The sequence below is a fragment of the Mobula hypostoma genome, chromosome 4 (genome assembly GCF_963921235.1).
Source record: "Mobula hypostoma chromosome 4, sMobHyp1.1, whole genome shotgun sequence".
Taxonomy (NCBI): domain Eukaryota; kingdom Metazoa; phylum Chordata; class Chondrichthyes; order Myliobatiformes; family Myliobatidae; genus Mobula; species Mobula hypostoma.
The window spans coordinates 61,583,379-61,655,467 of NC_086100.1; positions in this window are offsets into that span (position 1 = coordinate 61,583,379).

The window sequence follows — 72,089 nt, forward strand, 5'->3', positions numbered from 1 at the left end:
ATGCGTGCAGGAAGCAGCGCCAATGCAGTCGTCGATGTAGCGAAGGAAAAGTGGGGGACAGATACCAGAATAGGCACAGAACATAGATTGTTCCACAAACCCAACAAAAAGGCAGGCATAGCTAGGAGCCATACGGGTGCCCATAGCTACACCTTTAGTTTGGAGGAAATGGGAGGAGCAAAAGGAGAAATTATTAAGAGTAAGGACTAATTCCGCTAGACGGAGCAGAGTGGTGGTAGAGGGGAACTGATTAGGTCTGGAATCCAAAAAGAAGCGTAGAGCTTTGAGACCTTCCTGATGGGGGATGGAAGTATATAAGGACTGGACATCCATGGTGAAAATAAAGCGGTGGGGGCCAGGGAACTTAAAATCATCGGAAAGTTTAAGAGCGTGAGAAGTGTCACGAACATAGGTCGGAAGGGATTGAACAAGGGGTGATAAAACAGTGTCGAGGTATGCAGAAACGAGTTCGGTGGGGCAGGAGGAAGCTGAGACAATAGGTCGGCCAGGACAGGCAGGTTTGTGATCTTGGGTAGGAGGTAGAAACGGGAAGTGCGGGGTGTGGGAACTATAAGGTTGGTAGCAGTGGATGGGAGATCCCCTGAGCGGATAAAGTCGTTGATAGTGTGGGAGACAATGGCCTGGTGCTCCTTAGTGGGGTCACGATCGAGGGGTAAATAAGACGAGGTATCCGCGAGTTGTCGCTGTGCCTCGGCAAGGTAGAGGTCAGTACGCCAGACTACAACAGCACCCCCCTTATCAGCGGGTTTAATAATAAGGTTAGGATTAGTGCGGAGGGAGTGGAGAGCAGAGCGTTCCGAAGGAGTGAGGTTGGAATGGGGACAAGGTGCGGTGAAGTCGAGACGGTTGATGTCCCGTCGGCAGTTGGCAATAAAGAGATCCAGAGCAGGCAGAAGACCAGAGCGGGGTGTCCATGAAGAAGAGGAGGGATGAAGACGGGAGAAGGGGTCATCGGTGGGGGTGGAAGAGTCCTTGCCGAAGAAGTAGGCTCGGAGACGGAGACGGCGGAAGAAAAGTTCCGCATCATGGCGAACACGGAACTCACTGAGGTGTGGGCGAAGGGGGACAAACGTGAGGCCCTTACTGAGAACAGAGCGCTCTGCCTCCGACAGTTGAAGGTCGGAGGGGATGGTAAAGACCCGGCACAGATGAGAAGTGGGATCAGAGGTGGGAGGGGGAGGGAGGCTGGTGGTGTCAGTGGGGAGGGGAGGGTTGGGGTGAGAGGAAGATGGAGCCTCTGAGGGCCCAGGAGTTGACGGTGGGATCTGATATTTTTGTGCTGGATAGGAACAATTAATTGTAATTCATGTACACATAATTTACAAATTACCTGCTGCCTATCCTCTGTTAGACATTTCGGAACTGTTCCACAATCTTTCATTGTCATCATTTCACCTCAGTCTTTGTCTGTTCCCTCGTTTAGATTCAAAGCCATTGTTTCTAATTCTATCATTAATAAAACTCTGATAATTTGCCCAATCAGGATTCTGGTGATACTGGATGCTTACTGGATTATTGAATATTATGCTATTATCCCCAACATAATTTTATTTCACTTCTTTTTAACATGTTACGCTGTCGTATAATAAATTATTCAATCCAATGAGCTTAAAGGAAAGGAGAAAGTGAGTCTCAATGAGCTAAAAGGAGTGCAAGAAACAGAATGCACTTCAGTGCGTCAATTGTCAAAACAAGTTGAAACCATCAAGCTTTTGGAGCCTAGCTCATTCTCCAGACCCATTTCCAGCTTCTGATTCTAGCACAGGTCCACACTCCCAGTGGTACTAACCTTGTGAATATACATATACATACATAGCGAGTAAGTTCATGGATAACAAGGACGGTTCAGCATACCACCCTTTATTGGCATTTTTAAACAATTGGATACTGGATTATTGGAGTTTTCTTATTTATTACTCTCTAAATTAATGAAGAATTCTATCACAAGACCATAAGACATAGGAACAGAATTAGGCCATTCAGCCCATCGAGTCTGCTCCCGCATTTCATCATGGCTGATCCCAGATCCCACTGAACCCCATGCACCTTCCTTCTCGCCATACCTCTTGATGCCCTGACCAATCATGAATCTATCAGCTACCACTCTAAATGTACACATGGACTCGACCTCCACTGCAGTCTGTGGCAGAGCACTCCACAAATTCACTACTCTCTGGCTAAAAAAGTTCCTCCTTACTTCTGTTCTAAAAGGTCACCCCTCAACTTAGAGGTTGTGCCACCTAGTTCTGGATACCCCCACCATAGGAAACATCCTCTCCATAGCTACCTTATCTAAACCTTTCAACATTCAATAGGTTTCAATGAGATCCCCACACATTCTTCTAAATTCCAGGAGCCCAAAGCTCCTCATATGTCAACCCCTTCATTCCCAGAATCATACTCGTGAACCTCCTCTGGACTGTCTCCAATGACAACACATCTTTTCTGAGACAAGGGGCCCTAAACTGTTGACAAAACTCCAAGTACGGTCTAATTAGTATCTTATAAAGTTTGAGCAATATCTCCTTGTTTTTATATTCTACTCCCCTTGAAATAAATGACAACATTGCATTTGCTTTCTATACCACAGACTCAACCTGTGAATTAACCTTCTGGGAGTCTTGCACGAGGACTCCTCAGTTCCTATGCACCACTGATGTTTGAACCTTTGAATATTTAGATAAAATTCCGCACTATTGTTTTCGTTACCAAAATGCATTATGTACATTTCCCAACACTGTATTCCATCTGCCACGTTTTTGCCCATTCATCCAATTTGTCTAAGTCCTGCTGCAATTGCATTGCTTGCTCAGCACTACTATGGTTGCTCTTCTCAAAACCACTACAAACAACCATAGAACCATAGAACATTACAGCACAGAAACAGGCCTTTTGGCCCTTCTTGGCTGTGCCAAACCATTTTTCTGCCTCGTCCCACTGACCTGCACCTGGACCATATCCTTCCATACACTTCTCATCCATGTACCTGTCCAAGTTTTTCTTAAATGTTAAAAGTGAGCCCGCATTTACCTCTTCATCTGGCAGCTCATTCCACACTCGCACCGCTCCCTGTGTGAAGAAGCCCCCCCAATGTTCCTTTTAAACTTTTCCCCCTTCACCCTTAACCCATGTCCTCTGTTTTTTTTTCTCCCCTAGCCTCAGTGGAAAAAGCTTGCTTGCATTCTTTCTAAAACAAGATAGTTAATTATTCATTTCACACTGCACGATTCCTAGTCTAAGTTAGCCTGCTTTCTAATTTTTCTGTGTGTTGATTTAATACCTCACAGCACTGATTTTAAAAAAATCAGGTACAGACTCTGAAAATCTTCCTCAGTCTTGTTGCTACTTTGATTTGATCAATCAATAAATAGATTAAAATCACCTATAATTGCCCTTGTATTTATATTGTACTATATCTATTTCCTTTTTAATTCCATCCATCACCATCTGTAAAAGCTTTTATAGATATGTAAAAAGGAAAAGACTGGTAAAGACAAATGTAGGTCCCCTGCAGACAGAAACAGGTGAATTGATTATGGGGAGCAAGGACATGGCAGACCAATTGAATAATTACTTTGGTTCTGTCTTCACTAAGGAGGACATAAATAATCTTCCAGAAATAGTAGGGGACAGAGGGTCCAGTGAGATGGAGGAACTGAGCGAAATACATGTTAGTAGGTGTTAGGTAAATTGAAGGGATTGAAGGCAGATAAATCCACAGGGCCAGATGGTCTGCATCCTAGAGTGCTTAAGGAAGTAGCCCAAGAAATAGTGGATGCATTAGTGATAATTTTTCAAAACTCGTTAGATTCTGGACTAGTTCCTGAGGATTGGAAGGTGGCTAATGTAACCCCACTTTTTAAAAAAGGAGGGAGAGAGAAACCGGGGAATTATAGACCGGTTAGCCTAACGTCGGTGGTGGGGAAACTGCTGGAGTCAGTTATCAAGGATGTGATAACAGCACACTTGGAAAGCGTTGAAATGATCGGACAAAGTCAGCATGGATTTGTGAAAGGAAAATCATGTCTGACGAATCTCATAGAATTTTTTGAGGATGTAACTAGTAGAGTGGATAGGGGAGAACCAGTGGATGTGGTATATTTGGATTTTCAAAAGGCTTTTGACAAAGTCCCACACAGGAGATTAGTGTGCAAACTTAAAGCACACGGTATTGGGGATAAGGTATTGGTGTGGGTGGAGAATTGGTTAGCAGACAGGAAGCAAAGAGTGGGAATAAACGGGACCTTTTCAGAATGGCAGGCGGTGACTAGTGGGGGTACCGCAAGGCTCAGTGCTGGGACCCCAGTTGTTTACAATATATATTAATGACTTGGATGAGGGAATTAAATGCAGCATCTCCAAGTTTGCGGATGACACGAAGCTGGGTGGCAGTGTTAGCAGTGAGGAGGATGCTAAGAGGATGCAGGGTGACTTGGATAGGTTGGGTGAGTGGGCAAATTCATGGCAGATGCAATTTAATGTGGATAAATGTGAAGTTATCCACTTTGGTGGCAAAAATAGAAAAACAGATTATTATCCGAATGGTAGCCGATTAGGAAAAGGGGAGGTGCAACGAGACCTGGGTGTCATTATACACCAGTCATTGAAAGTGGGCATGCAGGTACAGCAGGCGGTGAAAAAGGCGAATGGTATGCTGGCATTTATAGCGAGAGGATTCGAGTACAGGAGCAGGGAGGTACTACTGCAGTTGTACAAGGCCTTGGTGAGACCACACCTGGAGTATTATGTGCAGTTTTGGTCCCCTAATCTGAGGAAAGACATCTTTGCCATAGAGGGAGTACAAAGAAGGTTCACCAGATTGATTCCTGGGATGGCAGGACTTTCATATGAAGAAAGACTGGATGAACTGGGCTTGTACTCGTTGGAATTTAGAAGATTGAGGGGGGATCTGATTGAAACGTATAAGATCCTAAAGGGATTGGACAGGCTAGATGCAGGAAGATTGTTGCTGATGTTGGGGAAGTCCAGAACGAGGGGTCACAGTTTGAGGATAGAGGGGAAGCCTTTTAGGACCGAGATGAGGAAAAACTTCTTCACACACAGAGAGTGGTGAATCTGTGGAATTCTCTGCCACAGGAAACAGTTGAGGCCAGTTCATTGGCTATATTTAAGAGGGAGTTAGATATGGCCCTTGTGGCTACGGGGGTCAGGGGGTATGGAGGGAAGGCTGGGGCGGGGATCTGAGTTGGATGATCAGCCATGATCATAATAAATGGCGGTGCAGGCTCGAAGGGCCGAATGGCCTACTGCTGCACCTATTTTCTATGTTTCTATCACTACTGACTTGGACAGGAAAACAGCCCCATCAACATCTTCTGCCCTCTCATTTTTTAACTCCACTCATACAGTTTTGGCAATATAATTTTTCCACCTCATCATTGCTTTGCTCATAGCATTCATCTCCTTTTCTTTTTCCCTTGTCCTTCCTAGACATAAAATAACAATTCTCGGTCACCTTGCAGTTCTATGAACACCTAAAATGTTGAATTTACTTTATTTTGTGCGAGGCTTCCTTCTGCTTGTCAGCATGAGCTAATAAAATCAGCGTGCAGTGTTAAGGAACTGTAATCTCACTACTTCCTCTTAGCTGGTACCTTGATTACATGCCAATATATATGGTTTTATGCTTTAGAGCATGCATGACACAGTTGTGTGATCAAATAGGTCCCATATTGACATGTAATCCAGGCACTTACTGATAGACAAAGAAGTCAAAATGAAAATACTTTATATACTGAAGCTTAATAATCAAAGTGTCATTGAGAATATGGAATTATTCAAGAATATAGTAATGAGTGAGGTCAGATTTTATCTGGATTGATTATTGAAATGGGATATATTTGCTCAAGAGTAAGCGTTTTTCAAAATGTCTAGTTGCGTTTCTGTTTATCCTGAGTTACACCGATAATTGAAACTAAGTCCTTGCATAAAAGCATTGGGTTGTTCTGTCTCTCACCTGCTTTTGTCCTTTATGTTGGCAAACATGAAATAATCATAATCACTTTCATCCTATAGTGTATATTCAATTTTTAAGGCTGAAATTAGAATCTGATTAAAGTATATGAAGAAAGGAATGGCTGAGTTCAAGCACCATTTGATGGCATCAAGATGCCCTATTAAGTCTTTATGTAGACACAGCCATCTGTTTGCTAGAGTAGAGACTCAATTAACTAGAAACTAACAATTATCTGATTAAGTTGTGTTTTATTGCATTGAACAAAGAACTGCAATTTTTAACAACCATTTGCCATAGTTTATCAGCCTGCCTGATAATTGAGATCCCCAACAATAAAATATTTCTTTTCTCTTGCTCTGTCCTGTCTTCACAGGTCCTGCCCCGAGTTGCTTTAAAAAGTGCAACTGAATCTCACAGCCATATCCTGGGTAACAATAATATAAACTAAGGCAAAATGGTTGTAGGAGGAAGGAGTTCTTCTGTGTTCTGTGCGTCATAACTCCAACACACATAACCCCAAAGTGAAGTCACTCTGTACGTAATACTAAAACTATGATGAGTTTTCAGACACTGTGAACCAATATGATGTATAGAGTGCCTTACTGAGGTTTCTCTTTGGAAAAGAGGCAGGGTAAGTAACTGAAGTGGTAGTCAATGAGTGCTTTGGCTCTAGTGACCATAATCCTAATAGTTTTAAGATAGTGACAGAAAAGGATAGGACAGGCTCACAGGCTAGGCTCCAACACTGGGGGAATGAGGGGAATTCTGGGGGAATGTGGCAGGATCTAGCAGAGGCTGATTGTGTGAGACTGTTTGAAGGGAAAGAAATGAATGACAAGTGGGAGCAAGCATGTTCCTGTGAGGGTGAAGGGCAAACCTGACAATTTAGGAAACTTTGGCTATCAAGAGGTATTGAGAACATGGAACATAGAAAACCTACAGCACAATACAGGCCCTTCGGCCCACAAAGTTGTGCCGAACATGTCTCTACCTTAGAAATTACTAGGCTTACCTATAGTCTATTTTACCAAGCTCCATGTACCTATCTAAATGTCTCTTAAAAGACCCTATCGTATCCGCCTCCACCACCGTTGCCGGCAGCCCATTCCATGCACTCACCACTCTCTGAGTGAAAAACTTACCCCTGACATCTCCTCTGTACCTACTCCCCAGCACCTTAAACCTGTACCCTCTTCTGTTAGCCATTTCAGCCCTGAGAAAAAGCCTCTGACTATCCACACGATCAATGCCTCTCATCATCTTATACACCTCTATCGGGTCACCTCTCATCCTCCGTCACGCCAAGGAGAAAAGGCTGAGTTCACCCAACTTAAGACATGCTCCCCAATCCAGGCAACATCCTTGTAGATCTCCTCTGCACCCTTTCTATGGCTTCCATAGAAAGAACAAAGCATACATTGTGTTGAGCAAGCCAGCAAATGAACAAATCCCTTGATGGATATAAAAAGGTTAAGAATACTCTTAAGAGGGAAATGAGGAGGGCAATGAGAGAGTATGCGATGGATTTGGTAGAGTTAAGGAAAATACCAAGAGGTTCTGTAGATAAATTGAGTAAGAACACATCTAGGAAGAAAGTAGTTCCCCTTAAAGATCAGTGGGCCTGCTTATGTCTTGAGCTGCAGAAGATGGCTGGGATGTTTACTGGATATTTCTCCTTGGTGTTTATTGAGTAGAAAATCAATGGTTGCTCAGGAGATAAGGGGAACAAGTGGTGGTGATATTAGACCAGGTTAAAAGGTTGACGCAACATTGTGAGCTGAAGGCCCTGTACTGTTCTGCAGTGTCTTCTATGTTTTAATGATATTCATATTGCCAGGGGAGAGATATTTGTTACTTTACAGCACTTTAAGGTGGATGCATCCCCAGGGCCTGAGCAAGTGCATCCACAGACTTTGGGGGCGGGGGGGGGGTGCTAGAGAAGAAACTGCAAAGATATTTCCTAATATAGTTAGTCACAGGTGAGGTTCCTAAAGATTGGAAGGTGCCTAGTATTGTTCCATTACTTAAGAAGGGGATGGCAAGGACAAGCCTGGGGACTATAGGTCTGACATTAATAGTGGGAAAATTAGATGGAATTCTTAGGGATAGGATCCACCAGCATATGGATAGACAGAATCTGATAAAGAGGGAAATAGAAAGTCATGCTTGATGAATCTTCTGGAGTTTTTTTGAAGAAGTAGCCAGAAAGATAGATGATGATAGGGCAGTTGATGTTGTGCATTTGGACTTTACAAGGCCTTCAGCAAGGTCCTATATGATAGGGTGGTCTGGATAATTAGGTCCCATGGAATCCAGGGAGGACTAATTAGGTGGATTTAAAATGGGCTCAGAGATAGCAAGCAGAGGCTGGTAACTAGTAACTCCTATACTCAATGCCATTACTAAACTAGTATATTTACCACAGGTCGACCTTCACTTGTCTGGCACCATTGGGACCTGAGGAGTGCCGGATTAGTGAAAATGCCGAATTACAGAAGGATCACATTAAGCATAATCAGTGCCGGATTATCGAAGGAACCGGATTACAGGTAGTCGGATTAGTGAAGGTCGACTTGTAATACTTGTTACTAAACTGGTAACTCCTATACTCCACTAACTAACTAACTAACTAACTAAATAAAAAAAAACAAGGATCAATTTTATTGGTTTGGATGCAAATACACAAGGCTTGATCAGTAAGTCTGAAGATGACACAAAATTATGAGACTTTGGTCATAGCAATGCAGGATGTTGTAGATTAGAGGGGGATCTTGATTAGTTGGGGATGTGTGCCAAGGAGTGGCAAATGGATTTCAATGTAAAATGTGAGGTGATGCATTTTGGAAAGACAAACCGGTTTAGGAATTATACTAAGAATGTTAAGGCATAATGAAACAGAGGGGCCGAGGAGTACAAGTGCATAGCTCGTTGAAAGTGATGTCCCAGGTAGACAGGGTGATGAAGAAATTGTTCAGCATGCTGGCCTTCATTGAGTAAAGGAGTTGGGTCATGATGTTACAGTTTTATGAGTTGTTGGTGAGGCCGCAGTTGGAATAAAGTGAAAGAGATATGGTTAAACTGGAGAGAGTTCAGAGAAGATATGAGGATCTAACCATGACTAGAAGGCCTGGGTTATAGGGAAAAATTGGTGAGCCTAGGCCTTTATTCCTTGGAACATAAGAGAATGTGGTCAACCTCATAGAAATATTTAACACATGAGAGACATGGATAAGGAGGATAACAATCTTTTCCCCAGGGCAGTGGAGTCCAAATTTGGGGACATAGATTTAGGATGAGAGTGAGAGATTTAAAGGACTGAAGGATGATGAGGAGAGGGCATCAACTGCCAAAGGAAGTGGTTGAATCAGGTACAATAGTATCATTTAAGAATCACTTGGAAAAATATATGGAGGCTGGGGCTTAGAGAGACATGGGCATAATGCAGGAAGTTAGGACTAACTGGGTGGGCACCATGGTCAGTATGGACTTTGGGCTGAAAGGCCTGCATTCATGCTGTATTGCTCTATGACTCCATTTTCCCTCTATCAATCTGTATTCAAATTGTTGGGATATCGCCAGTTGTTATGAAAACAAAGTAGGCAAATTTGACAAGAATTTGCCAGTGAAAACTTGAACCACTTGTGGAGATCAAGGAGGTTAAGTCTATGTTTAATAAGGGATAATCTCCTCCTTAAGAGCAAAAACTGCAAGCAGCATGAACACATTATCTGGAAATTCACAGCTCAATTCAGCAGAGTTCACTGAACTGCCACATTGTTGTTTAAGGCGTAACAAAATTCAGTTGATTATGCATGTAATTCTATCATCAAATTTGGAAAATTTGAAGGCACTGTAGAGAAATAAATAGATTTTTCTTCCTAAACTGCTCAGTGATTACTACCTGTTTTTGAATTGATACATAATGCAGTGTCCGAGGCTCAACCATGTTCTACTGTTTTATCAATGACGTCCGGTTTATCAGAAGGTTTGAAGTGGGGTCTGCCGCTGGTGAGTGCTCAGTATTCAATTTCAAACACCTCAGCAAATGAAGCAGGCTACACCTTCATGCAGCAAGACCTAGACAACAGGCAGGTACGGGCTAATAAATGACAAGTAACATTTTGACAACAAAAGTAACAAGAAATGGCCATCTCCAACAAGAGAGAGCATTCGATTGCATCACAATCATTAAATCCACCAGGAACTGAACTGAGTGGGCTGCATAAGTACCATGTCACCAATAAGCTAGGGATCCTTATAGCAAGTGATTTGTCCCAGCTGCTCCACAATCCTTCTACCATCTAATAGACATAAGTTAGGCCCATGATGGAACAGTCTCCAATTGCTTGGATCAGTATAGTACTAACATAACTTAAGAAGCTCGAGGGTCCAAGACAAAAAAGCCTATTTGGTTGTCACCCCATTCACTACTCAAAACATTCATTCCCACGTCTCCGCTGTGGCTGTCTTGTGTAAAAGGCATTACAATTAGATATTCCCACAGCATCATCCAACCCCATGACAGCAATTACCGAAAAGAAAGTCTTCCGGCATATTCAAACACAACCACCTACAGGTTTCCTTCTCAGTCATGTATCATCTTGATCTGAAAATGTTACTCCATGACGTCCATCATCACAAGATCTAAATCCAACATCCTACATAACAGCTCTGAGCAAATACTAACTCTGGAGGAATATGAGTGATTCAAGAAGGAGGCGCTCCAGCACAGTCTGGGGGTCCTCGGGGTTGGGCAATAAAAGGTTGGACTTGCCAGCAATATCCAAATTCCAGAATATGAATACTAAAGTGTTAGGGGTTTTTGGCTATGACCAATACAGCACATGATTACTACGCTGGATTTTACGTTTCAGAGATATTATTGTTCCACACTGCTTGGAGAGCAAAACAAAAATTCTTGTATAAATACTGAACTGTCTATTGGACAGGTAAGTAATATCAAGAGAGTGTTATTAATGCATGTATTAGAATGAATCGATTCTACAAAGCTGTGATATCAGTTTCGAAGTAAATATGTATATAGCCATGTTACACTTTAGTCAGTGGTATGGTTATAATCCAATTCCTACTCCGAACCAAGATCAGTTTTACTTAGTATCCTTGTGTACTAATGCAAGAAGCAAAGTGTATTCATGTGTGCTTCAATCCTCCAGAGACTAGATTTTCAGATTCTAAAAGCATCCTGCTGATGTTACTGAATTGAAACTTCATCTGAGATCTGTTGCCTTAAGCACCATGTAAATATAGAGAATACTTCCTTTTTTTATTTGCTTTTCTATTTCACACTTCTCTTTGACATAACTGCAGTGATGACAAACAAAGCTAAGTCATTAAGCAGATTTTACTGTGAAACGATGTGTTCAGTTTTTCCTGCCGTTTCCTCTCCTTCCCCTACCATGCCTGCACAAACCCCAACCAAGGCCTCCTCTCCTATAGCCTGCAACTTCTATCTTTCACTGGTTTCTCTCCCATGTCCTATCATGTTTCTCTAAGATGGTCTTGCTGGTGAGACCCATCTACTTGTTCCATCCTGGTTCCAGCAAGTAACTAGTCATTAATTTTTCCTGCCATAGCCCTTTCTTACTTTCCATTCAAAAATCCCATCCATGATAGTTTGTCTTTTTATGATCCGTCACACTTCCTCTTCAAATCTGCCATTATTATTAGAACATAGAACATAGAACAGTACAGCGCAGGAAAAGGCTGTTCAGCCCACAATGCTGTGTTGAGCCAGCTTAGAAAAGTATTTTAAAAAACCCCAAATCGAATCCCTTCTGCCTCCCCAATGTCCATATCCCTTCATTTCCTCACATCCACGTGCCTATCTAAACGTCTCTTAAAAACTTCTGATGTACTTGCACCGGCCACCATACCAGGCAGCGCGTTCCAGACATCCAGCACTCTCTGAGTAAAAACTTTACTCCTCACATCCCCTTTGAACCTGTGCCCTCTCACCTTAAATGCATACCCTCTGGTATTAGAGATTTCTACCCTGGGGAAAAGATATTCCTTGTTTACTCTATCTGTGCCTCTCATAATCGTAGAAACTTCTATCAGATCTCCCCTCAGACTCTGCCACTCCTGAGAAGACAACCCAGGTTTGTCCAGGCTGTCATGATAGCACATGCCCTCTAAACCAGGCAGCATCCTGGTGAGCCTCTTCTGCACCCTCTCCAAAGGCTCAACATCCTTCCTATAGTGGGGTGGCCAGAACTGTCCACAATACTCCAGATGTGGCTGAACTAGAGTTCTATAAAGTTGCAACATAACCTCTTGAGTTTTTAACTCAATGCCTTGACTAATGAAAGCAAGTATTCCATAAGCTTTCTTAACCACCATATTGACCTGTTTAGCCACTTACAGGGTACTATGAATTTGGAGCCCAAAGTCTCTCTGCTCAGCAACACTAAAGTTTGGTGTCCTTACTTGGTCAGGGGCTAGCCTCTCCCCTTCCTGCTGTCCTCCAGTGTTCCATCGGAGACAGACTGGATTGCTGGAAACTGTACCATTGATTTGCAGCACTCGTCATTCAGGGTCTTGGACTATATATGTGTTTTCTTGTGTGACTTTTTTTTTTCCTCGTTATTTTGAATGTGATGTGTACGTTTTGCACCTTGATCCCAGAGGAACACTGTCCGGTTCAGCTGTATCCATGTATGGTTGAATGATAATAAAACTTAATTTGATTTGATTTTGACTGCTCAGGGTCTTGCCCTTAAGTCATAGTCATAATCATAGTTATACTTTATTAATCCTGTGGGAAATTGGTTTTCGTTAGTTGCTCCATAAATAATAAATAGTAATAGAACCATAAATAGTTAAATAGTAATATGTAAATTATGCGAGTAAATTATGAAATAAGTCCAGGACCAGCCTATTGGCTCAGGGTGTCTGACCCTCCAAGGGAGGAGTTGTAAAGTTTGATGGCCACAGGCAGGAATGACTTCCTATGACGCTCTGTGCTGCATCTCGGTGGAATGAGTCTCTGGCTGAATGTACTCCTGTGCCCACCCAGTACATTATGTAGTGGATGGGAGACAATGACCAAGATGGCATGCAACTTAGACAGCATCCTCTTTTCAGACACCACTGTTAGAGTGTCCAGTTCCATCCCCACAACATTACTGGCCTTACGAACGAGTTTGTTGATTCTGTTGGTGTCTGCTACCCTCAGCCTGCTGCCCCAGCACGCAACAGCAAACATGATCGCACTGGCCACCACAGACTCGTAGAACATCCTCAGCATCGTCCGGCAGATGTTAAAGGACCTCAGTTTCCTCAGGAAATAGAGACGGCTCTGACCCTTCTTGTAGATAGCCTCAGTGTCCTTTGACCAGTCCAGTTTATTGTCAATTCGTATCCCCAGGTATTTGTAATCCTCCACCATGTCCAGACTGACCCCCTGGATGGAAACAGGGGTCACCGGTACCGTAGCTCTCCTCAGGTCTACCACCAGCTCCTTAGTCTTTTTCACATTAAGCTGCAGATAATTCTGCTCACACCATGTGACAAAGTTTCCTACCGTAGCCCTGTACTCAGCCTCATCTCCCTTGCTGATGCATCCAACTATGGCAGAGTCATCCAAACACTTCTGAAGATGACAAGACTCTGTGCAGTAGTTGAAGTCCAAGGTGTAAATGGTGAAGAGAAAGGGAGACAAGACAGTCCCCTGTGGAGCCCCAGTGCTGCTGATCACTCTGTCGGACACACAGTGTTGCAAGCACACGTACTATGGTCTGCCAGTCAGGTAGTCGAGAATCCATGATACCAGGAAAGCATCCACCTGCATTACTGTCAGCTTCTCCCCCAGCAGAGCAGGGCGGATTGTGTTGAACGCTCTGGAGAAGTCAAAAAACATGACCCTCACAGTGCTCGCTGGCTTGTCCAGGTGGGCATAGACACGGTTCAGCAGGAAGACAATGGCATCCTCAACTCCTAGTCGTGGCTGGTAGGCGAACTGGAGAGGATCTAAGTATGGCCTGACCATAGTTCGGAGCAGCTCCAGAACAAGTCTCTCCAGGGTCTTCATGATGTGGGAGGTCAATGCCACCGGTCTGTAATCATTGAGGCCGCTGGGGCGCGACGTCTTCGGCACAGGGACGAGGCAGGACGTCTTCCACAGTACAGGAACCCTCTGGAGCCTCAGGCTCAGGTTGAATACATGGCGAAATACTCCACATAGCTGAGGGGCACAGGCTTTGAGCACCCTGGTACTGACACCATCTGGTCCTGCAGCCTTGCTTGGGTTGAGACATTTCAGCTGTCTTCTCACCTGTTCAGCTGTGAAGCCCACCATGGTGGTTTCGTGTGGGGAAGGGCTATAGTCATTAACAGTGTACTGCCTCCTTGCATTTGCCCCACCAAGGTGCAATACCTCACACTTATCTGGGTTAAACTCCATCTGCCATTTGTCTGACCAAATCTGCAACTGATTTATATCGTGCTGTATTCTTTGCCACTATCACAACTCCACCAATCTTGGTATAATCCGCAAATTTACTAACCCACACACCTACATTTTCATCCGGGTCATTAGAATACTTCACAAACAGCAGAGGGCCTAGCATAGATTCCTGCGGAACTCCACCACAGACCTCCAGACTGAAGAAGTCCCTTTCACCACTACTCTCTATCTTCTCTGTGCAAGCCAGTTCTGAACCCAGACAGCCAATTCACCACTGACCCCATGCATCCTAATCTTCTGGATTAGCCTCCCATGATGGATTTTGTCAAGCATCTTACTAAAATCCATGTAGACAACATCGACTGCCCAACCTTCATTGATCTTTCATGTCACCTTGTCAAAAAACTCAGTCAAATTGGTAAGACACAACTTGCCCTGCACAAAGTCATGCTAGATCTCCCTCATAGGCCATGGGTTTCCAAATGCCTATATATCCTATCCCTAAGAATTTTCTCCAGCAATTTCCCTACAACAGATGTGAGCCTCATTGGTCTATAGTTTCCAGGATATTCCCTTGTTCCCTTCTTAAGTAGAGATACAGTATTAGGCACTCACCAGTCCTCTGGGACCTCACTTGTGCCTAGAGAGGACACAAAAATACTGGACAAGGCCCCAGCAATCTCATATGTTGCCTCCCTCTATAACTTATGGTAAATCCCATCAGACCCAGGGGACTTATCCACTTAATACTCATTAGGAGACCCAACACTTCCTCCTCCTTGACCTCTAAACGCCCTCACATATTTATTTTCTCAGCACTGATCTCCTGGTCCTCTGTGCCCTTTTCTTTGGTAAATACTGAAACAAAGTTCTCATGAAGCACCTCACTCATGTTTTCTGCATCCAATAAAATGTTCCCCTTGAGTGGCCCTACCCTCTCCCTAGTTATCCTCTTGGTCTTGATGTAGGTATAGAATGCCTTGGGAATCACCTTAATCCTACTTGCCAAGGACTGTTCATGTCCTTCCTGGCTTTCCTAATTCCCTTCTTAAGTTCTTTTCTGACTTCTTTATAATCCACATTTGCTCCGTTTTATCCAAACTTCTGAAGCTTTACAAGCTTCCTTTTTCTTCTTCACTAAATTCATCACCTCTCTGGACATGCAAGGTTCTCTTATCTTTCCATCCCTGTCCTTCCTTCTAACAGGAGCAGACCTTTCCTGTACTCTGTGCAATTCATCTGTAAACACCCTCCACATGTCTGATGTGGACTTGCCAGAAAAAAGGTATTCCGAGTGAACTCCTCTTAGTTCCTGCCTTAACTTGCCCTACTCCAATTTAAGTCTGTCCTGCAAGAACCATGCCTACCTTTATTTGTAGCTATTCTGAAAATTGTGAAGTTGTGGTCACTGTTCCCTAACTGCTCATCTACTGAAAAGTTAGTCATGTGGCCAGGCTCGTTACCCATCACCAGGTTCAATACAGCTCCTCCTTTCATTGGACCATCTACATACTCTCCTGGATACACTTAAAAATCCACCCCTTCTAAACCCTTTGCACTATGAAGGATCCAGTTTATATTAAGGAATGTGACATCCCCCATAACAAAAACAACATTAACACATTTCCTGAATCTGTTTACATAATTGATCCTCAATGACCTAGTGGCTATTGAAGGATGTGTAGCACAATCCCATCGGTGTGATTGCACCCTTCTTATTCTTGAGTTCTACCCAAATGGACTCGATGTCTGAATCCTCCATTACGTTTCCCCTTAGTGCAGCTGTGATATTGTCTTTGATTAGTAGTGTAACTACACCCCCCTCCCTCACCTCTTTTATCTCTTTCTCTATCTTTTCTAAACCTTCAAAAACTTGGTACGTTAATCACCCATTCCTGCCCATCTCTCTCTCTCTTTCTTCCTTCCTATAATCCCACTTTGACTTTTCTATCCTTCCAAGATAATTTTTCTTTCCAAATCCTTAAAATATGTAGTAAATTTCCAAAATTGTACTCGCATTCCTAATATACCATGGTTGAATACATAAAATCAGGTTTCCAAAGCTGCCACATACAGAAATGATTCTGATCAAGTTTAAAAATTACATTGCATATAACAGACGTGATGCTAGCTCCCACTCCACTCTACTCTCAACATTTCTTTTCAGGCTGGCTTTGACATCGCCCTCCACTTTGTCACCCAACTGACTGCCTTCCAGTTTTCCCTCACTACTTCTCTTGACTTTTCCATTTATGATCATCTTAGGCATCTGTTAGTCTCGTGAGACCATGGATTTGCACCTAGGAAAGCCAGGGCACAGGCCTGCGCAAGGGGTTGTATGGAAGACCAGCAGTTGCCCAGGCTGCAAGTCTCCCCTCTTCACGACACTGAAGTTGTCCAAGGGAAGGGCATTAGCACCCATACAGCTTGGTGCCAGTGTCATCACAGAGCAATGTGTGGTTAAGTACCTTGCTCAAGGACACAACACGCTGCCCCAGCCAAGGCTCGAACTAGTGACCTTCAGATCACTAGATGAACGCCTTAACCACTTGGCCACAAACCAACGCATGAATTGTGGTGTCCATACAAGTACATACATATTTTTATAAGGATAAATACGAAGAAAACTGAAGCCTTGTTATTCAGTCTGACTTGTAGCTAGTGAAGCTATCAACCCTGGAACTTTCTGAAACTGATTCATCCACAACCTTGCCCCTAACAGAGCTTTTGACCCAATGTCTAGTTCGTTACTCTGATTGTCTATTCCAAGCTGAAAACATTGCATATCTCTGCCCTATCTCAGCTTCTCTGTTAAAAGAAATCTTGTCCATCTTGTCCATGCCTTCTGGGATTCAGACGGGGCTTGGCTGATAGCCTGCAAAAGGCTGCCATGGTATTCCAGAGGCGAGACCTCAAATATATATTGTTTCTGTGCAAGCCTAGCTCTGTCTTGTTTCCTATGTGGAGAAGGTTAGGTCATTTGGCCCTCTGCTTTCAAATTACATGAGGCCAAGGTGGCGGGGACTGTGATTTAAAATCCAATTGACTGATTTAGCTCATAGATTACTCAGGGATCAATTCATAGCCTTTAGTTGGTTATTACTTCGTATCAACGAATGGGAGGAGAATAAGATACGTGATACCAAATTGAATGGAAGGGTGTGTCATGTTGAAGATATTGTGATGGCAATATAGAATGATTCAGCCAAAACTTAGCAAATGGAATTTATGTGGTAAAATGTGAGGTCATGGACTTCGGTAGAAAAGAATAAAAGGGTAGAATATTATCTATAAGGAGAGGGCATGCAAGTGTGTGAGGTGCCAGGGCATGTCAGTGATTTGGTACATGAATCACAAAAATTAAAAGGCAGGTCATTTTAAATGAATGTCATTTTGGCCTTTATTGCATCTGGTTTGAAGTTTAAAAATAAAATAGTTTTACGATTGTATAGGGTTTTGGTGAGGCCACGCTAAAGGGACAGCACACAATTTTGTTCTCTTACCTAAAAGTTCAAAGTTGGAAGTAAAACTTATTATCAGAGTACATACATGTCACCACATCCAGCCCTGAGATTCTTTTTTCCTATGGATATATTCAGCAAATCTATAGAATCGTAACTGTAAACAGGATCAACAAAAGACCAAATGCATAGAAGACAACAAAACGTGCAAATACAAAAATAAATAAATAGTAAAAATAATGAGAGCATAAAATAACAAAATAATGAGTCCTTAACATGAGATAATTGGTTGTGGGGAAATCTCAATAGCTGAGTGTATTTATCTTCTTTTGTTCAAGAGCCTGAAGGTTGAAGGGTAGTAACTGTTCTTGAACCTGGTGGTGTCTGCTACCTGATGGCAGCAGTGAGAAAAAAGCATAGCCTGGGTGGTGAGGATCTTTGATGATGGGCATCTGGTTTGACTCTCTTGAAGTCTACAGTCTGTTCCTGGTCTTTCTGAGAGGTTGTTGTTAAGACACCATTCAGCCACATTTTCAATCTCCCTCCTGCATCTTGACTTATCACCACCTTTGATACAGCCTATAACAGTGGTGTCATCAGCAAACGTGAATACGGTGTTGGAGCTGTACCTAGCCGCACAGTCATAGGTGTAAAGCGAGTCGAACAGGTTGCTAAGTACACACCCTTGTGAAGTTCCTGTGCTGATGTCGATCATGGAGGAGATGTGTTTTGCTAGTCCGAACTGACGGGTCTGCAAGTGAGGAAACCCAGGATCCACTTGCACAAGGGGGTATTAAGGCCCAGGTCTTGGAGTTTACTGATTAGTTTTGAGGGTCTGATGGTATTAAATGCTGAGTTGTAATTGATAAAGAGCACCCTGATGTATGCATCTTTGCTGTCCAGATGTTTCAGGGTGTGTGAAGAGCCAATTAGATGGCATCTGCTGTGGACCTGAGGTTATATTAGTAACGCAGGTACTCCAAAGGAGATTCATTGAGCTAATTCTTGACATGACAGGGTTGCATTATCAAAAGAAATTTGGATCAGTATTCTTTGGAGTTTAGCAGAATGAAAGATGGTTTTTATTGAGACATAAGATTCTGAAGGGCTTGGTTGATTAAAGAGTTGGGATTGTTAAGTGCCTACTTGATTCAATTTATTGAAGGGAATAATTTATTCAGCTACCTGATGTTGCAGATGTACCGGTCTTTGCCCTGCTGACCCCCTGTGGCCTAGGGTGAATAGCCGTCGACCCCGCCAGACAGTGCAATTGCTTTGGTGTGGATAAGGTGTGAGTCGCCCAATAATCAGCTGCGACACAAATATGAAACAATATACAAAGTGCGAGTAAAGAATTATACTTTATAGCAAATTTGTGGTGATGGGTTAGTAGAAACAACTACAAGAAAAGGCGCCACATAAGTAACTTTATCCGTCTTGTGCACATAATATTTTAATATGTTGGAGCTCACGCCTCTGATTCCATCCACAACGTCCTGCCGAGACTCCGGCCACCATCCAATCCCCCGAGGTCCGGTATCTGCCACCCTGGAACCGCTGTCCGCTGCCCTGGACCTGCTGTCCATTCCTCATACTTCCATCCTCTCTGCTCGCCTCCCGAAAAAGCCCGCGCTCCTCAACTCAGCACACATATACAAGATAACAGAACATGACTTCCATTGGCTAACAAATGAATACAATTTCCAGTATCACACTGTATAACCCAAACATTGCAGTTACAGAGAACCCCTTGCTCAGCAGTTAACATTATGAGAAGCCATTTTAATATAACACTTCAGAGAAGCCATTTTGGTTCAAGCGATCAACAGTTAACAGTCCATCTAGTATACTGACGCCCTACACAAACAATATATGATATAGCACAGAATAATAGGAAACACCCTTTGTATAAGATTAAAATTGAATATTGCTGGTTGTTAAAATATAGGCCAGATTTTTCAGAGTGTTTTATTATTGGTGAAAGAAGTTGTCAGAATAAATAAGTTAAGCACTCATAGAAAATCATATTCCAGCAATTTGTTTAGCTTTGCACTAAAAATCACCTGTCCTTTTATTGTTTGATTTTGCTATTGGGCTGATATTTTTCTTTCCTACATGATATCACAGGGCATATTTCTTTATTTGCAATACTTGCATTGTATCACTGCTAAATTTGTCAGTAGATTATTTCTTCTATGCCTTTCCTCATTCGTGCTGTAAATAGGATAGTGAACAGTAAGATTTCTTACTGGCTGCTCCCTTTCAAGGACCACATTAGGAAAAAAAAATAATGATTTCAATTATGAACAAGAAACGGAGGTGGCGCAGAATTGGTGGAACAGTCAAGTGCGAGGACAAGAGATAATCTTCTAGCTTGGGGGCATGTTTAATTAAAATGTTCAGAAAGCTCTTCACCTGAACCCCATCAAAGAATTGTGAAGTACCTACGGCCTAATACAACCACTTTTATGAGATGCAGGCTAGCTTTGTCTGGTCCTCAACGTCAGGGCATTTGGCCACTCAACCATGTTGCCTACAGTGATCATATTAATTCTCAGGCAGTACCAATTTATCAGAATCAGAAGAGGAGGAGATTATTTTTCCAGTATAATTTTAGTGCCTGTTATTGGAGTATTCAATATATTCTCCCAGAAAGTTTTAATAACTTATCTTAAGTAAAGGAGATTACTTGTTGACTGAATTTTCCATTTCCCCTCATATCCTTATGTAATTTTCGACCATAAGATAGAGGAGCAGAATTAGGGCATTTGGCTCATCGAGTCTGCTCTAACATTTCATCATGGCTGATCCATTTTTGCTCTCAGCTCCAATCTCCTGCCTTGTCCCTGAATCCCTTCATGCCCTGACCAGTCAAGAATCTACCAACCTCTGCTTTATATATACACATAAAGACTTGGCCTTCATTGTTGCCTGTGGCAATGAATTCCGCAGATTCACCACTCTCTGGCTAAAGAAATTCTTCCTCATCTCCGTTCTAAAAGGACATCCCTCTATTCTGAACAATATTCCAACTGACGACTCGTCAGTGCTTTATAAAGTCTCAACATCATCTTGAAATCAATGCTACCATCACATTTGCCTTCCTCACCACAGACTCAACCTGCAAATTAACCTTTAGGGAATCCCGCACAAGGGCACCCAAATCCCTTTACCCCTCTGATTTTTGTATCTTCTCTCCATTTAGAAAATACTCAACCCTTTCATTTCTTCTATCAAAATACATGACCATACGGTTCCCGACACTGTATTTCATCTGCCAGTTCTTTGCCCGTTCTCCTAAACTGTCTAAGTCCTTCTGTAGCCTCTCTCCTTCCTCAAAACTACCTACCCCTCCACATATCTTTGTATTGTCTACAAACTTTGCAACAAAGCCATCAATTCCATCATCCAAGTCATTGATATATAATGTGAAAGAATCGGTCCCAACACAGACCCCTTTGGAACACTACTAGTCACTGGCAGCCAACCGGAAAAGGCTTCCTTTATTCCCACTCTTTACCTCCTGCCAATCAGCCATTGCTCTATCCATACAAGAATCTTTCCTGGAATACCATGGGCTCGTAGCTTGTTAAGCAAACTCATGTCTGGTACCTTGTCAAAGGCCTTTTGAAAATCCAAGTACACACCATCCACCAAACCTCTTTGGTCTATCCTGCTTGTTATTTATATTAAAACACATATAATACTTGCTTCATCTGCTCCAGGTCTTGGTGCATTCCACATACTTAACATTTTTTGTAAAGTTTTTCCTGAATTCCCCGCTGGATTCAATAATAGCTTAAATTCATAATGATTTCCAACTTAGGGACATTCCCATAAGTCCAAACATTTTCCCTGTGTCTACCCTATCAGTGTTTTAGAAACTATCTTAAAATTTAATGTGTAGTCATCTCTTAGGCTTCTTCCTAGAATGAACGGTTCCTTGTTCTTTTCCTTTCCTGATGAGTATCCTAATTTGGCCTTGTCATTGTCTCTGAGAAATCTTTTTGCATCTTCTTCAGAGCCAATGGGCTGAATTGCACCAGTCGCAAATGACAATTTGTAGAGAACTGCCAATTACTAGCAGTGTGTGTGAGTATGTTTTGGATTTCAGCTCATCTGCACTGTAGTGTATAGATAAATAGTGTGCTGGACATCAAGTTCTGGCTCAGCTGAACTCTCTCAATCTTACAGAGGCTGGTCTGCAATATTCTGATCTGAGGGACAAGTACAATTTTTATCTGTTGCATTTTGCACAGCTACATTCACTTGGGTTGTTGACCTTTATTAAATTTAGCTAATATTTTTGTTAATTTTTCTTTTTCATTGTACATTTGTACTGTATTTTAACCAAGTTTCAGTCAAATGTGTTTCAAAAAAATCAAGCTTTATTTTTTAAATAAATTTTATATTTTAACCATTTAAATCAATTTTAACATAATTATAATATTGTTAATATCAAAGAAATTTTAAAAAGATACTTGACAAATGCCATAATGCTGTGTGAAACCTCAGGACTTGATACACCAAGGCCTGGTTGTTGGTTGTGAGGAGACTGAGAAAAAGAAAGCCTTGAAAATATTAGATTAGATTCAACTTTATTGTCATTGTGCCGAGTACAGATACAAAGCCAATTGGCATTTAGCATCTGACCAGAAATGCAAAGAATAGTGTTATTTACAAAATAACTGCGAATAAAAAAAGTGCTACAGCACACAAATATAAAAGTACTGAGACAGTACAATACGGGTGCAATACTGCTTAGCACTGTGATGTGAGGTTCAGCAGTGTCACAGCCTCAGGGAAGAAGCTCTTCCTGTGCCTGCTGGTGTGGGAGCGGAGGCTCCTGTAGCGCCTACCAGATGGGAGGAGAGTAAAAAGTCCATGGTTAGGGTGAGATGCATCCCTGATAATGCTTTTCGCCCTGCCCAGGCAGTGTTTATGGTAGGTATTCTCAACGGTGGGCAATTGGGTGCGGATAATCTGCTGGGCAGTTTTGGGAGTTGCATAACTGAAAAAGGCAAATACGGTCTAGCATGGTGTTGGCATGCATGAAATGGAACATAATCAAAATTTCAGTATAAAATCAGGATTGCTTTTCAACATTCAAATAATTCCATCTAGAATCAATTCAAGTAGTTAGATTGCATTTGTTTCCTAAGATCTTAATAACCTATTGCCAGTGTTAACGATTTATTTACTTTATTCCCTCCTCCAATTAGTTTCATTTTTATCCAAAGGGTTTTTGCCATCCTAAACTTCTAATAAACTTGTAAACTTCTGACAAATGGAGTATAATGTGAGAGAATGCGAAACTCTCCTATTTTGGTTTGCAAAATGGGAAAAAAAACTTAAATACTGAGGTTGCAGAGCTTGGGATGCAAAGGATCTGCGTGTCCAACTCCATGAGTTGTAAAAGGCATGCAGGTATAGCAAGCAATTGGCCAAGCTACAAAGTAATTAGACAATGTTATTGCTGGGGAAATTGATACAAAAAGTGGAAAATTATGGAAAAGGGAGTTTGTATTTGCCAATAACTCACTGTCTGTATTTATTTACCTATATAACCATATAACAATTACAGCACGGAATCAGGCCATCTCGGCCCTTCTAGTCCGTGCCGAACGCTTACTCTCACCTAGTCCCATCCACCTGCACTCAGCCCATAATCCTCCATTCCTTTCCTGTCTATATACCTATCCAATTTTTAAATGATAAAATCGAACCTACCTCTACCACTTTACTGGAAGCTCGTTCCACACAGCTACCACTCTCTGAGTAAAGAAGTTCCCCCTTGTGTTACCCCTAAACTTTTGCCCCTTAACTCTCAACTCATGTCCTCTTGTTTGAATCTCCCCCACTCTCAATGGAAAAAGCCTATCCACGTCAACTCTATCTATCCCCCTCATAATTTTAAATACCTCTATCAAGTCCACCCCTCAACCTTCTACACTCCAAAGAATAAAGACCTAACTTGATCAACCTTTCTCTGTAACTTAGGTGCTGAAAACAGGTAATATTCTAGTAAATCTCCTCTGTACTCTCTCTATTTTGCTGACATCTTTCCTATAATTCGGTGACCAGAATTGTGCACAATCTACCTGTATTTACCTGTATTTTTTCATTTTTCCTTTATTAACTGTATTTCCATTTAACAACAGCAGCAAGTCTTGAAATTATAATTCTTAGTTTCAAATTCTTAATCTAAATTGTGAATGACAGTTGTCCTTGGATCAGTCCCTAAGGAACATAAATTCCCATCTCCTGCCAGTCCGAATGGGTGCTATTAATTACATTCAAATGTTTACTGGTCAGTTTGCAATGCATTCTGCTATCTACTCCTCATTCTGCATCTTCTGATGGCAGTCATGAAATTTCCATATGCTGCTTTATCAAAGGGTTTTTGAAATTCCAAAAATACCATTTTGGAAGCCAAACTGACCAAAAGTTACTTTTGTGTTGCATAGTTTGAATAAAAATTACATTAGTCAGGTTTGCTAGAGCTGTTGGGGAGGGTTTAAACTAGTTTGGCAGGGGGTTGGGAATCAGAATGTGAGTGCAGAGATTAGGGTAGAAGGACTAGGGCCTGATGCTATGTGTCCTGAGTTGGTGAGGAAGGACAGGCAGGGGACAAAACATAAATGTAGCCAGTTAGAGGGGTTGAAATGTGTCTATTTCAATGCTAGGAATGTTAGGAATAAAGGGGATGAACTTAGAGCATGGATCAGTAGGCGGAACTACGAAGTTGTGGCCATTACTGAAACTTCGCTGGAGGAAGGGCAGGATTGGCTGATGCAGGTACCGGGGTTTAGGTGTTTTAAAAGGAATAGGATGGGAGGTAGGAAGGGGGGTGGGGAGTAGCATTACTGGTCAGGGATAGTATCACGGCTATTAGAAAGGGAGGATGCTTCAGAGGGAGTGTCCACTGAGTCGGTGTGGGTGGAAGTCAGAAATAGGAAGGGATCAATCACTGTGCTGGGAGTACTCTATAGGCCCCCATACAGCCCTTGGGACACCGAGGAGCAGATAATCAGGCAGATTTTAAAATGGTTCAGGAAATACAGGGTTGTAGTTATGGGTGATTTCAACTTCCCTCATATTGACTGGCATCTCCTGACTGCAAGGGGGATAGATGGGGCTGAATTTGTCAGGTGTGTTCAGGAAGGATTCCTAACACAGTATGTGGACTGGCCAACAAGAGGAGAGGCCATACTGGATCTAGTTCTGGGTAATGAACCTGGTCAGGTGGCAGACCTCTTGGTGGGGGAGCATTTTGGTGAGAGTGACCACAACTCCCTTAGCTTCAGCATAGCTATGGAAAAGGATAAAAACAGACAAAATGGGAAAGTGCTTAACTGGGGAAGGGCTAACTATGAAGGGATGAGGCAGGAACTAGCGAGAGTAAATTGGAAACAGATGTTCAAGGGTGAAAGCACAGAAGTAATGTGGAGGAAGTGTAGGGACCACTTGTGCTGGGTTCAGGATAGGTTTGTCCCACTGAAACAAGGAAAAAATGGTGGGAAAAGAGAACCGTGGCTGACAAAACATGCGTGGCAACTCCTCAAGAGGAAGAACGAAGCATATGTTAGATATAAGAATCAGGAAGCAGGAGAAGCTGATGAGAGATATAGGGTAGCCAGGAAGGAGCTTAAGAAAGGACTTAGGAGAGCTTGAAGGGGGCATGAGAAGGCCCTGGCATGTAGGATTAAGGAGAACCACAAGGCATTCTATGCGTATGTGAAGAACAGAAGGATAACAGGAATGAAGGTGGGGCAGCTAAAGAAAAATGAAGGTAACATGAGAGGCAGAGAAGGTTGGGGAGGTCCTAACTGAAAACTTTGCTTCAGTATTCACAAGTGAGAAGGACCTTGATCAGGGTGAGGTTGAAATAGAACAGGCCTGCGTGCTGGACAATGTGGGGGTTAAGGAAGAAGAAATGTTGGATCTTCTTCAAAACATCAAGATTGATAAGTCTCCAGTGCCGGATGCGATATACCCCAGGCTGCTGTGGGAAGTGAGAGAAGAGATCACTGGAGCAGTAGCTACAATCTTTGAATCCTCTTTGGCTGCAGGGGAGGTGCCGGAGGATTGGAGAATGGCAAATGTAGTTCCCTTGTTTAAAAAAGGTAATAGGGAGAATCCTGGGAACTATAGACCGGTGAGTCTTACGTCGGTGGTCTGCAAACTATTGGAAAGAATTCTTAAGGATAGGATCTATGAGCATTTGGAGAAGTACAGTCTACTCAAGGATAGTCAACATGGCTTTGTGAAGGAAAGGTCGTGCCTCATGAGCCTAATTGAGTATTTTGAAGATGTAACAAAAGAAATTGATGAGGGTAGGGCAGTAGATGTGTTCTATATGGATTTTAGCAAGGCATTTGACAAGGTTCCCCATGAGAGACTCATCCAGAGAGTCATGAGGCATGGAATCAGTGGAACCTTGGCTGTTTGGGTGAAAAATTGGCTCACAGGAAGAAAGCAGGGGGTAGTAGTGGAAGGAAAGTATTCTGCCTGGAGGTTGGTGACTAGTGGAGTGCCGCAAGGATCGGTCCTAGGACCCATGCTCTTTGTGATTTTCATAAATGACCCGGATGAAGAGGCGGAAGGATGGGTGAGTCAGTTTGCAGATAACACGAAGATTGGAGGAGTTGTGGATGGAGCTGTAGGTTGTCAAGGGTTACAAGAGGATATAGACAGGATGCAGAGTTGGGCAGAAAAGTGGCAGATGAAGTTCAATCCGGATAAGTGTGAGGTGATGCATTTTGGAAGGACAAACCAGAAGGCTGAGTACAGGGTTAGTGGTCGGTTACTTAAGAGTGTGGATGAACAGAGGGACCTTGGGGTTCAAATCTTTTCTTCTTTTTAAATCTTTTTATTAATTATTATTGAAAATCAACAACTGAAAAAAATACATCAAAATCCATATGTCCCTCAAGGTCGCTGCATAGGTTGATAGGATAGTTAAGAAGGCCTATGGGATGCTAGGCTTCATTAATAGGGGGATTGAGTCCAAGAGTAGAGAGGTCTTGTTGCAACTCTACAAATCTCTGGTGAGACTACGCTTTGAGTATTGTGTTCAGTTCTGCTCACCTCATTATAGGAAGGATGTGGAAGCTATGGAGAGGGTGCAGAGGAGATTTACCAGGATGTTGCCTGGATTGGAAAACAAGTCTTATGAGGCAAGGTTAGCAGAGCTGGGACTTTTCTCTTTGGAGCATAGAAGGATAAGAGGGTACTTGGTAGAGGTCTACAAGATTATGAGAGGCATAGATAGGGTGGATAGCCAGTACCTGTTTCCCAGGGCATGAATAGAAAACACCAGAGGGCATATGTACGAAATTAAGGGAGGGAAGTTTAGGGGAGATATCAGGGGTAAGTTTTTTACGCACAGGGATGGTGGTGGAGGCTAAAACATTAGGGGTATTTAAGAGCCTCTTGGACAGGCACATGGATGAAAGAAAAATAGAGGGTTACTGGGTAGTGTGGGTTTAGTACCTTTTCTTAAGGAATATATGGGTCGGCACAACATCGAGGGCCGAAGGGCCTGTACTGTGCTGTAGTATTCTAGTGTCTAGTGTCTAGTGTCTAATTACATTCCCAGCCATCATATAAACTGACTGAACTGCATATCCTATGCCTAAATAAAAGACATGAAACTCCATTATCTATTTCCTAATCTAATCAATTTTTAAAATACTTATGTTAAATACCATCTTACTTTAAATTAATTTTGTTATTTTTAAATGCTAGATTTAATCCAGAATGAGTTCTAATCTCCCAAAGTTTGATTAGATATTTACTTTATTTTGTTGTAAATTTTTAAAAAGTCATTTTTGATTTCTAAAAGTGTGTTCATCTGATCATTCTCCATTCTGGATGATGCCATTCCGTCATTGTTATCTGTTAGTTTATCTTGTTTATTTCTTACTGGATCCATACTGAATTTCCTTCAGTTATTCTTGACTTGGTAAGTTTTAAAACAACATATTGCTAAACAAATTAGTTTCATAAGTTTTTTTTCTGAATAGATTTTAAATTCTTCCCTTCATATTCTCTTTTCTACAATTATAATTTATATTTTTTGGCAGGTGGGGCTTGTCAGCCTTGGAGCACAGCCCGCCTAGGAGGAGGAAAACTCCTATTATAAACCTCCGCTGCCTTGTGGCCATACCCACCCATTGGAAAGACTTTGAGAGTAAACCCCGAGGAAGAAATCTGGAGCCGGGGTCCAGCAGACAGTTTAATGTTGTCTACAACTTCAGTCTGGCAACCTCTGCGACGACACTGATGCCAAGCTGTATCGGCGCTTGCCCTTCCCTTGGACTTCATCAGTGACGTAGAGAGGGGGAACCCACTGCATGGGCAACAGCCGGTTCTTCAAATCTTCCCGACCAGGCTTGTGCCCTGAGGAGGACACAGTCCACCAAAGGCACAAACACATGATCCCCTGGGATCGACAGCTGCCTACTAATTTATATTTATACATATGTCAAATTATTTAGTTAGTATTTTAATGGTAATTTTAATCATGAATAATTATGCTTAGTTTCTTCTTGCTTTATGGAGAACTCTTCTGATCTTTCTTTAGAACTTTAAATATTTTTCCATTCCGGTCCATCTCTTAATTCTGTTTATTGTCTTCTCTGCTTTGACTTACCATGGTTCCATTATTTTAAACAGTGTTATGTTATAACTGCTATTGCCTGTGCAAAATAAAAGGAACATAAAGAGGCCCTTTCAGTTCATCTTGTCCATGGCATTCATGATGCTTATCTATGCCATTTGCCGTCATTAGACCTGTATCTCTCTACGCCTTTCCTATCTAAGTACCTATCCAAATGCCTTTTAAATATCGTAATTGTATTTGTTCTACTCTGTCTACTTGGCTTCATCGTCCATTGCTAATTCCACTTCGAGAACAGTGCTCAATTCTGGTCACCTCACAACAGGAAGGACGTGGAAACCATAGAAAGGGTGCAGAGGAGATTTACAAGGATGTTGCCTGGATTGGGGAGCATGCCTTGTGAGAATAGATTGAGTAGGTTGAGTGAACTTGGCCTTTTCTCCTTGGAGCGATGGAGGATGAGAGGTGACTTGATAGAGGTGTACAAGGTAATGAGAGGCATTGATCGTGTGGATAGTCAGAGGCTTTTTCCCAGGGCTGAAATGGCTTGCATGAGAGGGCATAGGTTTGAGGTGTTTGGAAGTAGGTATAGAGGAGATGTTGGGTAAGTTTTTTACGTAGAGTGGTGAGTACGTAGAATGGGCTGCTGGCGGCGGTGGTGGAGGCGAAAATGATAGGGTGTTTTAAGAGACTCCTGGATAGGTACATGGAGCTTAGAAAAATAGAGGGCTATGGGTAAGTCTAGGTAGTTCTAAGTTAAGGACATGTTCGGCACAGCTTTGTGGGCCAAAGAGCCTGTATTATGCTGTAGGTTTTCTATGTCTCTATATTTCTATTTATTGGAAATATTGCAGGCTGAATAAGAAAGGAAACCTGAATATGTTATTAAAATCCATTAATAAAACAAAATATATACTAGAGGAGACATCATGTCAGACGACACCTGTGAAGAGAGAGTGTTAACATTTCAGGGTGATGACCATTGAAATCTCCATTCCCTTTTCCCTGTTGTCAGTCGGGTTGATATTTCTCATGACTATCCTTGTTAAAGTTTTTCTCAGTCTCTGTGGTTTGAATTCATTCATCTGCTTCCATTTGCTCACACACCCACACCACTTGCATCCCAACTGGTTACTGCCAATTTTATTCATTATGTAGGCATGTTTTTGTTTTTTTTTTGTTCTACATTTGGAACCTTGTAAAAGTAAGTCCTCATCGGTATGTAAAAGGGAAAGGAGTGTGGGAGATATTAAGATGTCTTACTGCAATTATATAAAGATCTGGTGAGACTTGTGAGACTGCACCTGAAACATTCAGAGTAATGCACACGAAGCGCTGGAGGAACCGAGCAGGTCAGGCAGCATCTGTGGAAAGGAATAAAGAGCTGACATATTGGGCTGAGACCCTTCATTAGGACTGGAAAGGAAAGAGGAAAGGGGTGGGAAGGGGAATCTCGAATATTTTATTCAGATTTGTTCTCCCTACCTAAAGACATAATATTCTTCCCAATCAGCCCAACTACATTCTCTCCTTATCATTTATATAAATCACAAACAGCAGAGGTTTCAACACCGCTTCACCAGAACCCTCTGTCTTCTATGGTAAAGCTAAATGTCAATCTAAAACCTACAAAGTCTTCTTGAAGTTCAAGTTCAAGTTGGATGGAGCCAAATAAAATAACATTCTTCTGGGGCCAAGGTGCAACATATATTATCAATAATCATGTACAGCACAGTGCATATAGCACATATAATTATGATAGTACAAAGCTATACAGTTACAAAAAATATATTGTCCAAGTCCCTGAGCGTCATGGCCTGTGGATTAATGGTGCATGGATGATGTCCAGGAGCCATGTTTCTGCAAGAAGAAGCCATAGCAGTTCCTTATTTTGCACAAATGCAGTCACAGATGAATGCAGTCCGGCTTGTTTTGCTGGGAGCAAACACTGGAGGGCAGCACTGATGGAGAGGCCAGCCCCAACTCAATACAGAATCCAGCAGTACACATCTCTTTTGCAGGCAGACACAGCAGACAACACTGCAGCATGAGGGCCTAATCCACACAACAATGGGGGCATTGCAGCTCCTCTGCCATTGGTCTCAACTCTGAATCAGTGTAGAGATTTGCAGTAGTCTACATGATCAATGTCCAAGAGTGTCTTGCGATCACAAGGAAAATGTCCACGCCAATCATTTCCACCATTTGTTGAATCATGGCTGAAGCAGGCTACAAGTCTAGCTACACTAATGGGGTGGGCCTGCTGTACTTGATGTTCTTCATATCTAGCAGTGCCTTGCGATTGTAAAAGAGACATAAATGATAAACAATAATTGCACCTTTATTTGGATCCAGAGGGACTGCTGTGTCTGAGCATGCCGCCGTCTTACTGAATAGTTCAAGAGACCCAACACTACCACCGCCTTCATATTAACTTCCCAGAACAGCAGCATACTCCTCTCTGATCTCACCATCGTCTACTTCTCTTTGGTTAACAGAATTGTGAAGTATTCCTTCAGTACCTCACACATTTGTCACGAATATCTCCTCAGACTGTACTTCTCACCTACACACTACTGACCAACCTACAACATGGTCACTGCAAGCTCCACTAAGATGACACTGGAAGTCTGATTGACCCATGTCACAGGAGCTGTAAGACAGTAGCTCTGCCAGCTACACAACTGTGCTTCAATTTATGTTATTTTGAAAGCGTTAATAAGCATAACAATAGGTTTATTGAAAGAAATATTGAATATGAAGTCTACTGAGGGAGAAGTATCAGCTTTATAAGACCTGTTCAGAAGGCAGCACTCCAAAACTTAAAACAATTGTTTAATCTTTTATTTGTACAGTAAGGTGGATGCCATTAACGCTATGTGGACCAGGGTGATGATTGTTCGAACTATAACGCTTAGCAACAAATAAATAAAATATATTTCAAAGGTGAACAGAATATTTAAGTAACTCTATCATCAAAATTTAGATGAATTCTTTTGTGTAATACATTGTAATTGCTTCTGTTCTAAATCAACACGTAGTCACACGTTTTGTATTTACAACAATAAATATAGGCATCATGGAGTAAATGAGGTGCTTGAGGAATATAAAGAATGTAAAAAGACTCTTAAGAAAGAAATTAGAAAAGCTAAAAGAAGATACGAGGTTGCTTTGGCAAAGAAGGTGAAAATAAATCCAAAGGGTTTCTACAGTTATATTAATAGCAAAAGGATAGTGAGGGATAAAATTGGTCCCTTAGAGAATCAATTCTTTTCTTTGGTATTCACTAAGGAGAAGGATATTGAATTGTGTAAGGTAAGGGAAACAGGTAGGGAAGTTATGGAAACCATGATGATTAAAGAAGAGGAAGTACTGGTGCTTTTAAGGAATATAAAAGTGGATAAGTCACTGGGTCCTGACAGGATATTCCCTAGGACCTTGCGGGAAGTTAGTGTAGAAATAGCAGGGGCTCTAACAGAAATATTTCAAATGTCATTAGAAACGGGGATGGTTCTGGAGGATTGGCGTCTTGCTCATGTTGTTCCATTGTTTAAAAGGTGTTCTAAGAGTAAACCTAGCAATTATCAGCCTGTCAGTGTGAGTAAATTGATGGAGAGTATTCTTAGAGATGGTATCTATGATTGTCTGGATAGACAGGATCTGATGGATTTGTACGTGGAAGGTCATGTTTGACAAATCTTATTGAATTTTTTGAAGCGGTTATGAGGAAAGTTGACAAGAGTAAAGCGGTAGATGTTGTCTATGTGGACTTCAGTAAGGCCTTTGACAAGGTTCCACATGGAAGGTTAGTGAGGAAGGTTCAATTGTTAGGTATTAATATTGACATAGTAAAATGGGTTCAGCAGTGGCTGGATGGGAGACGCCAGAGAGTAGTGGTGGATATCTGTTTGTCAGATTGGAGGCTGGTGACTAGTGGTGTGCCTCAGGGATCTGTACTGGGTCCAATGTTGTTTGTCATATACATTAATGATCTGGATGATGGGGTGGTAAATTGGATTAGTAAGTATGCAGATGATACTAAGATAGGTGGCGTTGTGGATAATGAAGTAGGTCTTCAAAGCTTGCAGAGAGATTTAGGGCAGTTAGAAGAGTGGACTGAAAGATGGCAGATGAAGTTTAATGCTGATAAATGTGAGGTGCTACATTTTGGTAGGTCTAATCAAAATAGAACATACAGGGTAAATGGTAGGGCATTGAAGAATGCAGTAGAATAGAGGGATCTAGGAATAATGGTGCACAGTTCCCTGAAGGTGGAATCTCATGTGGATTGGGTGGTGAAGAAAGTTTTTGGTATGCTGGCCTTTATAAATCAGAGCATTGAGTATAGGAGTTGGGATGTAATGTTAAAATTGTACAAGGCATTGGTGAGGCCAAATTTGGAGTATTGTGTACAGTTCTGGTCACCGAATTATAGGAAAGATGTCAATAAAATTGAGAGCGTATAGAGAAGATTTACTAGAATGTTGCCTGGGTTTCAGCACCTAAGTTCCAGAGAAAGGTTGAACAAGTTGGGTCTTTATTCTTTGGAGTGTAGAAGGTTGAGGGGGGGACTTGATAGAGGTATTTAAAATTATGAGGGGGATAGATAGAGTTGACGTGGATAGGCTTTTTCCATTGAGAGTAGGGGAGATTCAAACAAGAGGACATGAGTTGAGAGTTGGAAGCAAAAGTTTAGGGGTAACATGAGGGGGAATGTCTTTACTCAGAGAGTGGTAGCTGTGTGGAACGAGCTTCCAGCAGAAGTGGTAGAGGCAGGTTTGATATTGTCATTTAAAGTAAAATTGGATAGGTATATGGACAGGAAAGGAATGGAGGGTTATGGGCTGGGTGCAGGTCGGTGGGACTAAGTGAGAATAAGCGTTTGGCATGGACTAGAAGGGCTGAGATGGCCTGTTTCCATGCTGTAATTGTTATATGGTTATATGGTTATAACATGTACACGTCAGGAGCAGAACTCCAAATCTTCCAGAACTTTCATTGGTCTGACAAAAGCTTTTGATGGGGTCAACTAAGTTTTCATTGGAAGAATTTTATACCATTTTGATGACTAGATAAATATAAACCAAATGTTTTGCAATTCGGTGATGATGGCTTATGCTCTTGAATAGTAGGAAGCCAAGCCACCAGTCAAGAAAGACCCAGTGTTGGCCTCAAGTCTCTTCAGCTTGATGTTCTTTGCCATGCAGATGAATGTATTTCATAATTATCAAAGTGGGTTTTCAGTATGGAGCTACAAGTTTAAGAAAGTAAATCTTCATGACCTAAATGAGGAAGTGTAGGGATGTGTTTGTAAATTTGCTGATGACACAAAGGTTGGGGGTGTTGTGGATAATGTGGAGGTCTGTCAGAGGTTACAGTGGGACATTTTTAGGAAGCAAAACTGGGCTGAGAAGTGGCAGATGGAGTTTAACCCATATAAGTGTGAGGTGGTAGGTCAAGTATGATGGCAGGATATGGTATTAATGGTAAGACTCTTGGCAGTGTGGAGGATCAGAGGGATCTTAGGGTCCGAGTCCATAGGATCCTGAAAGCTGCTGTGCAGGTTGACTCAGTGGTTAAGAAGGCATACGATGTATTGGCCTTCATCAATCATAGGATTGAGTTTAGGAGCTGAGAGGTAATGTTGCAGCTATATAGGACCCTGGTCAGACCCCACTTGGAGTACTGTGCTCAGTTCTGGTCGTCTCACTATAGGAAGGATGTGGAAACCATAGAAAGGGTGCAGAGGAGATTTACAAGGATGTTGCCTGGATTGGGGATCATGCCTTATGAAAACAGGTTGAGTGAACTCGGCCTTTTCTCCTTGGAGTGACGAAGGATGGAAGGTGACCTGATAGAGTGTATAAGATGATGAGGGGCATTGATCAAGTGGATAGTCAGAGGCTTTTTCCCAGGTCTGAAGTGACTAGCACGAGAGGGCACAGTTTTAAGGTGTTTGGAAGTAGGGTCAGAGGAGCTGTCAGGGGTAAGTTTTTTATGCAGAGAGTGGTGAGTGCATGGAATGGGCTGCCAGCGACAATGGTGGAGGTGGATATGATAGGGTCTATTAAGAGACTCCTGGATAGGTACATGGAGCTTAGAAAAATAGAGGGCTATGGGTAACCCAAGGTAATTTATAAGGTAAGGAAATTTCCTCTGTTCATCTGCGGCTTCTAATCAACTTCGTTCCAAATCAGCTTTTAACTGTTTTTGTTTTATCTCAGCTTCTATTCTAAGCTTCTCTAATGCTACCTGTTCCAGGTGTAACTGCATCGTTTCTTTACTTACAGGGAAGCTATCTAACTCCGCTTCATCAAAAACTCCCGAATTTGTATAGTGTTCCATGATTTTTCTCTGAATTACTGGCGTTGTTGTAACTGTCGATATTCCTTTAAGGTCCAACCTTCTAGCAATCTCTAATACATCACCCTTTGTCGCCTTCGCTAATACCGCCGGGGCTGGTTTTGCCAGAAAGCCATCAATGTCCATTGCTGCTGATTACCACACACAAGCCAATTAAACAAAAGGAATCGATTATTTTCCCTTTTTCAATCAGATCATTAATTAAACAACCAATTAAACTCTATATTGGTTCAAATCCCGACACGCCCCTACACGTTATGAATCAGCAGCAATAGAGATGAATTTGAGTCAGGTTTTTATAAAATAAACAACGACTTTTATTGACCTCTACTCAAATAAACATGGAACAGTAAACAAACAATTAACTTGAACGGATGTTAACTGCGTTATGCTTCTATAGTTATCAAACGATCGAACTTAAAGAAAATTCTCAACTGATCTCATTTAAGCACAGTCTTAAGGTGGTAGTTTAAATAAGTCCATATGATTTATGAAATAACCGAGAGGAGAGACTTCCCGAACCTTGCGATGAAGAAAAGTTGAAACTGCTGACGCCAGTTCCAGCCGAGAAATACCTTTTCCAAAGGTATGACGCAGAATACGAGTTCTCAAAGTAACTGACCTTTCTGATGGAAGTGGTCATCACATGATACCCAAACCGTGTAAGGGTTAACAAAACATGCGTGCCACGTACAGACGGTTCCAAATGTCAGTCACACCCTTAATGCGCCGAATGCCACTGGATGACCCCAATCTCTCTGGGGTTCATTCGGATTCTTCACTCTCACTCTCTCTTCTCCAATGGCGTAACTACCAATGGTGAGTTCCCACCCAAATGAACTACACAACAACTGAGGTCTCCCCTAATACACCAGTTAGAATATGCCATCATGTGACATCACATCACCCCACTATCACAAGACAATTACATCATTCTAATGGCACAAGACCATTGCATCATTCCAATAGCATAAGAAAATTACATCATATTCACGAGACACTCATGGGACAGGTAACAATGAGTAGTTGTATGGCTCTACCTAATGAAGTGACCACTGAGTGTACGTGTGTAGGAGCGCGGAGGCATCACTGAAAAAATAATTGAAATCCTACAGAATCATTCTGATGTCTAGTCTCCTCTGCATGAAGGCCTGGATGTCAAACCAAGATAATACTTTCACATAGGAGGCCTGAGGAAACTAAAATGGCAAGTTGTGGTTTCTCCGAAGGCAGACATTCCAAGCATCAATTGATAAGGTGTGTAGAGCATGTTGCCAATATGTCAAAAGAACAACTGTTAGAGATTTGCTGCGAACTCGGTGGAGAGACCAGAAGATAGGTTCAAGTACTTGGTCATGTGATCTTCAAAGTTTTACAACACAATCCTTGGAGGATTTTGATCAATTCACTTGGCAAAGGCCTCATCCATATTGGAGCTCGTCTGTGAGCAGGGGACAGCTACTAAGGCAAAGCAGAAGCATAAGGGGAGTGCATATCAAGAGCTACTGTTAATGCAACCTGATCATCCACTTGCTCATAGAAACCAAACCAAGCCAATCTGCAGAGATGCATTGGTCAATTCAAATTCAAAGTTCAAAAAAACTCGGCATAAAGTTAGGACTCTTATGACAAGAATGGTAAGTATCTGGCTCATTTCAGAAATCTTCTGTGAGGTCTATCCCAGAATTGACAAATGCGCACCTGAAGAAATCATGTATGATAAAAGCTAAAACTCTCATAGGTAGAAAGACAGCCATGATTGCAGATTAACGTAGGTGCATGTCTCCATGCACATGTAGTAAGGATGCCTTATTCCCTCAGAAATATATTTTGTGTAAGTCACAGTAGGATCTTTATTTAACATGTGCTGCCTGTACATTCTACTAGGAGGTTTTGAGCAGAGAATGGTTAACATCTTGGAGGTTCAATTCTCCTTAAATGCTATCTAGATCTTCTCCCTTCACGTGTCCTTTTTCCATCACAATTCTTCCACAGGAATGCCACACCTCTCTGTGAGAAGTACCCTCAGACTGGGTTAGAACTTTTGTATGTAAATAGAAAGGCTAAGAAAATATCACTCCAATTTACTAATATTATTAATTAAAATTTCCACTCTATTTCAGTTCTCCAGTCCTCACTTTGCTGTGGAAGTTGTAGCAAGGCAAGGATTATCATAACGTCCAAGCAGAGATAAAGTGCAGACAGCTCAAGCAAAACCGGTCTTAGAAGAACATGGCTTCACTTTTTACAGCAACAAAGTGGAGATGTTTGGCTTACTGAGATAAGGATGTTATTGAAGGATGTAAGTGGCACACATGCACACCAATAAAGGGACAATTACTTTACTAACTTCAAAAAATCAGCGGTTGTTAGCCTGAAGTTTCCATTGACCCCAACACTTGCACTGCGAATGGTGATTAATCTTGCAAAAAGGAGTCTGAACATACAAATGGTCAATATCGGTAACTGCTAGTCAATTCTGTATAGAAATAGCATTTCTCTGTACAGACTTGAGAACAGTATGATTGTAAACAAAGTGCAATTGAGGAATGAGTGAGTTTTCAGTCCAATTAAATGGCGATGACACCAGCAGATGGCTGCTGTAGTAATTGTGCCACATAAATCTCGCCATGATTTATCCAGAGGCATTGTGAGTACAAAAATAGAAAACCTGGGAGAAAAGTATGTATGTATAACCATATAATATAACCATATAACAATTACAGCACAGAAACAGGCCATCTCGGCCCTTCTAGTCCGTGCCGAAATCTTACTCTCACCTAGTCCCACCGATCTGCACTCAGCCCATAACCCGCCATTCCTTTCCTGTCCATATACCTATCCAATTTTACTTTAAATAACAACATTGAACCTGCCTCAACCACTTCTGCTGGAAGCTCGTTCCACACAGCTACCACTGTCTGAGTAAAGAAGTTCCCCCTCATGTTACCCCTAAACTTTTGCTTCCAAATCTCAACTCATGTCCTCTTGTTTGAATCTTCCCTACTCTCAATGGAAAAAAGCCTATCCACGTCAACTCTATCTATCCCCCTCATAATTTTAAATACCTCTATCAAGCCCCCCTCAACCTTCTACGCTCCAAAGAATAAAGACCCAACTTGTTCAACCTTTCTCTTTAACTTAGGAGATGAAACCCAGGTAACATTCTAGTAAATCTTCTCTGTACTCTCTCAATTTTGTTGACATCTTTCCTATAATTCGGTGACCAGAACTGTACACAATACTTCAAATTTGGCCATACAAATGCCTTGTACAATTTTAACATTACATCCCAACTCCTACACTCAATGCTCTGATTTATAAAGGCCGGCATACCAAAAGCTTTCTTCACAACCCTATCCACATGAGATTCCACCTTCAGGGAACTATGCACCATTATTCCTAGAGATCCCTCTGTTCTACTGCATTCTTCAATGCCCTACCATTTACCATGTATGTCCTATTTTGATTAGTCCTACCAAAATGTAGCACCTCACATTTATCAGCATTAAACTCTATCTGCCATCTTTCAGCCCACTCTTCTAACTGCCCTAAATCTCTCTGCAAGCTTTGAAAACCTACTTCATTATCCACAACACCAACTATCTTAGTATCATCTGCATACTTACTAATCCAATTTACCACCCCATCATCCAGATCATTAATGTATATGACAAACAACATTGGACCCAGTACAGATCCCTGAGGCACACCACTAGTCACCGGCCTCCAATCTGACAAACAGTTATCCACCACTACTCTCTGGCGTCTCCCATCCAGCCACTACTGAAACCATTTTACTACTTCAATGTTAATACCTAACGATTGAACCTTCCTAACTAACCTTCCATGTGGAACCTTGTCGAAGACCTTACTGAAGTCCATATGGACAACATTCACCGCTTTACCCTTGTCAACTTTCCTAGTAATCTCTTCAAAAATTTCAATAAGATTTGTCAAACATGAACTTTCACGCACAAATCCATGTTGACTGTTCCTAATCAGACCCTATCTATCCAGATAATTATAAATACCATCTCTAAGAATACTTTCCATCAATTTACCCACCACTGACGTCAAACTCACAGGCCGATAATTGCTAGGTTTACTCTTAGAACCCTTTTGAAACAATGGAACAACATGAGCAATATGCCAATCCTCCGGCACCATCCCCGTTTCAAATGACATTTGAAATATTTCTGTCAGAGCCCCTGCTATTTCCACACTAACTTACCCCAAGGTCCTAGGGAATATCTTGTCCGGACCCAGAGACTTATCCACTTTTATATTCCTTAAAAGCACCAGTACTTCCTCTTCTTTAATCGTCATACTTTCCATAATTACCCAACTTGTTTCCCTTACCTTACACAATTCAATATCCTTCTCCTTAGTGAATACCAAAGAAAAGAACTTGTTCAGAATCCCCCCCATCTCTTTTGGCTCTGCACATAGCCGTCCACTGTGATTCTCTAAGGGACCAATTTTATCCCTCACTATCCTTTTGCTATTAATATAACTGAAGAAACCCTTTGGATTTATTTTCACCTTACTTTCCAAAGCAACCTCATATCTTCTTGCAACATACATCAAAGTTGCTGGTGAACGCAGCAGGCCAAGCAGCATCTATAGGAAGAGGCGCAGTCGACGTTTCAGGCCGAGACCCTTCGTCAGGACTAACTGAAGGAAGAGTGAGTAAGGGATTTGAAAGCTGGAGGGGGAGGGGGAGATGCAAAATGATAGGAGAAGACAGGAGGGGGAGAGATAGAGCCGAGAGCTGGACAGGTGATAGGCAAAAGGGGATACGAGAGGATCATGGGACAGGAGGTCCGGGAAGAAAGACAAGGGGGGGGGGTGACCCAGAGGATGGGCAAGAGGTATATTCAGAGGGACAGAGGGAGAAAAAGGAGAGTGAGAGAAAGAATATGTGCATAAAAATGAGTAACAGATGGGGTACGAGGGGGAGGTGGGGCCTTAGCGGAAGTTAGAGAAGTCGATGTTCATGTCATCAGGTTGGAGGCTACCCAGACGGAATATAAGGTGTTGTTCTTCCAACCTGAGTGTGGCTTCATCTTTACAGTAGAGGAGGCCGTGGATAGACATGTCAGAATGGGAATGGGATGTGGAATTAAAATGTGTGGCCACTGGGAGATCCTGCTTTCTCTGGCGGACAGAGCGTAGATGTTCAGCAATGCGGTCTCCCAGTCTGTGTCGGGTCTCACCAATATATAAAAGGCCACATCGGGAGCACCGGATGCAGTATATCACCCCAGTCGACTCACAAGTGAAGTGATGCCTCACCTGGAAGGACTGTTTGGGGCCCTGAATGGTGGTAAGGGAGGAAGTGTAAGGGCATGTGTAGCACTTGTTCCGCTTACACGGATAAGTGCCAGGAGGGAGATCAGTGGGGAGGGATGGGGGGGACGAATGGACAAGGGAGTTGTGTAGGGAGCGATCCCTGCGGAATGCAGAGAGAGAGGAGGAGGGAAAGATGTGCTTAGTGGTGGGATCCCGTTGGAGGTGGCGGAAGTTACGGAGAATAATATGTTGGACCCGGAGGCTGGTGGGGTGGTAGGTGAGGACCAGGGGAACCCTATTCCTAGTGGGGTGGTGGGAGGATGGAGTGAGAGCAGATGTACGTGAAATGGGGGAGATGCGTTTAAGAGCAGAGTTGATAGTGGAGGAAGGGAAGCCCCTTTCTTTAAAAAATGAAGACATCTCCCTCGTCCTAGAATGAAAAGCCTCATCCTGAGAGCAGATGCGGCGGAGACGGAGGAATTGCGAGAAGGGGATGGCGTTTTTGCAAGAGACAGGGTGAGAAGAGGAATAGTCCAGATAGCTGTGAGAGTCAGTAGGCTTATAGTAGACATCAGTGGATAAGCTGTCTCCAGAGACAGAGACAGAGACAGAAAGATCTAGAAAGGGGAGGGAGGTGTCGGAAATGGACCAGGTAAACTTGAGGGCAGGGTGAAAGTTGGAGGCAAAGTTAATAATGTCAACGAGTTCTGCATGCGTGCAGGAAGCAGCGCCAATGCAGTCGTCGATGTAGCAAAGGAAAAGTAGGGGACAGATACCAGAATAGGCACGGAACATAGATTCTTCCACAAACCCAACAAAAAGGCAGGCATAGCTAGGACCCATACGGGTGCCCATAGCTACACCTTTAGTTTGGAGGAAATGGGAGGAGCAAAAGGAGAAATTATTAAGAGTAAGAACTAATTCCGCTAGACGGAGCAGAGTGGTGGTAGAGGTGAACTGATTAGGTCTGGAATCCAAAAAGAAGCGTAGAGCTTTGAGACCTTCCTGATGGGGGATGGAAGTATATAAGGACTGGACATCCATGGTGAAAATAAAGCGGTGGGGGCCAGGGAACTTAAAATCATCGAAAAGTTTAAGAGCGTGAGAAGTGTCACGAACATAGGTCGGAAGGGATTGAACAAGGGGTGATTTTCTAATTTCTTTCTTAAGATTCCTTTTACATTCTTTATATTGCTCGAGCACCTCATTTACTCCAAGCTGTCTATATTTATTGTAGATCTCTCTCTTTTTCCGAACCAAGTTTCCAATATCCCTTGAAAACCATGGCTCTCTCAAACTTTTAACCTTTCCTTTCAACCTAACAGGAACATAAAGATGCAAACAACAGGAATTCTGCAGATGCTGGAAATTCAAGCAACACACATCAAAGTTGCTGGTGAACGCAGCAGGCCAGGCAGCATCTCTAGGAAGAGGTACAGACGACTGTACCTCTTCCTAGAGATGCTGCCTGGCCTGCTGCGTTCACCAGCAACTTTGATGTGTTTTGCAGGAACATAAAGATTCTGTACCCTCAAAATTTCACCTTTAAATTACCTCCATTTTTCTATTACATCCTTCCCATAAAACAAATTGTCCCAATCCACTCCATCTAAATCCTTTCGCATCTCCTCAAAGTTAGCCTTTCTCCAATCAAAGATCTCAACCCTGGGTTCAGTCCTAGCCTTCTCCATAATTATATTGAAACTAATGGCATTGTGATCACTGGACCCACAGTGCTCCCCAACACATACCTCCGTCACCTGACCTATCTCATTCCCTAACAGGAGATCCAACACTGCCCATTCTCCAGTTGGTACCTCTATGTATTGCTGCAAAAAACTATCCTGCACACATTTTACAAACTCCAAACCATCCAGCCCTTTTACAGAATGGGTTTCCCAGTCTATGTGTGGAAAATTAAAATCTCCCACAATCACAACCTTGTGCTTACTACAAATATCTGCTATCTCCTTACAAATTTGCTCCTCCTATTCTCGCTCCCCATTAGGTGGTCTATAATACACCCCTATTAGTGTTACTACACCTTTCCCATTCCTCAATTCCACCCAAATAGCCTCCCTATATGAGCCCTCTAATCTATCCTGCCAAAGCACCACTGTAATATTTTCTCTGACAAGTCAATGCAACACATCTCCCTCTTGCCCCTCCGATTCTATCACACCTGAAGCAAAAAATCCAGGAATATTTAGTTGCCAATCACACCCCTCCTGCAACCATGTTTCACTAATAGCTACAACATCATATTTCCAGGTATCAATCCATACTCCAAGCTCATCTACCTTTCTTACAATGCTCCTAGCATTAAAATAGATGCATTTAAGAAACTCTCCGCCTCTTACTCTCTGTTTATCCCTAATTGTGCAAACAACTGTGTTATCTTTTTCTTCCTTCTCCCCTACATCTTCAGTCTGAGCGCTCCCGTTCTCTGTCCTCTGCCTATCCTCCTTCACACACTGTCTACTAGCTTTCTCTATTTGTGAACTAACCTCCTCTCTTCTAGTCTCTTCAATTTGATTCCCACCCCCAACCATTCTAGTTTAAAGTCTCCCTAGCAGCCTTCACAAATCTTTGCAAATAAATGTATATATTACAATATATTAATAATTGAGCTTATTCAGAATGTCACAACTCTGTTACGTGAAGAACCTAAAGGCACTGTTATTTTATGGAGCCTGAGTGGTTGATCTTGTGGAAAATGACTGGAAAATATGTTTTTGTTGCAGGGCACAACTATGAGAAGTATTAACATGATCTGATATTCTGCTGCAGTATTAAGTGAGGACTGCATTGTCAGAAATGCATTCTTCCAGATGAGAGGTTAAGTTCCTTAAAAATGATTCAACAGTAGAAGAATTATTCCTAATATGCAGGCCAATACCTAGCCCGGATCAATGCCTAAAATCAGATTATCTGGTCATTCATGCTCCTGTTTGCTGACTCTTCATTTGTGGAATTGGCTCCAGTGTTCCTTTCATTGTGGAGATTGCCCAAAACGTTGACTGTACTCTTTTCCATAGATGCTGCCTTGCCTGCAGAGTTCCTCCAGCATTTTGTGTGTGTTGCTCAGATTTCCAGCATCTGCAGATCTTCTCTTGTTTGTGCTTAATAGTGTTTCGGAATATCATGCAAAGATCTACAGAAATGCAAATATTTCCTACTTCTATCTACATTCTCTGCTCTATGAAGAATGGTGTTTTGTAAAGGCATTAATTTACAACTGACCAGTGACTATAAGCCTGTTGGTTCATCTTGGTCAGCTGATATGCACAGGCTGAGTGGATTACTGCGTCATTGTAAAACAGAAAATATGAAGTACTTCTTGCAGAGGAAACAGGCTTTACTGTAATCATCTCTACTTCTTTAAATAGGAGAAATCAAAAGAAACCCAACCCAAATATAGAAGCAGCAAATGGTTCACTTATCATGAAAGCTTTCAAATGTAACTGTGGGAAACAGAGGGAAAAAATTCCAAATAAAAAGGAATTCCCTCAGCAGGATTTGAACCAGCTATATATATGGTTAAGGTCCAAAACTGAAGAATTCAAGAAAGAGTAGACTATATGGTCTCCAAGCATATGAATTCCTTCAAACAGTAGGAATATGACCATCAGGATAAATAATCTTCCAGGAAAATTAACTTTATAAAACATGGTCAACTTTATAAGATCTAGAAGAACTGACACATGATCCATATGCAATGAAAATAACTATCATGAATGAATTTGATATGATTCAATATGAAAAAAACCTATGCCTGCTTAGACAGAACTGTGTACATGCACATGAAGGGCGCAGCAGGAATATTATTCCTTTTACAGAGACTCTTTTTGGTAATTGTAGATAATCATTTAATAAACTTAGATTTTCTACTTCATGTTTGCTAACTCTACAGGGAGCATAATTCAGCTGCACAGGACATCCTGATAGTGAGAAGGGTTGTTGTCGGCTACAGGATGTTATTCATTGATGGCTGAGGCAGGTGCAATAAAAGACCATTTAAGAGACTGTTGGACAGGTACATGGACAGGAAAGGTTTAGAGGGTTTTGGGTCAAACCCTGGCAAATGGGATTAGCTTGAGTGGGGCGGCCTGGTCACCATGAGCCGGTTGGGCCTAATGACCTGTTTCCATGCCGTCTAATTCTATAACTGAAATGGAGAGAGCATTGGAAAATAATGCTGGTAAGTGTGGTGTGCTTTATTCTGGGAGGGCTGATAAAGATAGGACACACATAGTGAATGGTAAGGCCTGATGAGTCCCGAAGAATTGAAAAACCTCATTGTACTTAGTTCCAGGATCTCTAAAACATGGCAGCACAGAAATATAAGGTGGTGAAAAAGGCATACAGGATACTTAAACAACGGGAATTCTGCAGATGCTGGAAATTCAAGCAACACACATCAAAGTTGCTGGTGAACGCAGCAGGCCAGGCAGCATCTCTAGGAAGAGGTACAGTCGACGTTTCAGGCTGAGACCCTTTGTCAGGACTAACTGAAGGAAGAGTTAGTAAGAGATTTGAAAGTGGGAGGGGGAGGGGAGATCCAAAATGATAGGAGAAGACAGGAGGGGGAGGGATGGAGCCAAGAGCTGGACAGATGATTGGCAAAGGGGATACGAGACGATCATGGGACAGGAGGTCCGGGAAGAAAGACAAGGGGGTGGGAAACCAGAGGATGGGCAAGGGGTATAGTCAGAGGGACAGAGGGAGAAAAAGGAGAGTGAGAGAAGGAATGTGTGTATAAAAATAAATAACAGATGGGGTACGAGGGGGAGGTGGGGCATTAGCGGAAGTTAGAGAAGTTGATGTTCATGCCATCAGGTTGGAGGCTACCCAGACGGAATATAAGGTGTTGTTCCTCCAACCTGAGTGTGGCTTCATCTTTACAGTAGAGGTACCACCTCCCCCTCGTACCCCATCTGTTATTTATTTTTATACACACGTTCTTTCTCTCACTCTCCTTTTTCTCCCTCTGTCCCTCTGACTATACCCCTTGCCCATCCTCTGGTTCCCCCCCCCACCCCTTCTCTTTCTTCCCGGATCTCCTGCCCCATGATCCTCTCGTATCCCCTTTGCCAATCACCTGTCCAGCTCTTGGCTCCATCCCTCCCCCTCCTGTCTTCTCCTATCATTTTGGATCTCCCCCTCCCCCTCCCACTTTCAAATCTCTTACTCACTCTTCCTTCAGTTAGTCCTGACGAAGGGTCTTGGCCTGAAACGTCGACTGTACCTCTTCCTAGAGATGTTGCCTGGCCTGCTGCGTTCACCAACAACTTTGATGTGTGATACAGGATACTTGTCTTTGTTGTCTGAGGCATAGAATAAGAGAAGTGGGATTATGATATAACTTTATAAACCACTGCTGGAGTACTGCTTGCTGTGTTTTAGGAAGGATGTTATTGCACTGCACAGGGTGCAGAGAAAGATCACCAGGATATTGCGTAAAATGGAACATCTGAGTTATGAAGAGAGATGAAATAAACTGGTTTGTTTTCCATGAGGTGGAGGAAGATGTGGGTATGGGTTGAATGAAACATACAAAATCATGACAGCATCAATAAGATTGATAATAACTTTTTATTCCATGATGGCAACATCCAAAGCCAGAAGACATAGGTTTAAGGAAAGGGCAGACAATTCAGAGGGGATCTGTGGAAGACGGTGAATGAAATCTGGAATGCACTGCCTCAGGAAAGGGTAGAAACAGTGACTCGAACAACATATCTAGATGAGCCAATGTATTGAATACTAGGAACAAGTGCTTTTAAATAGGATTAGTCTAGATAGGAGGGGTGGCAGGGTGGAGATTCCCTTCCACAGAAGGAGGTGTAAGATGCTCCTTCCCTCCGCTAGCCTACAAGTCATCCTAGGGCAAGGTACAATATCTGCTTAGCCCCTCAGTTAGGGTCATGTAAAGCCATGGGAGCAGATGGTGCATATCACAAGTCCTGGTTATGTGACCACTGATGCCAGGCCATTTCCAAATAGTATTGATAATGGCTGGGAGCATCTGTCTTGTAAAGGCACTACCCAGAAGATGACAATGGCAAGCGACTTCTGCAGAAAAATTTGCTGAGAATAATCATGGTCATGGAAAGACCACGATTCCCCCAGGTCATACAACATGGCATTGTCATGGTCCGGTCCGTGAAGTCCGCATTCCGGTTCATGGTCCGGTCCGTTCACTCAGAACTCTGGGTCTTCCAGCTGTCCTTTGTTTCAGTTGCATTAATCATAGACACCTGATTCCCATCTTGGGGCTTGGAATATAAACAGGAGGAAATCTGCAGACGCTGGGATTTCAAACAACACTCATAAAAATAGCTGGTGAACGCAGCAGGCCAGGCAGCATCTCTAGGAAGAGGTACAGTCAATGTTTTGGGCTGAGACCCTTCCTGACGAAGGGTCTACATATAAGTAGCCTTGGGGTCGAATGTGGGCTGCTGGTTCATCTTGTCAAGATTCCCTTGGAGCAACCTGCCGGGGGAAGGCTAGAGTGGCCACTTGCCATCTTTAGGCCATGTTGGAGAACCATCGCTTCATGGAGCCTTGCTATTGGTAGTCGGAGCTGTCTTTGTGGTATGGATTTGGCCGTTTCTTGGGCCAGCTGAGTGGCTGTTAGCCACTCCGAGCTAGGTAGGGATCCGGCTGTTTCCGTAGCCAGCCGAGGTGGCTGGCCGTAACTGCGACTCAGAGCAACCTCAATGCAGAGATGGAACTGTCTGTTGTTCTTCAGTGTTTTTCTCTTCTTGTCCTTGCCTCTGTGGGGTAAGTCAGGCCGTTCTGCCATTGCCCTACGGTTGGATCTGTCCCCTCTTGTCCTTGCCTCCATGGGGTAAGTCAGGCCGTTTTGCCGTTGCGCTGCGGGGGGATCTGTTCAGTCTCGTCTTTGCCTCTGTTGGGTAAGTCAGGCCGTTCTGCCATTACCCGACGGATGGACCTGTCCCATCTTGGTGTGGAGATAAAGTTGAGTCCCAGCTTGTCTAAGGATAAGCCCTGGCTCTATGTCTATGTACTGTCCAGTCTCATGTTAGTGTCATGTTAAAGATGAGTCCTGGCTTTTCGAAGGATAAGTCCTAACTCTATGTTGATGTACAGTTCCCAGTCTGTCTCCGAGCTCCAGCCTCCGAGTTATCAGCCTCCACATTCCAAGACCCCAGCCTCGAGCCTCAAGCCTCAAGACCCCAGCCACGTCCAGTCCTGTAGCCATGTCATGTTCTTGTCTAGTTCTGGGGTCTGAGACCAAGGCAATACCCAGGTTCTGGGTCCTTGTCCAGTCTCTGGTTTGGAGTCTGAACCCAGGCTCCTAGTTCATTGTTCCTTGTCTGGGATCCCTGTTTCCTGTCCATCTCCTTGCCCAGGTCCTGCATCCTAGTCCTGTTCCTAGTACTTCAGTGTCTGTGTCTTGTATTTGGGTCCGTTCCCAGCGCCCCCCACTGCGGCAGGCATATACCTAATGAACTAAGTTTAGATAGGTGCTTGAAACTTGCCATTGTCATGGTGGGCAAAGGAGCCTTTTCTTATGCTTTATAACTCGATGATAATGAGATTGAATTTGAGTGATGCTCTGTGCAATACTCCTTACATAATAGTCTGTGCAATATTGCTCTCCAGGATGCAAGTAGGGTGCTAAAGTTCTGGAAATAATATAGCATTAATTCCCTTGAAAACAGCCCATTTCAAGTTGATGCAGATTTTGAGTTGGGCATGGATCAACACCAGGAATTATGACATTGTAGCCATTAATGAGACTTGGTAGTGGGGTGGGGGGTGCAGGACTGGCAGCTTAATATTCCAAACCTCCATTGTTTTAGAAACGACAGAGTGGCAGGGATTAAAGGAGGAGGGATGGCGTTACTAGTCAATGAAAATGTCAAAGCAGTGCTCAGTCTGGACAGACTGGAGAACTCGTTTAGTGACGCATTATGGATGGAACTGAGAGGTAAGAAAGTTATGACCACGTCAATGGGGCTATATTATAGACTGCCCAACAGTCCAAGGGATGTAGAGGAACAAATCTGCAGAGAGATCGCAGACTGTTGCAAGAAACATAAGGTTGTTATAGTAAGTGATTTTAACTTTCCACATGTTGACTGGGACTCTCATAATGTAAAAGGACTAGATGGGATAGAGTTTGTCAAATGTGAACAGGAAAGTTTCCTTAATCAGTACGTAGAAATCCCAATGAGAAAGCGTGCGATACTTGATCTGCTATTAGGGAATAAGATAGGCAGGTGACAGAAGTTTGTGTAAGGGAACACTTTGCACCTAGTGCTCACAATGTCCTTAGTTTCAAAGTAAATAATGCAAAAGATAGGACTGATTCACAGGTTGAGAATTTAAATTGGAGAAAGGCCGATTTGGATGGTATCAAAAAGGATCTGGAAAGTGTGAATTGGGACAGGCTGTTTTCTGATAAAAGTGTACTTGATAAGAGGAGGACCTTCAAAAGTGAAAATCTGAGATTACAAAGCTTGTATGTGCCTGTCAGAATAAAAGGTAAAGATAACAACTGTTGGGAACCTTGGTTTTCAAGAGATATTGAGGCCCTGGTTCCGCATTAGGAACAAATGGGTGTTTATGGAGTATAAAAGTGTAAGAGAACACTTAAGAAAGAAATTAGGAGGGCTAAAAGAAGGCATGAGGTTGCCCTAGCAGACAAGGTGGAGGAGAATCCCAAGGGTTTCTACAGGTACTGTATGTTAAGAGCAAAAGAATTGCAAAGGACAAAATTGGTCCTCTGGAAGATCAGAATGGTAATCCATGTGGGGAAAAAAGAGAGGGGAATGATCTTAAATAAATTCTTTGCATCTGTATTTCCTCTGGAGATGGACGCAGAGTTTATAGAAATGAGGTAAAACAGCATAAACTGCATGGACTCTATACAGACTACAGAGGAAGTGGTGTACACAGTCCTGAGGCAAATTAGGTGAATAAGTGCCCAGGGCCTAACAAGGTGTTCACTTGGATCTGGCAGGAGGCATGCAGAACTTACTGAGGCCCTAGCAGAGATACTCAAATCATCCTTAGGGATAGATGAGGTACCAGAAAACTGGAGGATAGCCAATGTTGTTCTGCTGTTCAAGAAAGGCTCTAAAAATAAACCAGGAAATTATAGGCTGGTGGGCCTGACATCAGCTATGGGGAAGTTATTGGAACGTATTCTAAAGGAGCACAAATATGAGTATTTGGATAGACATGGACTGATAAAGGATGGTCAGCATGGCTTCATGCATGGGTAGGTCATGTCTCACCAACCTTGTAGAGTTTTTCCAGGAAGTTACCAGGAAAGTTGATGAAGGCAAAGCAGTGGATGTTGTCTACATGGACTTCAGTAAAGCATTTGCCAAGATCCGGTATGGGAGGTAGGTCAAGAAGATTCAGTTGCTCAGCATTCAAAATGAGAGAGTAAATTGGATTAGATGTTAGCTTTGTGAGAGAAGCCAGAGAGTGGTAATAGATGGTAGCCTCTCTGACTTGAGGCCTGTGACTAGTTGAGTGCCACAGGGATTGGTGCTGGGTCTCTTGTTGTTTTTCATCTATATCAATGATTTGGATGATAATGTGGTTAACTGGTTCCGCAAATTTGCGGCTGACACCAAGATTCAGGGTGTAGGACAGGACCCAGGCTGTAAAAATAGGGGACAAGCTCTCCTCTACAATCACTCTGAGCACCGGTGCCCCACAAGGCTGTGTACTCAGCCCCCTGCTGTACTCACTGTACACTCGTGATTGTGTAGCCAAGTTTCCATCAAACTCAATATATAAGATTGCTGATGACACAACAATTGTAGGCTGTATCTCAGGTAATGATGAGTTTGAGTACAGAGAGGAAATTAAGAACCTGGTGGCATGGTGCAAAGACAATATCTTACCCCTCAATGTCAACAAGACGAAGGAATTGGTTGTTGACTTCAGAAGGAGTAGCGGACCACACGACCCTACTTACATCGGTGGTGCGCAAGTGAAACAGGTCAAAAGCTTTTAAGTTCCTCGGGGTCAATATCATAAATAACCTGACTTGGTCCAACCAAGCAGAGTTCACTGCCAAGGCGGCCCAACAGCGCCTTTACTTCCTGAGAAAACTAAAGAAATTTGGCCTGTCCCCTAAAACCCTCACTCATTTTTATAGATGCACTGTAGAAAGCAATCTTCTAGGGTGCATCACAATCTGGTGTGGAAGTTGTGCTGTCCAAGACCAAAAGAAGCTGCAGAAGATCGTGAACATGGCGCAGCACATCACACAAACCAATCTTCTGTCCGTGGACTCACTTCACACCGCACGCTGTCAGAGCAGTGCTGCCAGGATAATCAAGGACACGACTCACCCAGCCAACACACTTTTCGTCCCTCTTCCCTCTGGGAGAAGGCTCAGGAGCTTGAAGACTCGTACGGCCATATTTGGGAACAGCTTCTTTCCAACTGTGATAAGACTGCTGAGCGGATCCTGACCCAGATCTGGGCCGTACCCTCCAAATATCCGGACCTGCCTCTCAGTTTTTTTGCACTACCTTACTTTCCATTTTTCTATTTTCTATTTATGATTTATAATTTAAGTTTTTAATATTTACTAATTTTTACTATTTTTAATATTTAATATTTGTAATCGAGGGAGTGGGAAGCGCAGAATCAAATATCACTGTGATGATTGTACATTCTAGTACCAATTGTTTGGTGACAACAAAGTATAAAGTATACAGAGTATAAGTAGTGGACAGTGAGGAAGGCTATCATGGCTTGTAGTGGGATGTGGACTATCTGGAAAAATGACAGAAGGAATTTAATGCAGAAAAGTGCAAGCAGATGCAATTTGGTCGGACCAACCAGTGAACAGTACGGCACTGAGGAGTGCGGTAAAGCAAAAGGATCTGGGAATACAGGTCAATATTCCATTCAAAGTAGCTTCACAGATAGATAGAGTTATAAAGAAAGCTTTTGGCATATTGGTCTTCATAAATCAAAGTAATAAGTACAGGAGATGGGATGTTATATTGAAATTTTATAAGACATTGGCGAGGCCTAATTTGGAGTATTGGTCACCTACCTACAGAAAAGATTAAATAAGTTTTGAAAGAGTACAGAGAAAATTTACAAGGATGTTGCTGGGACTGGAAGACCCGGGTCATAAGGAAAGATTGAATAGGTTAGAACTTTATTCCTTGAAATGTAGAAGATTAAGAGGAGATTTGATAGAGGTATACAAAATTCTTAGAGGTATAGATAGGGCAAATACAAACAGGCTTTTTCCACTGAGGTTGGGTGGGGCTACATCCAGTTGTCATGGGTTAAGGATGAAAGGTGAAAAGTTTAAGGGGAACATGAGGGGAAATTTCTTCATTCAGAGGGCCTTAAGAAGGTGGAACAAGCTGCCACCACAAGTGGTACATGCAAGCTTGATTTCAACGTCTAAGAGAAGTTTGGATAGATGCATGGATGGCAAGGATATGGAGGGCTATGGTACCGATGCAGATCGATGGGAGTAGGCAGTTTAAATAATTCAGCACCAACTAGATGGGCCAAAGAGCCTGTTTCTGTGCTATACCTTTCTATGACTCTATGACCTTATAAATATTTATATAAATAATTTATATTAAAAATTCCGGATTTTTCATATCATAAACTGCTGTGGAGCACATAGTCTCCAAGGCCCATAATGGAAAACACAGTTTCCAAGGCCCAATATGGTCCACACACTCTCCAAGGCCCATTATAGAACACACACTCTCCAAGATCCATCCTAGCTGCCTGGATATACAAACCAGGGCAGTACAATACAGAGAGCAAGCTGTTGCCTGTGTGGCAAACTTTCCCTCTCCATGCATCTGATCAACCCAAAGGAATGGCAGAGACCGATACAGTTTGGTACCAGCGGTGTCACAGGAGTTCCCAGTTAATGTCAAACTCAACATAGGACTGCCTTAAGGTCTCCAGCTCTAGACCTTTCCCTCAGGGTTTACCCATGAATTTTCCTTCTCCTAGATCAGCTGCCAATCATGGCTGATGAGCCCCATCTGCCGGAAGCGACTGGTTTTAAGGGACCTATAATCCGTCTTTGCCCCTTCTCCTGTCAGTAGAAATGGTTCCAATAGACTTAGTAGGTAAGCCACATGTGAAGGAGCTGGACTTGTTTGTCAGAGGCTGTTTGAGGCATATGCCATTGGGAGTATATAATAGGTAGTGAGAGCCTATGTTCATTACTATCCTCAGCTATAATAACCATAGCAGCCATTACAAGTTAGCAGGTGGATAAAAGATATCACATGTTGCTGGGTCCATGGAAGTGGTGAACACATGACAGGCGAAATGCAGAGCAAATTACAAAGTGGTGCACTTTTGAAATAAGAATGAGAAAAGACAACATAAACTGAATGGTGCAAGAAGAAAGAGTCGTAGGGTTAGGGTTCCCTTTTGGGTGCACTGGAATTTCTGAGCTGCATGATCTTAAAAGCTGGAAGAAGCATGTTCAGTTGTAACTTCCTAAATTGAATTGGGTGGCATGCATGACAGAAAAATTGCAAAACTCTGGTAGGCACTTGTTCCAGTAATTGTGGTTACTTTAATACATAAGAAATTTAGAACTGAAAGTGCAATATGTTCTTAATATAGAAGACTGTAAGGCTGGGGAACTCTCAAAGTTGAGCTGCTAAGGCAAAAACTATAAGTTGGTAAAGTGGATGAAGGAAAAGTGAAATAAGGAATATGAGAAATGTGATTAGAATTATTTGCTGTCATGTGAGATTGTTTTCCAAAGACTGTCAAAGATGCAGTGTTTTTGTGTTCCAGATAAAAAGCTGAAAACTGTGCAATGAGAAAGTGTGAATGTAAATAATAAGCTTCAAAACTGAGCTGCAGATGCAAATTAGAAATAGGCATCTGATATGCAGCAGTATAAATCAAATTTCAACAGTGTACACATTTTTATTGGTGTTTTGAGAACTGGATTCTCCAAGTGATTATTTTTGTATATTTAGTACATTGGAATTGATTAATTCAAATTCCATTTTTATGAAGAAGGATGAAGAGAATTTTCAAGCTTTATTACCAATATTTTGGGACCCAAAACTTCTCTGTCAGAAACCAAGTATCAGCTGTCTTGAATTTAGGGCTAAAATTAACATCTTAAAATATTAAAATATTGGTTATAAAGTTTTGAAGGTAGATTTGGCTAGAATGAACTGCAAAAAAAGTAAAAGACAATGTAGCGGCAAAACTAATTCAAAATCAAAACAAAAGAATTGCTGTTAGCTGCAACTGCTATGGGGATTTAGACTTTTATGACACACCCTAAGCTCCAATGAAATGATTGTTCAGAAGAGTCAAATCCTTTATTTCAATCCTTTATTAGCAGTTAGCAAACATACAATTAAGCATTATTGAGCATTATCTCAGCAATATTAAGTGGTCAGCAAAGATATGATTTCTGCTGGTCCCAAGTTACAAAGTGCCATGAAATAAGCAAGAATATGCAACTTATTGTCTTTGCTTTTACCACATCCCCACTCATGTGACTAGTTACCATAATAGAAACATAGAAACATAGAAAATAGGTGCAGGAGTAGGCCATTCGGCCCTTCGAGCCTGCACCACCATTTATTATGATCATGGCTGATCATCCAACTCAGAACCCAGCCTTCCCTCCATACCCCCTGACCCCTGTAGCCACAAGGGCCATATCTAACTCCCTCTTAAACATAGCCAATGAACTGGCCTCAACAGTTTGCTGTGGCAGAGAATTCAACAGATTCACCACTCTCTGTGTGAAGAAGTTTTTCCTAATCTCGGTCCTAAAAGGCTTCCCCTCTATCCTCAAACTGTGACCCCTCGTTCTGGACCTCCCCAACATCGGGAACAATCTTCCCGCATCTAGCCTGTCCAATCCCTTTAGGATCTTATACGTTTCAATCAGATCCCCCCTCAATCTTCTAAATTCCAACGAGTACAAGCCCAGTTCATCCAGTCTTTCTTCATATGAAAGACCTGCCATCCCAGGAATCAATCTGGTGAACCTTCTTTGTACTCCCTCTATGGCAAAGATGTCTTTCCTCAGATTAGGGGACCAAAACTGCACACAGTACTCCAGGTGTGGTCTCACCAAGGCCTTGTACAACTGCAGTAGTACCTCCCTGCTCCTGTACTCGAATCCTCTTGCTATAAATGCCAGCATACCGTTCGCCTTTTTCACCGCCTGCTGTACCTGCATGCCCACTTTCAATGACTGGTGTATAATGACACCCAGGTCTCGTTGCACCTCCGCTTTTCCTAATCGGCCACCATTCAGATAATAATCTGTTTTCCTATTTTTGCCACCAAAGTGGATAACTTCACATTTATCCACATTAAATTGCATCTGCCATGAGTTTGCCCACTCACCCAACCTATCCAAGTCACCCTGCATCCTCTTAGCATCCTCCTCACTGCTAACACTGCCACCCAGCTTCGTGTCATCCGCAAACTTGGAGATGCTGCATTTAATTCCCTCATCCAAGTCATTAATATATATTGTAAACAACTGGGGTCCCAGCACTGAGCCTAGCGGTACCCCACTAGTCACCGCCTGCCATTCTGAAAAGGTCCCGTTTATTCCCACTCTTTGCTTCCTGTCTGCTAACCAATTCTCCACCCACACCAATACCTTACCCCCAATACCGTGTGCTTTAAGTTTGCACACTAATCTCCTGTGTGGGACCTTGTCAAAAGCCTTTTGAAAATCCAAATATACCACATCTACTGGTTCTCCCCTATCCACTCTACTAGTTACATCCTCAAAAAATTCTATGAGATTCGTCAGACATGATTTTCCTTTCACAAATCCATGCTGACTTTGTCCGATCATTTCACCGCTTTCCAAATGTGCTGTTATCACATCCTTGATAACTGACTCCAGCAGTTTCCCCACCACCAACGTTAGGCTAACCGGCTTATAATTCCCCGGTTTCTCTCTCCCTCCTTTTTTAAAAAGTGGGGTTACATTAGCCACCCTCCAATCCTCAGGAACTAGTCCAGAATCTAACGAGTTTTGAAAAATTATCACTAATGCATCCACTATTTCTTGGGCTACTTCCTTAAGCACTCTGGGATGCAGACCATCTGGCCCTGGGGATTTATCTGCCTTCAATCCCTTCAATTTACCTAACACCACTTCCCTACTAACATGTATTTCACTCAGTTCCTCCATCTCACTGGACCCTCTGTCCCTTACTATTTCTGGAAGATTATTTATGTCCTCCTTAGTGAAGACAGAACCAAAGTAATTATTCAATTGGTCTGCCATGTCCTTGCTCCCCATAATCAATTCACCTGTTTCTGTCTGCAGGGGACCTACATTTGTCTTTATCAGTCTTTTCCTTTTTACATATCTATAAAAGCTTTTACAGTCCGTTTTTATGTTCTCTGCCAGTTTTCTCTCATAATCTTTTTTCCCCTTCCTACTTAAGCCCTTTGTCCTCCTCTGCTGAACTCTGAATTTCTCCCAGTCCTCAGGTGAGCCACTTTCTCTGGCTAATTTGTATGCTACTTCTTTGGAATTGATACTATCCCTAATTTCTCTTGTCAGCCATGGGTGCACTACCTTCCTTGATTTATTCTTTTGCCAAACTGGGATGAACAATTGTTGTAGTTCATCCATGCAACCTTTAAATGCTTGCCATTGCATATCCACCGTCAATCCTTTAAGTGTCATTTGCCAGTCTATCTTAGCTAATTCATGTCTCATACCTTCAAAGTTACCCCTCTTTAAGTTCAGAACCTTTGTTTCTGAATTAACTATGTCACTCTCCATCTTAATGAAGAATTCCACCATATTATGGTGGAATAATAAACATAGTAAACGCACAACACGGAATACCAAGCAAATAGAGAACAGATACCTGGCTCCTACAGCTAGGACAATAAATCACAGTCACAGACTTTTTCTAGAAATAATTAATAATTACATTGAGAAACGTACCTGAAAGAAGAATTATCAATCTGTGTCTAACAAAGGAAATTAAGAATGGCATCAGATTGAAAGGCAAGCTTTACAATGATTTGAAGATAATTGGTAGAATGGAAGACCGGACGCACTTTAGAAACCAGCAAAGAATATTCAAAAACTAATAGAGAAATAACATTAACTATGAAAGCAAGCTGGCAAAAAAAGATCCATATTGACAACAGGAGATTCTACAAGCACATACAAAGGAAGAATTAAAAAATGTAAACACGAGGAATTCTGCAGATGAATTCTTTCAAATCTCTTACTAGCTCTTCCTTCAGTTAGTCCTGATGAGGGGTCTCGGCCTGAAACGTCGACTGTTCCTCTTCCTAGAGATGCTGCCTGGCCTGCTGCGTTCACCAGCAACTTTGATGTGTGTTGCTACAAAGGAAGAGAATGGCTTAAGCAATCATTAATTCCTTAAAGATTGAGATTTGTAACAAACCTTTTGCATCTGATTTCAACACAAGAGTGTCACACTAATGTTAGAAGCTCTGGGGTATAAGAGCAATCATTTTTACAAATCATTTTTGTAAAATAAAGAGAATAAAGAGTATAAAGAGCAAACCAAAAGCTGTGGATGAACCAGGAGGTATGTCATCTGCTGAAGGCTAGATCTGTGGCATTCAAGTCTGACGACGCAGGCCTGTATGATTTGCAGAGGGCTATTTCAAAGGCAAAGAGACAATTTCAAACAAGGTTGGAGATGACATCGGATGTGCGGCAACTCTGGCAAGATATTACTTCCTACAAAGCGAAATCCAATAGCATGAATGACAGCGATGAACTCAATGCCTTCTATGCCCACTTTGAAAGGGAGAACACAACTACAGCTGTGAAGATACCTGCTGCACCTGATGACCCTGTGATCTCTGTCTCAGAGGCCGATGTCAGACTGTCTTTAAAGAGAGTGAACCCTCACAAGGCAGTAGGTCCCGATTGAGTACCTGGTATGGCTTTGAAAACCTGTGCCAACCGACTAGCGGGAGTATTCAAGGACATTTTCAACCTCTCACTGCTATGGGCAGAAGTTCCCACTTGATTTAAAAAGGCAACAATTATACGACTGCCAAAGAAGAATAATGTGGGCTGCCTTAATGACTTTCACCTGGTAGCACTCACATCAACAGTGATGAAATGCTTTGAGAGGTTGGTCATGACTAGATTGAGCTGTTGCTTCAGCAAGGACCTGGACCCATTGCAATTTGCCTATCGCCACAATAGGTCAACGGCAGACACAATCTCAATGGCTCTCCACACAGTTTTAGACCATCTGGACAATACAAACACCTATGTCAAGATGCTGTTCATCGACTATCACTCAGCATTTAATACCATCATTTCCACAATCTTGATTGAGAAGTTGCAGAACCTGGGCCTCTGTACCTCCTTCTGCAATCTGTGCGAATTGGTGATAATATATCCTCCTCGCTGACAATCAACACTGGTGCACCTCAGGGGTGTGTGCTTAGCCCACTGCTCTACTCTCAATATGCACATGACTGTGTGGCTAGGCATAGCTCAAATGCCATCTATAAATTTGCTGACGATACAACCATTGTTGGTAGAATCTCAGGTGGTAACGAAGAGGGCGTACAGGAGTGACATATGCCAACTAGTGGAATGGTGCCACAGCAACAACCTGGCACCCAACGTCAGTAAGACAAAAGAGCTGGTTGTGGATTTCAGGAAGGGTAAGATGAAGGGACACATACCAATCCTCATAGAGGGATTAGAAATGGAGGGAGTGAGCAGCTTCAAGTTCCTGGGTGTCAAAATCTCTGAGGATTTAATCTGGTCCGAACATATCAATGTTAGTTATAAAGAAGGAAAGACAGAGGCTATACTTTATTAGGAGTTTGAAGAGATTTGGCATATCAAAAAATACACTCAAAAACTTCTATAGATGTACTGTGGAGAACATTCTGACAGGCTGCATCACTGTCTGGTGTGGGGTGTGCTACTGCACAGGACTGAAAGAAGCTGCAGAGGGTTGTAAATTTAGTTGGCTCCATCTTGGGTACTAGCCTACAAAGTACCCAGGACATCTTCAGGGATCAGTGTCTCAGAAAGGCAGCATTCATTATTAAGGACCTCCAGCACTCAGAGCATGCCCTTTTCTCACTGTTACCATCAGGTAGGAGGTTCAGAAGCCTGAAGGCACACACTTAGGAATTCAGGAACAGCTTCTTCCCCTCCGCCATCCAATTCCTAAATGGACATTGAACTCTTGGACACCACCTCACTTTTTTTAATATACAGTACTTCTGTTTTTTTGCACATTTTTTAATCTATTCAATACACATATACTGTTATTTATTTATTATTTTTAAAATTTTTTCTCTCTTCTATATTATGTATTACGGCCTACAGTGATGAGGTCCAGCACCTGGCTGTGTGGTGTGCCGACAACAATCTGGCCCTTAACACCCAGAAGACCAAAGAGATTATTGTGGACTTCAGGCATGTCAGAAACTGTAGTGGAGCGTGTATCAAGCTTCAAATTCCTTGTTGTCCACATTTCTGAGGATCTCACCTGGTCCCTGAACTCCTCCATCCTGATCAAAAAGGTGCAACAACGCCTTTATTTCCTGCGGAGCATGAAGAAAGCTCACCTCTGTTGCAGGATACTGACGGACTTTTACCGCTGTACCATTGAGAGCTTACTCACCAACTGCATCTCAGTGTGGTATGGCAATTGTCCCGTATCGGACCGCAAAGCGCTCCAGCGTGTGGTGAAAACTGCCCAGCAGATTATCGGCACCCAATTGCCCACCATTGAGAACATCTACCATAAACGCTGCCTGGGCAGGGCGAAAAGCATTATCAGGGATGCATCTCACCCTAACCATTGACTTTTTACTCTCCTCCCATCTGGTAGGTGCTACAGGAGCCTCCGCCCCCACACCAGCAGGCTCAGGAAGAGCTTCTTCCCTGAGGCTGTGACACTGCTGAACCTCACATCACAGCGCTAAGCAGTATTGCATCTGTATTGTACTGTCTCAGTACTTCTATATTTGTGTGCTGTAGCACTTTTTTTATTCACAGTTATTTTATAAATAACACTATTCTTTGTACTTCTGGTCAGATTATATAGTATATAGAACAGTACAGCACAGTACAGGTCCTTCGGCCCACAATGTTGTGCCGACCCTCAAACCCTGCCTCCCATGCAAGCCCCCACCTTAAATTCCTCCATATACCTGTCTAGTAGTCTCTTAAACTTCACTAGTGTATCTGCCTCCACCACTGACTCAGGCAGTGCATTCCACGCACCAACCACTCTCTGAGTAAAAAACCTTCCTCTAATATCCCCCTTGAACTTCCCACCCCGAACCTTAAAGCCATGTCCTCTTGTATTGAGCAGTGGTGCCCTGGGGAAGAGGCGCTGGCTATCTACTCTATCTATTCCTCTTATTATCTTGTACACCTCTATCAAAATGCTAAATGCATTTCATTGGCTTTGTATCTGTACTCGACACAATGACAATAAAGTTGAATCTAATCTAATCAAATCTAATCTAATGTATTGCATTGAACTGCTGCTACTAAGTTAACAAATTTCACGTCTCGTGCTGGTGATAATAAACCTGATTCTACACTCTGACTTTAGCAGGTGAATGAAGACAAGGGTGGCAATTCCACTGGAGCAAATAACACTGGACAACAAAGATATTACTTCCTGAATACCTTTGGGTGCTTCTTGTGGATTTTGGGCTGCTGCTCATGAAAATGTTTCGCATATGTTGCAACAGCTGTGAGACTTTCTGTTATATTTGTGGTGAGTACACACTTAAATCTCAAAGACAGAGCATGACTCCTCTGATTACGAAAGCCTATGAGTTCTACTTTGGGTGTAAAATTGACACAAAGCCTGGTCTCCTCACATTTCTTGTGCAACATGCACTGTTGATCTTAGAGCTTGGCTCAGAGGTCGTTGGGAGGTCAATGCCGTTCACTGTCCCGATGATATGGTGAGAGTAGAAGGATCATGTGACAAACTCCTACTTTTGTTATGATTGTATTATAGAATCTTAAGTGGTTGCAGAGATGGAGTTTGCATTGCTTGTGACCTCTGGAAGCTCCCACTACACTGGAAAGGTCCCAGCAGTTCAGAAAACTATAAATCTTTCGGCATTATTCACAAAAGAAGGGTGATGAAAAGCAGGAAAATATAGGATTGTTAGACTAAAATCTATCACTGGGAAATGCTGGAAATTAGTATTAATTAAATAGCAGCAAAACCTTTGGAAAACCACAATACAATTAAGCCAATGGTTATGATAAGGAAAAGTCATTCATGGTTGTCAAATTTATTAGGAATTTTAGTGGATGAAAGCGAATTTGCTGGACGAAGGGAAAAGAGTAGATGTAGTGCATTTAGACTTCCAGGGAGATAATGTGCCACTAAAAGCTAAAACTCCAGATGCTAGACATTTGAAATATAAAAAGGAAATGTTGACCTTCAAAATTGAGAAAGCTCAGATATTAAGCATGCTTCAAACTGCAGCAAAAGTGGAGAGAACAATGTGAATGTCACCTAGAGAGACTGAATGACGCAAGTGCTGGTGCTGGCCTCGTGGGTGTGATGAAGGCATATTAAACCCAGTTGATTAGCCTGGAGGCAAGAGTCTGATAGAGGGAGATGAATGAAAATATAGCTGGAGTAAGAAAGAAAAAGGAAAACAAAATAATTGCTAGAACTGTTCGAGACAGCAAAACAAGAAGCAAGACCAAAAGGACTACACCCCAGGGTTCTGAAAGAGGTGGCTGAAGAGATTGTGGAGGCATTAATCATGATCTTTCAGAACATAGAACATAAAAGAGTACAGTGCAGGAGCAGGCCATTCAGCCCACAATGCTGCACTGAACCATCTAAAAAGCACATCAAAAACACCCAAACATTATGTTCTATGTCCTACCTACACCATGTTCATATCGCTCCATCTTCCATGCAGCCATGTGCCCATCCAGATGTCTCTTAAAAGCCTCCAATATTTTCCAGGCAGCATGTTCCAGGCATCCACGACTCTCTGAGTAAAAAAGAAACTTACCCCTCACATCCCCTTTGAACCTACCCCCTTACACCCTCAATGTATGCCCTCTGGTATTAGACACTTCAACCGTGGGAAACAGATACACTATGCCTCTCAGAATCTTGTGAACCTCTGTCAGATCTCCCCTCCGCCTCTGGTGCTCCCGAGAAAACAAACCAAGTTTATCGAGTCTCTCGTGATAGCACATGCCCTCTAAACCAGGCAGCATCCTGTTAAATCTCTTCTGCACCCTCTCCAAAGCCTCAACATTCTTCCTACGGTGATATTTGTTGATAATGCATATATACAGAGCCATGAAATTTAGAGATTCTGTGGGTATACATTTCTGCTACTGCTGCTGCAAATGGTCCACAGCATCTTATGGTCCATTATTAATGGCACTCATCACCCAGGACATGCCTTCTTCTCATTGCTACCATCAGGGATCAGGTACAGGTGCCTGAAGACACACATTCAATGTTTTAGAGACAGTTTCTTCTCTTCCACCATCAAAGTTCTGAACCAAAAATGAACCAACCCATGAATACTCTATCACTACTTTTTGTACTCTTTCTGCACTATTTATTTAATTTATACTTTTAAAAACACATTTCTTTTTGTAATTTATAGTTTGAACTGTACTGCTGCTGCAAAACAACAAATTTCATGACTTAAGCTGGTGATATTAGATGTGATTCAGGATACTTTGTTCTGAGCTGCCTGATCCATTCTGAGTCAAGCCCATTTCGCAACAGGAGAATGTAAATCAAGTTATGCAACTGTTTTATTGAGAAGTGGCCCTTTCAGCTCATCTTGCAGACCTCACTGATGATACCCAATCAGCAGCTTCTTCCCCTCCACTATTAGGTTTCTGAATAGTCCATGTACTCGTAATTCCTTATTTTTGTTCCATTTACTTCATAATTTATATTACTTACAGCAATAATTGATGACTATTGAATTGGTAGAAAACTGAATTTGGATGGTGCCAATCTCAGGGTGCACTCATGGTCTAGATCTCCACTGATGAATATGACAGTGATTTTGGATGTATTTTCACATGGAGTTTGCTATGATATAATTAATTGACTAAAATTTCAATCTGCTTTAAGTGTATTTACCTTTGTCATGGTTTTTGCATTTTTTCCATTACTTTTTCTTTTTCCCCTTGCAGAATACAATGCATTAGTGAAAAGCTCACTAACAGACTTGGATGTTCAAGATTTAGAATAGATATATTGGACCTTATCATACTTGACTGACACAGGGCCTCTACACTAGTATCAACTCTAACCTTTGTGGCCACATGACTCCCATGACCACAAGGCTTCAGATCAATGTGAGTGGAGCCAGCATGAGTGGCTCATGCTGAGAAAGGCCAGTTAAACACTATTTAAAGAACACTGATAACTAGAGAGTTTTTATCTTCAGTTAAAATTTAAATAATTTTAAAATAGCAAAGTCACGCAATACAAACTTAATTATAATCATGAATATATTGTGAAATAAAATATTACAACTTCAAATAAATAAACATTAAACTTGCAATTGATTAAAACCACATTCATAAGATCTGCTTCAAATTAATGTGCTGTGCGGTATGGCCGGTGTAAAACTAAAGAGACAGATATGAAGAATTAAACTATCTGCTGGAAGAACTCAGTGGACCAAGGAGCATCTGTGGAAGAGAAGAATTTAGCAATGTTTTGTGTTGAATATTCAGCAAATTCCAGTATATGCAGTATCTTGTATCTCCGATTTAAAGAATATCCGGCTTCTTAACTCAGTGAGTTATGGAATGCTCTTTAACTCACGAATGAGTGCAGGGTGGAATAGGATTTCTGTGTCTACAACTGACCCCCAGCATTCCAACCTTCTGTGCTGGCATATACACTGAACACTGTAACAGGCTAACATGCAGGTATTAGCAACCATAACAATGTTACTATTTCTTTTGAAGGGAAGGAGTAGGAAGGTTATGCATCAGTTGTATAATGCATGGGTGAGACCATATTAGAGTGTTTTCCATAGTGTTGTTCTGTTATTTAAGGCTATTGTTGGAGCGGCTGTTTCTGGAGTGCGTCAATGTTAGAGTGGTCCAGCTTTGTCTCAACATCCTTGAGTGAGAAAAAGCACAGGCTCTACGTAAGTTTCTAGTATGTTATTTTTTTCTGCTGGTATGTAGTTAGTGTGTCGAAAATGGATCCAGAGGTAGTGGTATGTTCTTTAAGTGAGCTGTGGGTACTCTGGGAGACCTCCTGTCTCCCTGATAACAACAGTTCTCAGCCAAGTATTACAATGGGAGATAAAGATACCATGTAAATGGGGAAATGTAATAATCATGGGGGATTTCAGTATGCAGGCAGACTGGGAAAATCAGGCTAGGCGGCATCTCTAGGAAGAGGTACAGTCGACATTTTGGGCTGAGACCCTTCGTCAGGACGAAGGGTCTCGGCCCAAAATGTCGACTGCACCTCTTCCTAGAGATGCTGCCTGGCCTGCTGCGTTCACCAGCAACTTTGATGTGTGTTGCTTGAATTTCCAGCAACTGCAGATTTCCTTGTATTTGCGTTGGGAAAATTAGGTCGGTGCTGGATCCCAAGAGAAAAAAAATTGGTAGAATGCCTAGGAGATGTTTCTTTAGAGCAGCTAGTTGTTGAGCTCACTATAGGAATGGCAATTCTGAATTGGGTGTAATGTAATGACCAAGATTTTATTATGAAGCTTAAGATAAAGGAACCTTTAGGAGACAGTGATCATAATATGATGGAATTCACCCTGCAGTTTGAGAAGGAAAAACTAAAATCAATATATCAGTATAACAGTGGAGTAAAAGGAATTACGGATGCATGAGGGAGGAGCTGGCCAAAGCTGATTGGAAGGGGATACTGACAGGGATGATGGCAGAACATCAATGGCTGGTGTTGATAGAGTAAATCTGGAAGGCCCATACATAGATCCCAAAGATGATGAAGTATTTTAAAGGATGCAGCAACCATGGTTGATAAGGGAAATCAAAGACAGCATTAAAACAGAAGAGAGAGAATATAATATAGCAAAAATTAGTGGGAAGGTAGAGGATTGGGAAACTTTTAAAAACCAACAAAAGGCAACTAAAAAAGCAATAAAGAGAGAGAAGCTGAACTATTAGCCGACAATATAGAAGAGAATACAAGATAATTTTTCAAATATATAAAGAATGAAAGAGAGATGAGAGTGGATACTGGATGGCTGGAAAGTAATGCTAGAGCAATAGTAGTGGGGGAGGGGGACATAGAAATGATGGATTTACTTAATAAGTATTTTGCATCAGTCTTCACTGTGGTAGCCATGAGCTATTACTAAAGAGAAAGTGCTTGTGAAGCTGAAAAGTCTGAAGTCACCTAGACCAGACAGACCTTACCCCAAGGTTCTGAAAGATGTAGATGAAGCTATGTGGAGGCATTAGTAAAGGTCTTTCAAGAATCTTTAGATTCTGGAATGGTTCCAGAGAACTGGAAAATTGCAAATGTCACTCCATTCTTTAACAAGGGAGGGAGGCTGAAGAAACGAGTTTATCAGCCAATTAACCTGACTTCAATGATGGACTATCAAATTCAGAATCAGGTTTATTATCACTGGCATGTGACATGAAATTTGTTAACTTAGCTGCAGCAGTTCAATACAATACATAATATAAAAGAAAAAAAAAACAAAATAAAATAATGATTATAATAAATAAATCAATTACTGTATACATATATTGAATAGATTAAAAATTGTGCAAAAAACATATATTAAAAAAGTGACAAACAACAAACAACAGGAATTCTGCAGATGCTGGAAATTCAAGCAACACACATCAATGTTGCTGGTGAATGCAGCAGGCCAGGCAGCATCTCTAGGAAGAGGTACAGTCGACGCTTCAGGCCAAGACCCTGCGTCAGGACTAACTGAAAGAAGAGCTAGTAAGAGATTTGAAAGCGGGAGGGGGAGGGGGAGATCCAAAATGATAGGAGAAGACAGGAGGGGGAGGGATGGAGCCAAGAGCTGGACAGGTGATTGGTAAAGGGGATATGAGAGGATCATGGGACAGGAGGTCTGGAGAGAAAGACAAGGGGGGGGGAACCAGAGGATGGGCAAGGGGTATAGTGAGGGGGACAGAGGGAGAAAAAGGAGAGAGAGAGAAAGAATATGTGTATATAAATAAATAACGGATGGGTTACGAGGGGGAGGTGGGGCATTAGCGGAAGTTAGAGAAGTTGATGTTCATGCCATCAGGTTGGAGGCTACCCAGACGGAATATAAGGTGTTGTTCCTCCAACCTGAGTGTGGCTTCATCTTTACAGTAGAGGAGGCCGTGGATAGACATGTCAGAATGGGAATGGGATGTGGAATTAAAATGTGTGGCCACTGAGAGATCCTGCTTTCTCTGGCGGACAGAGCGTAGGTGTTCAGCAAAACGATCTCCCAGTCTATGTCGGGTCTGACCAATATACAGAAGGCCACATTGGGAGCACCGGACGCAGTATATCACCCCAGCCAACTCACAGGTGAAGTGTCGCCTCACCTGGAAGGACTGTCTGGGGCCCTGAATGGTGGTAAGGGAGAAAGTGTAAGGGCATGTGTAGCACTTGTTCCGCTTACAAGGATAAGTGCCAGGAGGGAGTTCAGTGGGGAGGGATGGGGGGGATGAATGGACAAGGGAGTCGCGTAGGGAGCGATCCCTGTGGAAAGCAGAGGGGGGGGGAGGGAAAGATGTGCTTAGTGGTGGGATCCCGTTGGAGGTGGCGGAAGTTACGGAGAATAATATGTTGGACCCGGAGGCTGGTCGGGTGGTAGGTGAGGACCAGGGGAACCCTATTCCTAGTGGGGTGGTGGGAGGATGGAGTGAGAGCTGATGTGCGTGAAATGGGGGAGATGCGTTTGAGAGCAGAGTTGATGGTGGAGGAAGGGAAGCCCCTTTCTTTAAAAAAGGAGGACATCTCCCTCGTCCTGGAATAAAAAGCCTCATCCTGAGAGCAGATGCGGCGGAGACGGAGGAATTGCGAGAAGGGGACGGCAGTTTTGCAAGAGACAGGGTGAGAAGAGGAATAGTTCAGATAGCTGTGAGAGTCAGTAGACTTATAGTAGACACCACCTCCCCCTCGTACCCTATCCGTTATTTATTTATATACACACATTCTTTCTCTCTCTCTCCTTTTTCTCCCTCTGTCCCTCTGACTATACCCCTTGCCCATCCTCTAGTTTTTCCCCCCCTCCCACTTTTCCTTCTCCCTGGGCCTCCTGTCCCATGATCCTCTCATATCCCTTTTGCCAATCATCTGTCCAGCTCTTGGCTCCATCCTTCCCCCTCCTGTCTTCTCCTATCATTTTGGATCTCCTCCTCCCCCTCCCACTTTCAAATCCTTTACTAGCTCTTCCTTCAGTTAGTCCTGACGAAGGGTCTCGGCCCGAAACGTCGACTGTACCTCTTCCTAGAGATGCTGCCTGGCCTGCTGTGTTCACCAGCAACTTTGATGTGTGTTGCTCAATCTGTTGGGACCAGGTTAGATCCTCAGAGATCTTGATAGCCAGGAACTTGAAACTGCTCACTCTCTCTATTATTAAAGGTGAGGCTTCAGGGTACTTAGAGGCACATGATAAAGTATTCAACATGATTTTTGGAAGAGGAAATCTTGCCTGACAAATCTGTTGGAATGATTTGAGGAAATAATAGGCAGAACAGACAAAGAAGAGTTAGTGGATGTTGTTTCATTTGGATTTTCAGGAAGCCTTTGACAAGGTGTCACACATAAGACCATAAAACCATAAGATATAGGAGCAGACCATTTGGCCCATTGCACCTTCTCTGCCATCTCGTCATGGCCGATCCAATTTTCCTCTCAGCCCCAATCTCTTGCCTTCTCCACACATCCCTTCATGCCCTGACCAATCAAGAATCTATCAACCTCTGCCTTAAATATACATAAAGACTTAACCTCCATCTCTGTCTAAAGAAACTCCTCCTCATCTCCATTCTAAAAGGACATCCTTCTATCCTGAGGCTGTGTCCTCTGGTCTTTGGCTCTCCCATCATAGTAAACATCCTCTCCACATCCATTCTATCAAGGCCTCTCACCATTCGATAGGTTTCACTGGGTTCACCTCTATTTCTTCTGAATTCTAGTGTATACAGGCCCAGAGCCATCAAACATTCTTCATATGACAAGCCATTCAACCCTGGAATCATTTTTGTGAACCTCCTCTGAACACTCTCCAGTCTCAGCACATCCTTCCTAGGATAAGTTGGCCCAAAACTGACCACAATACTCCGAGAGAGGCCTCACCAGTGCTTTATAAAGTCTCAGCATTACCAACTTGCTTTTATATACTAGCCCTCTTGAAAAAAATGCTAACATTGCATTTGCTTTCCTCACCACAGACTCAACCTGCAAATTAACCTTTAGGGGATTCTGCACAAGGGTCCCAAGTCCCTTTGTATCTCAGTTTTTTTGAATTTTCTCCCAATTTAGAAAATACTGAACCCTTCATTTCTACAAAAGTGCATAGCCATACACTTCCTGACACTATATTCCATCTACCATTTCTTTGCCCATTCTCCTAATCTGTCTGAGTCCTTCTGTAGCCTCTCTACTTCCTCCAAACTACCTGTCCCTCCACCTATCTTAATATCGTCTGCAAACTTTGAAACAAAGTTATCAATTCCATCATCCAAATCATCAATGTATAATGTAAAAAGAATCAGTCCCAAAAGGCTCCCTTTATTCCCACTCTTTGTCTCCTGCCGATCAGCCACTGCTGTATCCATGCTAGAATCTTTCCTTTAATACTATGGGCTCTTAGCTTGTTAAGCAGCCTCATGTGTCGCACCTTGTCAAAGGTCTTCTGAAAATCCAAATATGCAACATCAACCAACTCTCCTTTGAAGAAATATCAAGCAGGATAGACAAAGAATTCCAACGGGTTTGTCAGGCAAGATTATGACCTATTTTATCATGTTCCTCCAAGTACCCTGAGACCTCATCCTGAGTAATTGACTCCAACATCTTCCCAACTTCTGGGGTCAGACTAACCGGCCTATAGTTACCTACTTCTGCCTCTCTCCTTTCTTGAAGAGTGGAATGACATTTGCAATTTTCCAGTCTTCTGGAAGCATTCCAGAATCTAGTGATTACTGATGCCTCCTCGATCTCTGCTTTCAGAACTCTAGGGCATACACCATTTGGTCCAGGGGACTTATCTACCTTCAGACCTTTCAGTTTCTCAAGAACCTTCGTCAAGTTATGGTAACTTCACACACCTCACACAATTCATGCCCCCGACACCTGTAATTTCCACCATACTGCTAGTGTCTTCCACAGTGAAGACTGATGCAAAATACTTATTCAGTTCATCCTCTTTTGATTGTCCCCATTACTACCTCTCCAGTGTTGTTTTCCAGCAGTCTGATTTCCACTCTCTCCTCTCTTTTACACTTTATGTATCTGAACAAACTTCTGGTATCCTCTTTAATAGTATTGGCTAACTTACTTTCGTATTCCATCTTTACCTTCTTAATGCCTTCTTTTGGTTTTTAAAAGGTTCCCAATCTTTTAACTTCCGAATAATTTTTGCTCTATTACATGATCTGTCTTTGGCTTTTATGTTGGCTTTGACTTATCTTGTTAGGCACAGTTGTGTCACCTTGCCTTTAGAATACTTCTTCCTCTTTGCAATGTATATATCCTGTGCCTTCCAAGTTGCTGCCAGAAATTCCAGCAATTAATGCTCTGCTGTCATTCCTGCCAGTTTTTTTTCCAATCAGTTCTGGCCAACTCCTCTCTCCTGCTTCTTTAATTCCCTTTAATCCACTGTAATACTGATACACCTGACTTTAACTTCTCATTCTCAAATTTCAGAGTGAATTTGATCATATTATGATCACTTTCTCCTAAGGGCTCTTTTATCTTAAACTCTCTAATCAATTCATTGAACAACACCCAATCCAGAATAGCTGATCCTCTAACAGGCTCAACCATGAGCTGCTCTAAAAAGCTATCTTGTAGTCACTCCAGAAATTCCCCCTCCTGGAATTCAGCACCAGCCTGATTTTCCCAATCCGCCTGCATATTGAAGTCCCCCATGACGATGTAACATTGCCCTTTTCTATCACCTGTTGTAATTTGTAGGCTACGTCCTTACTACTGTTTGGGGGTCTGTATACAACTCCCATCAGGGTCTATTTACCTTTGCAGTTCCTTAGCTCTATCCACAATGAGTCAACACCCTCTAACCTTATATCACCTCTTTCTAATGATTTCATTTCATGAAGTTACTTTACAAGATAGGGGCCCATGGTATTACAGGACAGGTACTAGTATAGAAGGAAGATTGGCTGATGAGCAGGAGGGAGAGTGTGGGAATAAAAGAGGCCTTTACTGGTTGGCAATTGGTGATTAGTGATGTGCTACTGGGGTTGGTGTTCGAATTGCCCCTTTTCACGTTATAAGTCAATGATTTGAATGGCAAACGACACAGAGATTGGTGGAGGGCAGATAGTGTTTTGAGGAAGCCAAAGGACTTTGACAAATTAGGGGAATGGGCAAAGAAGTGGGAGATGGAACAAAATGTAGGGAAATTCAAGGTCATGTACTTTGGCAGAAGGAATAAACGCATGGACTGTTTTCTAAATGGGGAGAAAATTCAAGGTAAAGGGATTTGAGAGTCCTCATGCAGAACTCCCTAAAGGTTAATTTTCAGTTTGAGTTGATGGCAAATGCAATGCTAACATTCAATTCGAGAGAACTAAAATTTTTTAAAAAAGGATGTAATGCTGAGGTTTATAAGGCATTGGTCAGACCATATTTGAAGTATTGTGAGCAGTTTTGGGCACCCTTTCTAGGAAAGGATATGCTGACATTGGAGACGGTCCAGAGAAGGTTCACGAGAATGATCGAAGGAATGAAAGGGTTAGCATACGAGTAGGGATTGATGGCTCTGGGCCTGTGATTACTACAGTATAGAAATATGGTAGGGGGGGATCTCATTGAAACCTATTGACTATTGAAAGGCCTAGAAAGGGTTGATGTAGAGATGATATTTCCTGTAGTGGGGAATGGAGGACCAGATGGCATGGAGTCAGAATTGAGAGATGTCCATTTAGAACAAAGATGAGGAAAACTTTCTTTAGCCTAAGGTTGGTGAATCGGAGGAAATTATTGCCACAGATGGCTGTGCAGGACAAGTCATTGGTTATATTTAAGACGGTGGCTGATAGGTTCTTGATTAATCAGGACATCAAAGGTTACAGGGAGAAGGCAGGAGAATGGGGTTGAGAGGGAAAATAAATCAGCCATGATGGATTGGTGGAGCAGACAGGACATGCCAATATCTTATTCTGCTTCTGTCTCTTATGGTCTTATAGAAAAGTGTAAAGTGTTGCAAGCCATTCTAGGAAATTTTTATAGGCTAAATTTGATATGAGGAAAGAATGGGCTGGATGGGATTTAGAAATGTGAATTACAACTCTGACAGTTTGAATGTAAAGAGAGTATTTTGTCTTGGAATAAAACCCAGAGCAAGCTGGGTTTTAAAAATAAGGGGTCTCCTAATTGACAGAGAGATGAGGTTTTACTATTCTTTGGAGAGGTGGGTGCTTGGAAATCCCTTCCTGAAAGGGAAGTGCTTGTTGATGATTTACAAGTACAAGTAGGTAGATACATGTTAAACAGTGGGGTGAAAGGAGATGGGCGTGTAAAGTTAAGGCAAAAGTAAGCTGAGCCATGAACTTTGGGATCTTCCTCATTCTTGATGATGGGCCCACTGCCTTGCCTTGCCATGGTTCTGCTGCATCGTATCGCCTCCAAGCCCAAGGAGAAGTTATAGGTTGATTGTTTACCAGAAAAAGTGTGATTAACAACGTACTTAGTTGTTTCCTTTGTTTCACTGGCCACCTGCAGGTAGTGGCTAAGATTCACCAGCAGTATCTTAAACCAGAAGCACCTCTCAGGTTTGTATATGGTGACCTAAATGTACTCTGATAACAAATTTACTTTGAAATGTGAACTTTAAAATGTAAGTTTTGATCCATCTAAGTGCCACACCAATTTGAAAAGGTCGAGTACGAGCCTGAGGTGGCACAGAGTGTATTGGTGCGGCGAAGCCAGGGCTCTGGCCTGAGATCGGCGGATGACCCAGTGCTTGGACACTTTAAACGCCGGGCCAGGTGGACTGAAAAGGCAAGATATCAGGACCAGAGGTGAGGGTTGAGCCAGTTCTGCTCTGCAATACTCTGCTGGGGCTGAGGCTATGCTGTGCCCTGCCTGCTGCGGCTTTAGTGAAATGGTAAATTCAACAAGGTAATTTTTTTCTGGAATTCCTGACAGTATTTTAATAAAGGATTGGCCAAATGTGTTTTAACTGGTTTAAGAAACGCTTCATTATAGAAGTACTTGGATGAGTGTTTTGTCACAACAAAACATTCTCAGTTCCAGCTTGGTAAGGCAGAAAACCAAGTTCAGAAGATCTGTGAGGAAACACTAAACTTCATTTATTAGGACAGAACAGAGGAAGCATTAGAATACTTATCCAGTTAGGCGCAGGCCGCTCTTACTGCAGCACACCACCTGTTCTACATTCTGCGGCACCATTCACGACCAGCCCGTTGGTGAAGCCCCGGGAAACTACCCCGAGACCCTCAATCCTCCACTTCCATATTTCCTCACTGATACGAAATGCTGTATAAGTGGACCAATTCATTAGCACCAGATCAAACCACTGCACCAGAACCAGTCTTCACGAGGCCCACCTCTGCGTTCACCAAACTTTCATATTCCCACGGCTGTACTGTCACCACTCCCGACCCTGTATCCCACAGTATATTGCATTCTCATACTGTATTGCAGTCCTACGGTACCCTCAAGCCCACGGTGGTGA